This window comes from Myotis myotis, unplaced genomic scaffold (genome assembly GCF_014108235.1).
Source record: "Myotis myotis isolate mMyoMyo1 unplaced genomic scaffold, mMyoMyo1.p scaffold_m19_p_11, whole genome shotgun sequence".
Lineage (NCBI taxonomy): Eukaryota > Metazoa > Chordata > Mammalia > Chiroptera > Vespertilionidae > Myotis > Myotis myotis.
Genome location: NW_023416315.1, coordinates 22,361,969 through 22,433,415, shown reverse-complemented (window position 1 = coordinate 22,433,415; position 71,447 = coordinate 22,361,969). Strand labels below are relative to the sequence as shown.

General features: G+C 46.2%; 1 protein-coding gene, 1 long non-coding RNA gene and 1 other non-coding gene across 7 annotated transcripts; 1 reads left to right on the top strand and 2 right to left on the bottom strand.

The window, feature by feature from the left end:
• Positions 1–41,752: 41,752 nt before the first annotated feature.
• On the bottom strand, positions 41,753–61,546 carry LOC118666109. Of its 3 annotated transcripts, XR_004970850.1 has the most exons (5): positions 57,384–61,546; positions 56,263–56,535; positions 53,454–54,451; positions 46,847–47,000; positions 41,753–43,186 (listed from the first exon to the last, which is right to left on the bottom strand). It is a non-coding gene; the product is annotated as an uncharacterized LOC118666109 (long non-coding RNA). The 3 variants fall into 3 exon arrangements; XR_004970849.1 differs by lacking the exon at positions 53,454–54,451; XR_004970848.1 differs by lacking the exons at positions 41,753–43,186; positions 46,847–47,000; positions 53,454–54,451 and having other exon boundaries at positions 55,331–56,535.
• NFE2L3 (nuclear factor, erythroid 2 like 3) lies at positions 48,992–70,919 on the top strand. 3 transcript variants are annotated; one of them, XM_036327831.1, is made up of 7 exons: positions 49,731–49,855; positions 50,576–50,904; positions 51,461–51,587; positions 54,619–54,877; positions 61,542–61,709; positions 67,240–67,323; positions 68,301–70,919. In XM_036327831.1, exons 3-7 carry the CDS (start codon positions 51,463–51,465, stop codon positions 69,558–69,560), a joined length of 1,896 nt encoding a protein of 631 aa, XP_036183724.1. In that variant the 5' UTR covers positions 49,731–49,855; positions 50,576–50,904; positions 51,461–51,462; the 3' UTR covers positions 69,561–70,919. The 3 variants fall into 3 exon arrangements, with proteins under 3 accessions (XP_036183723.1, XP_036183722.1, XP_036183724.1); XM_036327829.1 differs by lacking the exons at positions 50,576–50,904; positions 51,461–51,587; positions 54,619–54,877 and having other exon boundaries at positions 48,993–49,855; XM_036327830.1 differs by lacking the exons at positions 50,576–50,904; positions 51,461–51,587; positions 54,619–54,877; positions 61,542–61,709 and having other exon boundaries at positions 48,992–49,855.
• Positions 55,356–55,461, bottom strand: LOC118666696. Its single transcript, XR_004971039.1, has one exon.
• Positions 70,920–71,447: the final 528 nt, after the last annotated feature.

Here is a 71,447-nt window from a genome sequence, read left to right as displayed (position 1 = left end):
TACTACCACCCCTCGTTGGTGTCAGAGCAGGTAGTGATGCCAGCCCAGAAGCCAGGGGTAGTAGAGCTGGATCTTTGAAGGAGACCCAGCTGCTCCCACAGCCAACACCTGTGTCAGACCAAGAAAGGAGACACAGCCTCCCTTCCTCTCCCTTCCTGCCCACCAGCCTCAACCTACCTAGGAGCCTAGGGAAGGTGACACAGAACAGAGCAGGAAAGGGCAGAGAATGTATTCAGGAGTAGATAGGCCATCAACCAGCCCAGGACCTCTGCAGCTGCAGGGAGATTTAAATGAGATGTATGTATCGCTCTCAGCACTGTGCCTGATATGTAATAGTGCTTAATGAAAGGTGTCATTGCTGTTATATATAGCAGGCCCTCGCCTGGGCATGGGTCATGAAAAAGACATAGACTCTGCCCCCAGTAGCAAGCAGTCTGGTCACTGTAGCCCAATTATCAGCTATCACGCATTCTGTGGGCTGGAGTGAAATCTCCTACGGGCGTTATCTCACCACACTGGTTCAGGTGACCAACTTCTGAGCCTGAAAATCATCCCGTTGGGGGCATCAATGATTACAGAGAAAACCAGGCCACAAATGTTTACTCTCCTAGAATAAAAGGGAGCATTAAAATGTGAGATATTTTTATGTGAGACATAAAGTGATCTCTCACTAAAAGAAGCACCAGCTCAATCACCGTCCCTGATGGGAGAGTGACTCAGGGAATGTTTCGTTTATACGGCTAATTACGTGTCCGGCTTGAAAGTATTTGATGCTGTCCTTAAAAGGTCATGGCTTTGCCACTGGACGTGCGTTTTAAGAAAGGGTTTTCTCAAAGAAAACGTGCTGCTGACATGAAACTTGGCTGAGGGGCTCATGGCCCAGGTATTGAGACGAGCCCATGGATGCTGCTAAATAGAGGCCAAGCATTCTTGTCTCTCCATCTCTGCTTCTTTAGCCCAGGCCTTGGAGTCACAGAATATTAGTGCTGGAACTCAGAGAACACATTCATGTGATTCACTAAGATGTAGAAACTATGCCAAAAAGACCAATGACAAACACTGCCAATAGTCATCGTTAGTAGAAAGATGAGGCAGATTGAGATAGTGGCTTGACCATGGCAATGGAGCCCAACTACACCAGGGAAGCATCCCATACTCCCTGCCTCTTCCTCCTGCCTCCTTCTACTCGGGGACGCGTAGAAAATTGGCTGCGGGCAAGATTTATACTCTTCATTTTTGAAGTAATAATGCGATCTTAAATATCAGGTATCCTGCAGCATTTTAACTAGGTGGGAAGGTACCAGAAGGTATAATCATTCCACAGGATGACTAAATGAAATAGCTGAGAGCTCTAAACTCATCTTCGGAGAACATGAATGAAAATAATATTTCATACAGAGAAATAAAGGGGAAAGATGGGATGCGGGTCCACAATTACAGGTAAAGTTGAACTGGATTCATAACCTCTTCCCTACACAAAATGAATCAGCTGGACACCTCGGTGACTCCGAAGTCCCCGTAGGTTTAAGACAATGGAATGGCTTTGCCTTTCTCAATGCTGATCAAAAACCTTTCAGAAAGGGCAGTCCTTGGACACAACAAGTTTCATTCTGATATTGTTTCCTTTCTGTCTCTGGGGCCCCCAGTATAAATTATATCACCGTTCCCATTAGTTAGGCTTGAGGTATGGCCAACCCATAATTAAAAATGCCTCCCAGCACGGAGCCCGAGCATCCCATGACATAGAGCTGTCAGGCAGTTTCATCTCCAAATTGTAATGGCACTATTTGCTTTATTTAGGCTTGGGTGATTCAGGATGGATGCCCTTCTATAAAAGCATGTGCATTTAAGGTGACAGAGCAAGGATGATTTATACGGGGAATAACTCCTGAGTCCGTCAAAGACCTGGCAGAATGCTTCTGGGAAAACTAACCGCAGCCAGTTCCTTCCACTGCGCGGAGATGAACTATCGGCATCTCCGCCAACTATCACAAGATGCAATCTGCCAACCATAAGAGAGGGAGCCAGATCCCCGTCCTCCACGCTCATACGGGCCTGATAATGAGAAGTTACTTGTAAGCCAATTATTGGGATTTGAACGTCCTTTTTAGAAACATTCCCCATTTCCCTTTGATCACTACAAAGTCACACGACCTTTCTGTACCGTTTAAGATGCCCGCAGAAATTTCTGTCCTTACCCCACAGCCACGCTAACGTGAGCCTGTGAATGTCAGGTCGGTAAGGCTATTCTTACCGAGGGTGGAGACGCGAGGTGGTAATCGGAAGGGGAAAGTGTCCTGAACATGGAGTTCTGAGAGTTGTCCCCTTTACTGAATGTTCTCCCTACTCTCCTCATTGTGGATCTTCCCCCCTTTAATCTGAGAACCACACTGGACTCGCCGCCCATTCACTAAAGTTGGCGGCACCGACATTCAGGAAAGGGCCACAGCATGAAGCCTGTCTCCGTGTGAGACCAGAGCCATCAGAACACCCCCGGGCTCTCCCTGGGAGAGGCCCAAATTCAATCCTGTCTGATCACCTGGACCAGTAGCTATTAACAGGGGGGATTCTTCCCCCAGGGGACAGGTGGCAACATCTGGAGACATTGTGGGTTGTCACAGCCGGGGGCAGGGAGTGGTACTGGCATCTGGTGAGCAGAGAGACCAGGGAAGCTGCTAAACCTGCTACTGTGCACAGCGCAGGCTCCCACGACAAAGAGTTGTCCAACCCAAAGTGTCAACAGTGCCAGGGCTGGCCAACCCTGACCTACAAATTCATCGAGGTGTGCAAACACGACGGCCCAGGCGGGCGTTTCCCTTCCGGTTGGCACGAACCCCGCACGGGAGCTACACCGCAGCAGCAGCAGCTCCGCTAAGCCCCGCATTTGCCTGATTCAGCAGATCACGCTTTAATAATGTAATTCAATGCTTCCTCGTCTTTTTAATGTTATTTGGGTCCTTTAATATAATTTGGCAAGCTATTATAGCTGTTACAGCTGCTAGTTCTGCCCTCAATCCTGATTTCACTTATGACCTCAGCCGGAATAAGATTTAAAGTTTGAGATGATGTAAGTGAATAAGGATTATTAGATTTATTCGTGTGGCAATTTAAATAAGAAACTGCCTGGCCTAGAATAAGTGGTAAATGAAAAATGCTAGTGATTTATAGACCTGTCCATTTCCAAGATTTATATGATGTGTGGGATGATTAAGTAAGAGACAGGCCTGATTATATGAAATATGTAATTTTTGTAAATGCAATATTGGAGGCAACCTGCTAAACAGTGGCGCAGAGCAACTCCCGGCTAAGCAATTTTTATTCTGCGATTATTCCAACTGGTAGGCAGCGTCGTGTGCAAATTACACGTGGAGGCCTTGCTCTATCTCTTTCTAGCCGGATGGGCGTGCGGTCCTGGGAACAGCACCCACCTTCAGCCTTGAAACAGCCGTCCCCTCGGTGCCCCGCAGGCAGGGCAGGCCGGGGGGGTTCAGACCTGACTGAGGGACTGTGGGCCTGAGCAGCCCTCTCTCTTGTAAAGCACTCAGCCACTCTGTTCGGGTCACAGTTCCCAGACGTATGAAATGGAGATTATCCATTTGTCACATCCGGTGACACACTTTGGGGAAATACACAGTGGCGTCGTTTCCTTGCCCTGTTATGCATCCTACTCTTATCAAGGTAGCACCCAGAGCCGGAGTGCGGAGGGCTCCGAGGCCAGTCAGCGGGTCTCGGGTTGCCTCCCACTCCAGGAGCCTCAGGATGCCAGGGAGGGCGGCCCATGCCTCGCAGAGGTTTTGGGCCTGGCTCCAGAGTCAGCCAGAGGCCTGCTCTGGAGGAATGAGCAATGGTTTGATTCTTCTCTCTCAGGAGTGGGGAATATGTAAATACTATTACTATTTAAATTACTTTGACAGCTGCTTGGTACCATAGTTAAATTGTCCACCTCCGTAACTCAGGCTAGTGGTTCTCAACCTTCCTAATGCGGCGACCCTTTAATACAGTTCCTCATGTTGTGGTGACCCCCACCCATAAAATTATTTTCCTTGCTACTTCATAACTGTAATTTTGCTACTGTTATGAATCGTAATGTAAATATCTGATATGCTATATGTGTTTTCCGATGGTCGCGATCCACAGGTTGAGAACTGCTGGAGAGCTTTTTAAATATATATATGTGTGTATGTGTGTGTATATATATATATATATATATATATATATATATATACACACTAGAGGCCCGATGCACAAAATTTGTGCCAGGGGCTCGGCCCTCACAGCCCCGGCTTCATCTGGAAAGTCGTCTGGATGGTCGTTCCACTGTTCGGCCATCCAGTCTAATTAGCATACTACGCTTTTATTATTATATATTTTTTAATTGATTTCAGAGAGGAAGGCAGAGGGAAAAACAGAAACATCAATGATGAAAGAGAATCACTGATTAGCTGCCTACTGCATGCCCCCTACTAGGGATCAAGCCTGCAACCCTGGCATGTGCCCCGACCAGGAATCAAACCTTGACCTCCTAGTTCATAGGTTGATGCTCAACCACTGCGCTATGCAGAACAGGCCAGGCTAGAGCTTCTCAATCCATTCTCAGGGTTGGAATCAGATCTACAGGAAAAATGGAAAGGAAAGCCCTGTATAAAACAACAGGCAACCTGCAAATGCAAATAGAGAAAGAGGCTCAGAAGACGAAATGGAGGGCAAAGTGGAAACAGGAAACAACTTTATTGGCTAAATATCCATGAAGGCCCTTAGACTAACCAAGATGAGCAACCCATAGGACTTGGGGAGCTTAGGGATGAGTCTGGGGATTATCTAAACTCTAGGCTGTTTATACAGCGGATTAAGTGCTGAGGATGAGTACCGTATAATTCACTGGGGTCGGGGTGGGAGGTGGTAGCAAAGTAGAAAACTTCACAGAAGAAATAACATTTAAACCAGCTCTTGTAGAATTTAGCGGAATTAGAGAAAGGAGCCTCCTAGTCCATCCAGGTGTCTGACCACTGTGCGGAGGTGAAGGACATCACCAACATGCATTTGGTCTGATATCAGGAACCAGGAACACAGATACAGTCAAGCTTTGTGGAGGAGAGTGACTCAATGTCCTGCAGATCTAGAAACTTCCAAAGATGGCAGGGATCAGGAACTCTTACTTAAGCCTCATATTGAAATTTAATATCCTTCATAAAAGAGGTGGAATTTTTAATGAATTATAATGATTACCCTCACACCATTCTTTTTTCAGATATCATGCTTGTAGTACCATTCACTGATCAAATGTAATTCTTTTTAATTTTTAATGTTGCCATGGATTTTTAATAACTAACCAGAATTCCCCCAATATAGTGGTTTTAATAAGGTGGGTTTCTTTTTTCATTTAAACAGTAAATGTTTGGGTCCAGAGTCCTGGTAAACTGATCATTATTTCTGGAGGACTCCTGTTGGCCATCTTGATTAAATGTGATGCGTAAAGAAAGACAGAAACTTATTTATGCCAAATGAATTGGCTTTTTAAAAATTGAAAAAATATATCTGATCTGGATTTCTTTTGATAACCTTGAAATCTTTACCCTGAGTACCCAAGCAGAAGAAAATAACAACAAAAGGAATCCAAGCTGTCAAATTACGACCCTCCTCACCCAGAAAAGAGTAATAATTTTAGTTGCTAACTAGAGACATCACGATGGAGCAAAAAGTATAGGTCAAGGGAGAGAAGAGCAAATTAAATAATAAGATGCATTTGTTTGTTGGAACTTTATCACCCTTTTTAAAAGCCTACTTATCCAGCAGAGGTGGGCTTTGGGGTTTTCGATTTATTTCCTAATTACTACAATAACAGATCCCCTAGCATCTTCCTGATCAGTTTTATAAATTGATTAATAAGGCAATCATGGTTTGGGAAAGCTTTTATATGCCACCTGATATTGATGTCATCTATAAAAAGACAACCAAGCAAGCACCTGATATACAGTAAAGGCGGGTTCAGAAATTGCAGCCTTAGAAAGATAATGGAATGAGCATGACCTTGAGTAGTTTGAGCCAAATAGCAACTGTCAACTCCTGATAGCAGTATTGCCCTCAGAGGCAGTGACAGAAACCAACCTGAAAGAGCCATTTTCTCAAATTCTGATAAAGATAATAAACCATGTGGGTACGGTCACCCACTTGAGTGAGGAAGCCTCTTGTAATCAATGACCCGGTGATTTGGGTAGAAAATACCAAGTGCTAAAAGAGTCTGGGAGTTCACTGCTTTAGATTGAGTGCCCACTAGATTTTGGCAGTTTTTTGTTATGGTTGGAGGTGGTTGTTTTACTTTCTTTTGCTTCATTTTTAGTTCTTCTCAAGGAAGATTTCAACATACATAAAAGTAGAGAGAACAATATAATAATATCCCCATCTACAGTCACGGAGCTGCAATAGTTACCAACTCAGGCTACTCTTGTTTTATCTGTAGGTGGACATCATATTATTTCATCCACAAATTTAAAAAAAATACTTAAGTGCATATTTTAAAATGAGCTTTAAAAAAATAACAAATCCAAAAACATCAGCACCACAAAAAAATTAACAATAATTTCTTAATTTCATCAAACGTACACTCAGTGTTACCCATTTGTTTCCTAAATGCTTTTTAAAATATATTTTTTATTGATTTTTAGAGAGAGAGAAACATCAATGTGAGAGTGAAACATTGATCGGCTGCCTCCTGGATGCCCCTCACCAGGGATAGAGCCCACAACCCAGCATATGCCCTGACCGGGATTCCAACTGGCAACCTTTCAGTTCACAGAATGAGGCCCAACCAACGCAGCCACACTGGCCGGGGCCTCAAGACTCTTTATAGTTTGTTCCAAAGTCCAATAAGGTCTATAGGGCCCCATCCCCACTCATTGAAGATATAGAGTCATTTGTCCTAGAGCTTCCCACATTCTGGGTTTTGCCCTCCATGCCCTATTATTTTCCGAGAAGTGGTAGTTAGATAGAGGCCTGATTAGACTCCAGTTTGATTTTTTTGACAAGATCACTTTACGAAAGGTGTCATGTACTTCCATCAAAAGCATCATGGGGTCTGGTTGTCTCTTTCTGTGATGTTAGTGGCCACTGATGGTCAATGGATTCTGTTAATCTAGGCTGTTTAGAGAAAAGCATGAACCAAAACGTTCAGAAGGTTTTGTTTTTTAAAAGAATGACTAAAAATAACTTCACTCTCTGCCAGGCACTGTTTTACAGCGCACAGTGCCTCGTGTAATCACTGTTAACACCCTTATGGAGTGGTGCTGCGGGAAGAGTTGAGCCCAGCCAGCCTTCCTCCAGAGCCCTTCTCTTAGCTACCACAAACACATCGCCTTGAGCGTCCCATGGCTACAAAAGGAGAACCCTTGCAACTTAGGTAGCATGAACAATTAAAAGAGGTGGAGGCGAAACCATAGCCAAAAAATGGTTGGCTCTGGTTTAAATACACACACACACATCAAAAACAAGCAAACAAAACAAAACACTACAGTATACACTTATTCTTTTAAAGATAGATCAAAGCACCAAGTAACTACCAAACAAAATCACTGAAGGGGCCTATCATCTGATAATGGATGTGAGTCAACCCTAGTCACAGTGTCGTTTTGGTACAGACACAAGAGGTGGAGGAGGTTTGGGACAGCCTGCATTGACTGGGGCTGCACAGGCACCACGAATGTCACCAAAGTGAATGACTAGAAGCTATGATGACCTGTTCAAAGTCGGCTCCACCCTTTGCACAAATCAACATAGAGTGACGTTCCTCGCTCTCAGTGTGCAAGAGTTGCCAAAAGTAGAGTCATTTCATTAATCTCCCATGCCAGGGAGAGGTGGCTATATATCACTCCAAGTGACACTGACAGCAAGACAATAACAGTACATTTCCACAGTGCATCAAAGAGCATTTCCCTCCATTCATTTGCTATCAGAGTCTTTATAAAAATGTCTTATAACTAAAATATGTCTCTCTGTCTTTTAGACTTCAATGAGACTTGCTTCAAGATAAACATCTTATTTTTTAGCATAAAGGAAGAAAAGTATGGAAGCTTCACATCAAATGATATTTCTAAACAAATGTAAAGATTAATATATTTTATAACTGTTTGTCTCATTCACACCAGGGAATGGTGCCTTGTGATTAAGAGGGAAAGTAGAGAAGAAAGGAAGAGACGAAGGAAGGGACGGAGGAAGGAAGAAAGGAAGAAGAAAGGGTAAGCTTAAACTTGCTGTATTTCAGATGATAGCTTTCATTACAGTATTTAGAAAATTTAAATGGGTCAAAACAATACTAGGCAACCAGACAGAAAATGATGCTTTTTTATTTAAATGTATTTTTTTAAATAAAATGACCATCCAAATTCAAAATTCCTCTTCTTCCTATATCTTCATCTCACAACTCACTCTACATTACTGTGCTTTTGTTTAGGATTCTAATTGCAATTTATAAGCTCTAATGGGGTAGCCCCAACTTCCCCAACAGCATTTACTACCAAGAAACTATGTCATGGCAGGTTTCTGTAAAGTATCCTCGGAGATAGTATTCCGTCCTAATTACTTAAAGTCAATCGTGTCTGATAGAAAAAAGAAGGACCATTTTTAATGGAGTAAAACATTATTAAAAATAGAAGCGGGATCTCAAAGAATGCACTGAAAATAAAATGTAAAAAAAGAGAAAGCAGCAGAGGCAGGAGCAGAGTGGGGGGCTTGTTACTACAGCCCAGAAGTCTTTACATCGCCCAGATCCACGGATGGGGTTCTTTCATCTCACATGACTCTCCATGTTCCGGGTGTTTCTGTAACAATTTCTTAAATGTTGCTCCTTGCAAACAGTCTGCTGCTCTGTTATCCAGCTTTTTTTTTTCTTAGTCCCATGAACCATTGCATGTCATAAACATCACAGCAAAGATCTCTTAACTACGCGTTGAAGAAATCACTCAGGGAGTAAAGATCTCGAAACCAATACAACGGACAGGAAAACAAAGAGGAGATGGCTCAGACCAGGCTTTGCAGACCACTCACTGCAGTCAAAGGAGAACCCAGGCTCCCAAGCCCCGCACCTTCCACTCCCCGCTGCCCACCCAACCTCGCGCATGCGCAGTATTGGCAGGGCTCTGGTGGTGCAGGGTGAAAATGCTGCTCTGCTACTCACTAGCGGTGTGGTTTGGGGCAGGCGTCATCATCTCCCCTAGCCTCAGTTTCCCAGTCTGCAAAGTGAAGATAATACCCTTGGAGAGTTATTGCAAGGACAAAGAGAGATCACTTTGGGTAGCTTCTTACTGTATGGTAGAATCTCAAAAATGGTATTCGGTATCATATACCATCATAGTTCAGATCATAGTCCCAAACATGTAAGAGACATCACCATAGCAACAGCACTGTCCTCAGACTGATTACATAGAAAACTAAATTGAAATACAACTTTAGATACTACCCTTCTGTCTTCTAGATTTTAGAATTAAGGCTGCCTTAAAGTGCAACCGTGCGCTTTATCGTGCCTGTGTGCTCACCCCTCCCTTCCTCTGTTCAGGCAAGAACAGGACTTGTAATCTGTAAAGGAGCACAAGTCCTTAAAAACCGACGTGGAGTGAGCAGAGCCGCCAAACGGTTCAGCAGCGAAAGGTCTGCACAGAATTCCGAACTCGGGGCCCCCCCAAACTTTCATTACCAGCCTTCACATTCTGAATTAATCCATCCATCCATCCTAAAGCCACTCCTCTGAGGCAGACAAAGAAGCCAAATATAATACTTCCCACACACGATGCAGTCTGGGATGTTGTTCAAATATTGATGAGTTTCGAGAGCAGTGTGTCAATAGAAAGATATGGCAGGCCACCTCTGAGAGCCAATCTTGACAGATGTTTCCCTGGGCGGGGAGGGGAGGATCAAAGACAGATGCTCATTGTTCACATTTCCTTTCTGAAGCTATGTGGGAATATCAAATAATTTCCCAGGGTAACAATTCATTTTACTTTTTCCCCTCCCCATGAAAGGGAATTCCTGGGAATTATAAAAGTCTATCTATAAACTGACCTAATCGGAGGACAGCAAAAATAAAAAACATAAGGATCCAGCAGTGCATCCCATCATTTTTTCCAGATGCAAAAAAATAACATACATCCCATATATACACACTTAGCTGGCAAAAAAAATAAAAATAAAAATAGCCTACTGACAAAAAAAAAGGGGGCGGGGGGGGAGTCCCTAGGAAAATTCTACCTCTGTAAAGATAATGGCCAGGCATTCTACCTATCTTGCTATTCCTTAAACACCTGCCAAATATTTTCCTTCTCCACGTGCAGTTACCACGGGAATAGCACAGAAAGGCTCTGGAGAGCCATGGGATCCTAGCTGGATCCACAATAAAAGGTATCCTCCCACCTTCCCAGGAAGGCTTATGACAAGGACCTTTATGTGTTCTTGTGAGGTGGACATGGTACAAAGAGAAAACATCACAAGCAGATGAATCTGCTAGGCTCAGAAACATATTTGTAATGAACACAAAATTGTCAGCCTGGCCAGTTGGCTCAGTGGTTGAGCATCGACCCATGAACCAGGAGGTCACTGTTTGATTCCTGATCAGGGCATATGCCTGGGTCGCGGGCTCCATCCCAGTGGGGGGCGTGCAGGGGGAAGCCAATAATGATTCTCTCATCATTGATGTTTCTATCCCTCTCTCCCTCTCCCTTCCTCTCTCTGAAATCAATAAATACATTTTTTTTAAAGGAATCTGGACCAGGAGCCCTTTAGAGCTGCCCTAATACACTTAAAAAAAAAAAAAGATTGTCAGTCATTCAGACTTGGAGGGGACTGAGGGGAGAGAACAATCACAAGACAGAAAACACAAAACAGACCGAGAACATGCTCCCCTTTAAGAAGGCTGCATTCTGCTCCTCTGCTGTGTCCAGGGGTTCAGACAGCCTCCACCCCCGGTGCAAACTGAAGGGCCAGGAGCTGACACAGAATCTTCCTGGGGGCTGTATGGGCACTGAGGTGAGTGCCCAGAGTGGTTGTTGCCTGGGGGAAACCTGACTAACTGGGCCAAGAACGTAAGCCACTGCCTCCAGCATCCAGTCCGCAGCTCACCCACCACCAAGGGTTCCTTCTACACCAACTCAGCCACCCCAACCTGTCTGGTAAGGAGCTCCTAAGGGTTCTCACAGCGTGAACCCTTGAAACTGTGGTCGTTCAGGTGGCTGGGCAACACTGCCCTCAAGCCGACCTTCTAGCTTATCTTCTAGGAGTGGGAAATGCAGGCTGACAGCTAGGACTTGCCATGCCTCTTGCCCGTGAGTTAAAATAAGAGAGCAAGGGACAGAACCTTAAGTAGCAAAGTCTAAGTGCCTTGCAAGGGCATGACCTGAGGAAAGGGGAAGCCAGGGGCTGAGGGGCGATCGGGGAGGCCCCCAGGGAAAGTGCAGCCAGGTCAAGTGGAACCAGCGCTGCAGCCATGGTGTGACCACATGCTGGTGGCTGCGGGATGTACTGCAAGTATTTTGCTATTCACAGTGGAAAGATTTTCAGCTTTGCGTCCACTAAGGTGCCCTGCCCCGCCCCCAGGTTGGTTCGGAGGGTGGAAATCATTTGAAAAGCTTTCAGCTCTCCCCAAGGCTGAGAACCACCACCTTGCCCCAAATCTTCTGAAGGTGCTTGGGGGGCAGGGAGAGGGCATACTTTAAAAATAATTTCATATCTTACTCCAAGAAGCCCAGCCTCACCTCATGTCACCCTGATTCACTAGTGGCATGGGGTGCTTCCTTGAGTGCACATAAAAAACCCCATCACCTGGGCTCCGTGGATGGTTTAGGGAGATTGTGGACTCTGAAATCATTTGAAAATGATGAAGGGTAGAAGGGCAGCTTCTATCAGATTCTTGGCAGGGACTCTAGACCTGGATTTTGCACCTAAAAACTGTCTTTTTTTCTGAAATGGAATAGAAAAGATCAACAGCAAAGCTATAGATATGTTTGTTTGTTCACTGGGCAAATTTATACATGTGTGTATGAACCTGAGTCTCAGCATAAAATGGATTCCTCACACTGAGTCATGACCAAAAGTTTGAAATCTAGTCCAGCTGGTGTTGCTCAGGGGTTGAGCATCAATCCAGGGACCAGGAGGTCGCCAGTTGGATTCCCGGTCAGACCACAGCCCAGGTTGCAGGCTCAATCCCTAGTAGGGAATATGCAGGAGGCAGCCATCCACTGATGTTCTTCTCTCTCACCGGTGTTTCTATCTCTCTATCCCTCTCCCTTCCTCTCTCTAAAAATAAAATAAAAATACGTATCTAGAATCTGCTCTAGAATATGCTGCTTCCCAGAATACAGCCACCTTTTCCTAAAAAAACCAAGCAACTGGACCAACCCAGGTGTGCAGGTCTCATCTGCAAAGTTAGGCCAGCCTCAAAGGGAAGCCACACACTATGAAGGCCAAGACCAGAAGGGAAAGACACCACTGGGGACTGAGCCCGTCGAGCGTGTGTGTGCGTGGAACACCATGCTTCAGGACTGAGTGACGGGGAGCTGGCACCTGGCACGTCTGCATGGGTAAGTCAGGCCACCCAACAAGCAGCTCTGAATGGCATCTGTTGCCCTTTCAGTGAAGCTGTGATTCTGAAGCAACCGTGAACAGGGCCTCGTCTAGCCAGGTGCAGTTGTAGTTTTGAGCTTGACACAGGTGGGTCGGCCTTTGTGAGCCTCCCGCTTCAGTGTGCAGAAGGGTCACCAGAAATTCTGACTCAGGTGGGGGAGATGGCGGAGCTCACCCCCACCCACACCTGGATACCACTAGCAAAGCAAAGCATTCCATCCCCATGATGGCGGGGGCGGGGGGGGGGGGGGCAGTTCCGATCAGGCGGCAAGCAGGTATGAAGCAAGTGCACAGGACTAGGAGGGTGTTAGCACTGACAGTTTTTCAAAAATATATTTTAGGGCTGAAACCGGTTTGGCTCAGTGGATAGAGTGTTGGCCTGCGGACTGAGAGGTCCCGGGTTCGATTCCGGTCAAGGGCATGTACCTGGGTTGCGGGCATATCCCCAGTGGGAGATGTGCAGGAGGCAGCTGATCGATGATTCTCTCTCATCGATGTTTCTGACTCTCTATCTCTCTTCCTTCCTCTCTGTAAAAAATCAATAAAATATATATTTAAAATATATATATATATTTTAGGGTCTTGTATAAGGAGCACATACATGAGTTGTGTGTCCATGTATGTGTGTGCATGTGTGTGATTAGATTAAGGACTGGCAGAAAACAGGGGAATAGGAAGAGGGAGGTGACAGATGAATAAAAGTATACATGTCCCTTCCTGGCCTATACCATTTGGGAACAAGGGCAAATTTCCTCTATTCACCTTAAGTTTTAAAAGGGCAGTGATATTAATGTGGTCAGGGAGTTCCTCAGAGGCCCTTTCTTAAATAGCAGCAGGTAAAATGACTGACAGAGGACACACTTAGCGGAGTGTCAGGGCAGGACAGGAGATCACATATCCAGGCCTCATTTGACAGTGGAGGAACTAAAGGCCACATATGGTGAATTATTTGCTCAAGGTCACATGAATGGAGCCAAGACTTGAATTCAAAGCCTCTTTGATGAAGATATTTGACCTATCCTGTGTATTCCGGATGTGAATGTATGATTTGCCACATAGCAAAAAATAAACAAAGCTAAGACCAGCATCCACAGTACAGTTTGTACCTGGAACATGGTAGGCACTCAATAAATATTTGTCAAATGAATTACTGTCCTGTTTAAAAGATACACGATGTTGGGTCAGATGGCTCTGAAGGGCCCAAGTCTCGTGCTTGACGGCTTCTCTATGAAACATTGCTGACAAACAATCTGTATTGGCCCCTCATAATAATAGCTAACACTTATGGAATACTTTCTAGGTGCTAGGCACTTGCTTTATGTACATTAACTAAATCTTCATAACAATTCAATGAAGCAGGAACTATTCATTATCACCATTTCACAAAGGAGGAAACTGAGGCACAAAGCGGTGAATTAACACCGGCCCTTATTTCACACAACTTACTAGAAAAATTCAAGAACAAGTAAATTCTAACTAATGGCTGTTGGATGGGATTTTTTTTTTTTTTTTCAATAAGAATTTAGGACTGTTAGGGCAATATGCATTAGCCCCACAGGAAAAGTCATTCTAGGCTGTAGAATGGGAGGTGGGATTTGAGCTACATCATAAAGTATAGGCAAAAATGAGAGGTGGGGGCATGGGGGCTGAATGAAGAGGATGTGCTCAGGCCTTCCTGCCTGGAATGGAGACTGTGTACCCAGGATTCGTGGGAAGTACGTTTGGATAACATGAGGCACAGTCAGGCCATTCAGGACTGAGACCCAGGTGAGGGAGTTTGGCTGATTATTTAAGAAGCCTGTCTAGTTTCTTGACTAGGAAATAGCCCACCAAGAACTAAGCATACAGGACATTCAGTTAGCAACAACCTATGAGAATAAAGGGAGAGAGCAGCAGCGTGAAGGCCCAGGGGCCTGCATTAACCCAGGCCTGGAGGCGGTCAAAAGGGAGAAAAGAAGACACATCTGTGAGGCAGTCTATTAAAGAATAAGCAACCCTGCTGGGTCCTCCTGCAACCCGGGCCCTGTGCTGAGAGCCGTGAGCTCACCTTGTTGATCTTGTTGCATCATCACAGCAGCTCGGGGAGGGAGTGTAACTGTCCCCATTCTAAAGAAGAGAAAACAGCTCTGGCTGGTTTTGCTCAATGGATAGAGCATCGGCCCTTGGACTGAAGGGTCCCGGATTTGATTCCATTCCTCGGTTGCAGGCTCGATCCCCCTCACTGGTCAGGGCATGCGCGGAGGCAACCAATCAATGTGTCTCTCTCACATTGCTGTCTCTCTCTGTCTGCTCCCCTCCCTTCCACTCTATCTAAAAATCAATGGAAATATCCTTGGATGCAGATTAACAACAACAACCAAAAGGATGGAAACTGTGGCGAGGAGGGTCCTGGGAGCCTTTCTCGCCCATGGCTGACCTTTGCATCAAAACATCTCACTTAATCCACATAACAGTCCTAGAAGTAGACACTGCTTCGTCCCTTTGCGAGGTAACACCCTGAGAGTTAAGAAGCAGGCGGGTAGAGAAGCTGGGCTAGACCCCAGCCAAACACATCCTATTCACAACTGACGAGGCTAGGAATCGGCCCCTCCTCACAGCACTGCTCCCTACGGGGCCTTTCACTGCAGGCTGCGGATTCTAAGGAGTCTGAACACAGAGGACAAAGTCGTGCCTTTCGGGAAAGACTCCTGGCTTTCTGATCCAGGTGCAGTCAAGAGAAAGTCTTACCAAGCATCATAGCTCAGTAAACTCAATGTGTACATTTTCTTCCCTTTTAGTGAACGTTTTTATTCCATGATTACACAACTGCTCTTTTTAAAAGGAGACATCATAAACTGAGACAGTGTTGTCCCTGTCTTATAAATATTCCCCCTTCAGGGTCCTGAGGCATCTGGAAAAGTAAATCCTCCAGCCGACCAGCAGATGTCTCTGTTTTTCCTAAATGAACTGCGCTCCCTCTGTTCTCAGCCAATACGTTTCAGATCCAATGAAAGAAAACCTTTCTCAGCTGGTCCCCAGAGATCCCAAAACACTTGTGTCCAAAAGCAAAGAACTTCCTTCCTCCTTAATTTTTAAGTGGAAAAATATAGTGAAATTTTTCTATATCTACTGAAAAAATCAGCGTTCAAGTCTAATATACCTATTTCTAGTAAATCTTATGACACCAAGATTCTACTATAGAAGATACTACCTCAGCCTTAGTCCTCACTGGAAACCCTGCTCGTTGGCAGATTTTGCTACAATTGGCAGAAGCAGCCAAAGATAAAAGTTCCAATTCTGGGCACTTGAAGTTAAAGCTGAACGGACCACCTCTTGTTAATAATGAAACAAGCCCATCGTGAGAAGAGACAGAACACCCTCCTTTTGCAGCCCCTGTGATAGAAGAGATGCTGAAAAGCGTTTAACCAAACACACAGACAACAGAAGGGTGGTTTCCAGAGGGGAAGGGGGGTGGGGGAGGATGAAGAGGGTAAAGGGGTTCAAATTTATGGTGACAGAGGGAGACTGGACTTTGGGTGGTGAGCACACAATGCGATATACAGGTGACAGATTGTAGAATTGTACACCAGAAACTTATATAACGTTATTAGCCAATGTCATCCCAATAAACTTAATTTTAAAATTTAGAAGCGAAAAACATTTCTTAAAGAGTTTAATTTTATGATGGCAGTAATTTTTCATTTAAAATATGCCCAAGGCACAACCCAGAGGTTCCATTATGTTCTTCCTGCTGTGCCTTTTCCCCTCAAGAAATCGGGATTTTAAAATAAAATAATAATACTTCATATTTGCTGATTTTTGGTCCCTAAATAAATTGGGGTCCCACCGTCAATAAGTCCGCATGGGCCCTGAGAAATGGCTTCCCTGGGACACAGCAAGCCAGTCCTGCTGCGGTCCTTTCCAGTAGCATGGCCCTCACGAGACAGAGAAACCCGCTCGTCCAGGACCTCTGAAGGTCAAGGATCAACCAAAGCTAAGTGTGCACATGCCCCAGGCAAACTGTTTACATCGAGATTCAGGTTTCTATGGTGACACCGTTTTACATCCTGACCACTCAGCCAAACTCTCCGATTCCTCTTCCATCACTGAAAACCCACATACACATCAAAGGAGCACGTTGGGAATAGATGGACCCCGATGGAAATGAACCCTCAAGAACTTCCAGGCCTAACCGGTTTGGCTCAGTGGATAGAGCATCGGCCTGCGGACTGAAGAGTCCCGGGTTCGATTCCGGTCAAGGGCATGTACCTGGGTTGCAGGCACATCCCTAGTGGGACGTGTGCCGGAGGCAGCTGATCGATGTTTCTCTCTCATTGATGTTTCTAACTCTCTATCCCTCTCCCTTCCTCTCTGTGAAAAATCAATAAAATATTAAAAAAAAAAAAAAAGAACTTCCAATAATTATTCAGAGGATCTCGAAATCCCACTTAAGATTCTGATACAGTTCAAAGAGTCAACTTAAATTGAAAACCATACTTTAAAAAGAAAGGCACGTCAAGAGGCTCCACCCAAACACAGCTCTGGTCTTTTTCCAGCAGAATCTTGGCCTGAACCTCCCTTACTTACCTCTCCTGTGTGGACGCGAGGGTCACCCTCACATGCGGCACTGATCCAATTATCCTACGCTAAGCGTGTCTAGCTTTCCCTTTTGCACTGTGTGTCCTTTTCCTCTGTATTCGAGGTTGCCGCCGCACACTCCTGTTCTAGCTCCAACTGTGCTAATGAACAGCCAGAACTCCCTGCCACGCTGGACGGCAGGGCCAGCTGTGCTCTACATTCTCCCTTTCACTGGAGTCACAATGGGAATGTGTCAATCCACTGGTATTATCCCAACAATGGCATCTTACTATCCCCTGCCCTTTTTTACTTTTAGCTGCAATATGACAGGTGAATGCCATCCATCTGTTTTGAATGCTGTTCCCCTTATTGGAGCTTTTAGGGGAATCTAGACAGAGTTAGTAAAAAAAATTCTCAGCAATTGAGAGAGCCACAGCTCGCATGGCAGAGCTGAGCACAATGTCAGGACAGGCCTAAAAAGACTTGGTGTTGCAGTCCCCTCTCACCTACACTCTGAGAGGGAGGAGGACCATGGGGTGGAGGGAAGGCCTCCTAGCTTAGACAGTACCCAGAAGTTCTCAGATGCTCCACAGTGGGGTGAGGAGGCTCTGTAGCTGTGGGTCAGGGGGCAGAGCTGTCCCACATGGGAGTCACGGCCAAAATTTCAGGACGATCCATCATACTCCCCAGATGAGGCAAGGTTTGTTTGGCAGAGAGAGCCACCACGCCCTGAATGAGGTGACATTTAAGCACAGGGAACTAGCAGAACGGGGAATGGAGCTGGGCCAACCACCGCTCACTGGACATCAACAAGCACACGTCCAAGGCACAATACCAGGCCAGGGCCATGAGGTTTCACAGGCCATGTAGCCCCACAGAGATGGCATTTGGGAGATTTCTTGGGGTAAAGAGGAACTGAGACAGACCATTTTACCCAACAGATAGGAGATTTATCCCCAAAAGGTGGTTTTGTTTATTGAACTGGACTAAGTTTAGACTTAAATATGGAAGTGTTTGTATACTTGGTGGAATGGAGATAAAGACCAGGTCAGTTATAAAGAAATAAAGATACTACATTTCCTTGCAAATATGAGTGTGTTGGTGTGAGTGGATTTGCAACGCTGATATAAAAGATGTTTAGGAATTAACGTGTTGAAAATGCCTGAAATGTAGGTACTCAGGAAAAAGTAGATATTACTATCAGTATAATTATTTCACCAGCCTCGTCATTGTTACCACCGTAATAATTCACATAGTCCAAAGCAATTCTGTTCTCCCGGGCAAATTAGAAAAGTACCTCCCAATGTATTTTTTGAGAGTCTGTGCGTGTTCCCTCCAAGGAACAACTAGTGACAACTGTGCTAATCCTACGATTTCCCTAGGCCCACCTTCACCCATGACCCCTTCTTCCTCTGCAGAACTTCTCCCACCCCTTCATCGCACTCCTCAGCCCAAAGCACCCGGGCTACTTTCTTCTAGGGAACGTGGTAGTCATTCAGCTAAAGAAAGAACCCAGCGGGCCTCCAAGGAAGAGGAGCTAGAGGGGTGTGTGTGTGTGTGTGTGTGTGTGTGTGTGTGTGTGTGTGTGATTATCAAGGCTTCCCAAACATCAGCAGGTAAAGGCAAAATGATGATTACTCATGAGCATGGGTTACTTATAGCAGAAACCCAGAAAATCTTTAATCATCGGCAGTTAAATTGAGCTTAATACACATATTTGCATAAATAAATCTGATGATCAGAACCTCTTCCCACTTCTGTCAATGCGCATCATGAATTTGTCATCAAACTCCTCTTTTGCCTGAACTTTGAAGGTCATGCAAGTTTTGTTCCCCACCCCAGCTCACACCCAACTTTTGCTGATGCCATATTGTTCACCGTGGCAGCTCCAAAATCTTGTCTATTGCTTATAATGCTCCTAACGACACTGACACTTCCTGGGCCCAGGATGGCCACGCACTCAGGATTTTCCACTACAACCCTAACGTTGAATCTCTCCTCCGTCAGTTCTATAAATTCACTCATATTTTTTTCACACAATTGTACCCCAATGTTTGGTTCTGAAGATATGGTCCGTATTCCTTTCTATTCCCATTCCCAGAGAGGCCAGGGCAGTTTTTCCATATCTTACCTACAAAGAGAAGGGGAGTGTTTGGGGAAAGATTTCCAGAACCTCATCCCAGTCCCCTCCTATTCCCTAGGGTGGATGTTTAAAAGCCCACTTTGTGAACGCAGCTGGTCAGAAAACCAATCCAAGAAGCCAGAGTATTTAATCTACTGAGCTGTGACCCTGGAGTGGAATGAGTTCCTTGTTGCTTTTCAGTTACAGACAGACAGAGCCAGACTCAGCAGGCGGGCCCCTTCCCTCCCTGCTGGCTCCTCTGTAAGCTATGAAATCCTGCTCTGCCTCGCTCTTCTTCTCCATCAAATGGGCTAACAAGGGTGTGACGAGACATAATTGCTGTTTATGGAGAGCCTCGGCAGCGGAGATGAAAGGTGCCACGGCTGGGTAAAGCTTGTCTAAGACGAATTAACGCTTTGATGAGTGGAGCCCAAGGAAGAAAAACATAACCCGTGTCATCTGAGAATTCTCCTGCTTGCGGGAGAAGCCAGGTTTCACTTCACAGAGGACTTGTGGGATTTTTTTGTTCTCACAGTCCTTGAATTTCACTTCAGGTCTGAGGTTAGAGGAAGCTCTCAAACACAGGGAAATCCGACTCATTAGAACCACGGGGCATTCGAGTCATGCCTTTCCCATAGCCACGCACGGACTACGTGCTCAGTGAGTGTTTATTATGTGGCTCAATGCATTACTTTATGTGCTCAAATCTGTCCTAATGTCCACGAAACGGGTCCCAAGAACTAGGCCGGCATAACAATTTCAAGTCACAGAAAGATGAAGAATCCCATGAAATCACATGGCATGGTCATTCTGAGCCACAGAAAATGTTCATGCTCCATGAAGAATACTTTAGAGAGCCACGTGTGTATCCCCTCAGACTGAGGGCTGCGCTTGCAAACAACAGCAAAGTGACACACAGTCCCAGTCATTTGCATTGTTTGAGTCCAGAGAGAGAGAGAGAGAGAGAGAGAGAGAGAGAGAGAGTCTGAAGTAATCGGACAGACTTTTCAACCGTCGCATCAACACTTACACATGCCCATGAGTGCACACCTGAGGGGGCTGCGAATTCCAACAATGATAACCACTGCATTTCGAAGCATTTGAAAATTCCTCCCTGGAAACTTTAGACAGAGCCTGAGGCCTGTTATTTTAATATCTGTTACAGTGGCAAATTTTCATATTTGGAGGGTAACTTTGATTCATTTTGACAGTTGAAAAGGCATCAGAAGAGGTGGGTAATGAGTATTCTAAGTAATAAACCAAAAAGGAGGCTGTGATGATGGTGTAATGAGAATTAATTTTCTTATATGGCTGATAAGCTGGCTCTAAAAGCAAACCCAAAGAAACAGTTCCAGAACTGGTTTTTGGGGGTGGATTTGGTAACTCTTCCTGCTCCCAGAGAGGGAACAAACCAGCACGAAGATCACACGGCAAGCGTCACTATACTCCACACCGGTGTTAGGACTTATCCATGCCACCTGCCTCAGCATCACAGACCCGCCTTTGCCCTTCACGACTGCCTGTCCCGGGTCTGAGTACAGACCGTGATGGGTTCACCCTCGAAAAGCATCCACAAAATACAACATTGAGGCCATGGATTGAAGACTCACGGGTTCAATTCTGGTCAAGGGCACGCACCTCAGTGGCAGGCTCGATCCCCAGTCCTAGTCAGGGCGTGCGTGGGAGGCAACCAATCCATGTGTCTCTCTCAGATCTCACATGTTTCTCTCTCTCTGCCTCTCCCCCTCCCTTCCACTATCTCTAAAAATCAATCCCTAGCAGTTAGGAAGTCTCCCCAAACCCACAAGGGCCTCAAGATAAAGGATGTGATTTAGAGGTAAAGGTGCCAGCTCAGTATGGGGAACAGGGAAGTGATCTTTCAACCAGGTGACACTGGGCTGAGTGAAGCCTCCTCATCCTCCTCACAGGCTAACCCAACAGAACAAAAGGGGGAAGAGGAAACGCAAAGGTCACAAGAAATATACATTCCTGATTCCAAATTAAGTATCTTTGTTATTGCCCTTAGAGTCATCATTTCTTAGCATTGCTCACCTCCAATCCTTTCCAGAAATAATCATCGCATCAGAATACAGCTGTCCCTGCATACCCAGTTTCCCTTTCTGTGGTCAACAGTGATCTGAAAATATTAAATGGAAAAAATCCAGAAATAAACAACTCTTATGTTTTAAATGTCCTGCTCTTCTGAGTCACGTGATGAAATCTCTCGATATCCTACTCCTTCCGACCGGGATGTGCGTGAACTATCCCTTGTGCAGCGTGTCCATGCTGCAGACGTTCGTTGTCGCTTGGTAGCCCTCAGTCGTCAGATGGACTGCGGCGGGGTCACAGAGCTTGTGTTCCAGTAACCCTTATTTTACTTAGCAATGACCCACAGTGCAGGAGGGGGGATGCTAGCAATCCGGACATGCCAAGAGAAGCGGGAAGGTGCTTCCTTTAAGTGAAAAGGTCATGTATGTATTGGAAGACACATAGTACAGTCATGTACCCAAAATGATGACGTTTCAGCCAAAGGTGCACCACATATACAAAGGTGGTCCCATTATAATGCAGCTGAAAATTCCCTATCACCTAGTGATGTCATGTCCGCCTTAAGTCATGGTGCAAGGCATTACTCAGATGTTTGTGGCGATGCTGGTGTAAACACACAACTGGGCTGCCAGTCATAGGAAAGCACAGCACATACCATTGGGAACAATACAGAATAGTTGATAATGACAATGCACAGCTATGGCACTGGATTATGTATTACTAGACTATACTTTGCACCATTATTTTAGAGTGCACTCTTTCTACTTATTAAAAGTTTGCTGGGAATGGCTAGGGAGGGGGGCACAGTCAATCGGGGAAAAGGGAGACATATGTAAAACTTTAGACAATAACAAAATAAAAGTAAATAAAAGTTTGCTGTGAAACCGTAGCCATGTTACACTAGCAGCAGCCTCACACGCCGTGTTTACCGTGACTCTTTATTGCATCATTTTTTCTTGTGCTTGACATAACCTCACATTGGTCTGTAGCTTTAGTGCAGCCTAAGTGCTCAGTGTGTACAAAGTCTACAGTAGCAGACAGTGATGTCCTGGGCCTTCACAGTCACTCCCCAGTCACTCACTGGCTCACCCCGAGCACGTCCAGGCTGGTGGGGCGGGACACAGACTGCAGAGCAAGTGGAGACGCTCAGCTTCAGTGAGGCAGGCAGATGGGCCTCACTGCCCAGGCACAGCAAGGTTTAGGGAAGGACACAGCAAGGTTTAGGGAAGGACACACCTGCGCGGAACCCCAGGATGAGCTGGGCAGCCAGATCTCGGGAAGGGCAGACCAGCGGGAGCTGAGAACTGGCCACACTCTCTTATGTTGTTGTTAATCCTCACCTGAGGGTATTTTTTGCATTGATTTTTAGAGAGAGTGGAGTGGAGGTTGGGAAGAGGGAGAGAGAGAAAAACATTGATGTGAGAGAGATACATCAACCACACGCACCCCCAAAGGGGTGGGGATCAAGCCTGCAACCCAGGTATGTGCCCTTGATTAGGAATCAAACACAAGATCCCTTCGTCTGAGGGCTGATGGTCTAACCACTGAGCCCCAGCCAGAGGCTAGACCAGCCGTGGGCAAACTACGGCCCGCGGGCCGGATCCGGCCCATTTGAAATGAATAAAACTAAAAAAAAAAAAAAAGACCGTCCCCTTTTATGTAATGATGTTTACTTTGAATTTATATTAGTTCACACAAACACTCCATCCATGCTTTTGTTCCGGCCCTCCGGTCCAGTTTAAGAACCCATTGTGGCCCTCGAGTCAAAAAGTTTGCCCACCCCTGGGCTAGATACTCTCTTTTCTGCAGACCATACTTTTTATTGTCCTTAAAACTAGGTATAGCCCAGCCGGTGTGGCTCCATGGTTGAGTGTCGACCTATGAACAGGGAGGTCATGGTTTGATTCCCGGTCAGAGCACCTGCCCACGTTTGGGCTCCATCCCCAGTGTATGTGTGGAGGAGGCAGCGGTCAATGATTCTCTCATCATTGAGGTTTCTATCTCTCCTTCCCTCTCTCTTCCTCTCTGAAATCAATAAAAATATTTTTTAAAACAACCAGGTATAAATTAAGCAACTTCAAAGTTAAACCGAATCTGCAACACTAGCACCCAAGTTCCTAGAGCAGTGGTTCTCAACCTTCCTCGTGCCGCGACCCTTTAATACAGTTCCTCATGTTGTGGTGACCCCCAACCATAAAATTATTTTCGTTGCTACTTCATAACTGTAATTTTGCTACTGTTATGAATCGTAATGTAAATATCTGATACGCAGGATGTATTTTCATTGTTACAAATTGAACATAATTAAAGCATAGTGACTAATCACAAAAACAATATGTAATTATATATGTGTTTTCCAATGGTCTTAGGCGGCCCCTGTGAAAGGGTCGTTCGATCCCCAAAGGGGTCGCGACCCACAGGTTGAGAACCCGTGTCCTAGTGGCACTTCCGCACTCATCACTAGACTCCAAATTCCCAAGAAAGGAACCCGCTCCTGTCTCCCAACAGCCGCCTCCAGTCCCACCGGGATGGTGCGTCTTTGGGTAATGGTTCCAGTTGGCTGAGGCTGGGAAGGGGAACAGAGCCCCACCCCCCACCCCCCCACCAGCATGGCTTCTCAGTCATCAGGGCTCAGAGCAGACAAGTTCCCCAGACTCAAGTGACCCTTGCAGCCTCAGGAAGTCCCGGAGGGACAACGAGCCGAATCCCAGCACAGGGGAACGATTCAGGGACCCAGGGAGTAAAACTGGGGCACAAGAGGGAAGCTTCATTACAGGAAAAAAAGAGCAGTCAGCGAATGTGGGGCAAACAGCGAGGGGAGGGCTGGCGACGCAGTTGAACAATTGCCTCTCTTGCAGAGACCCAGCCACTGAGCCCTGCACGGGGCAGGAAATCAATGAAGATCGTCTGGCTATTTCATTAATTAACTCAGCTTATTTAGCCAAACCAGGCCTGCTGCCCCTCCGAGGAAAACGTGGATCAGTGTGTCAGTGAGGGCCACAGCCCCCCAGCTCAGAAGGGAGCTCGCTCAAAATGCAGACACCATTGAAAATACAGAATCCTGAGCTCCGGGAGTTGTTCAAAATACAGCTGTACCACACTGTGGGCTGCGCGCTGCGGATGGGGACCATCCTGATCGAATGGGAAACTATTGCATATTGGATTCTATTTGCCTTGAACTTCGGGTAAAAGCGATTTTTTTTTCTCCAGTTGAACAAACTGGGGGCATTGACAGGATTCACATAAGCACATCTGGGTGTGAAAAGGAAGGAAATCGCACTTCTAATGGCGTCGGGAGCCCTGAAGGGGGAGCTCTCGTGCACTTACCATTCTTCACAATCTGCACAACGGACAGGAAGAAGGGAGATAAGATTTCTTTTGAAGAGGAAGGACGTTTTTCCCATAGGAATTTCATCTCCTGCTGTGAAGAAAAGGAAGTTCCCTCCCTGCCCAGCACCAATGCACTAACCACTGCTTGTAGGCAACGAGAAACGACCACAACCTCAAACTCTTCCTCTCCTCCAATTAACTTTTGTTCAAAACACCCCTCCCTGATTTCCTCCTAAAACCGAATGAAAGCTAACCTTCCCCTTTTCTCTTCGGACTTGCCTCTGGTTTGCCATAGCTTGCTTGTCCCAACTTGCAATTCTCTGCTATTCCCGAATAAACTCATTTTGCGGGGACCTGGGTTTATCGGGCTGGCTATTTTATGTTGGAAGTTGACAGGGTTCAGTGAGATGTGGTCCATGGGTGGAGGTTACCTCGCTCCTGCCTGCACACTGGACAGGTTTTCCCAGACTCTGTTTTACTCACAGGCCCCAGCTGCAGGGACGGGCAGCCCCAGTTTCTGCTGCAATCCCAATGGCAGGATCGCAGCCCCACCCTGTACAGACCGGGCTGACAATTGGGTCATTCTCTCCAGACCTCAACCCTGCTCCTAATTGTTCCCTGTGAGCCCAGTGGCCCACAGATCTCTAAGTCCCAGCACCTTACCTGCCCTTGCCATATTGACCCAGACCACAGGAAGGGCTGTTGCCTTCATATCCCTTACTAGATTCTTTTCTTCATTCAGACACATTTATTGAGCACCCATTGTATACCAAGCACCGAATAAGCAAAGTGAGAGGGGTTTTCCAGTCTCCACAAGAGTGCCGGTTGTTGTTAATTGTTTTAATTTTCTGTTTTCATTTTGGTGATAATTTAAAAAAAAAAACAAAAAACACCTGATATTCTGTCATATAATTCAGAGTTTATATCTGTAAATAAATTCTTACGAAGTAAAGGCCTAATGATATCGCGTTGCGATAAACAATGAAGAGTCCAAAATAAGTGGAATAATTTAAGTAGTTAGGATGCCAAGTGTTTTGGATGCCAAGCTCAAAGGAACCTTGTAGTAATCAGAACCACATTCTCATTCTGTCCATCGACCCTATCTTGTACCTACCAGCTTGTAAAAGTCCATTTATGGTGAATGTAGCAGTAAATGAACAAGAAAGAACCTTTCTGTTTCTCGTTCTAGCGATAATGCAATTAGACACTCACTTAATGCAGATTTCCAGATGTGGCAACGCTAGCTTTACTTTTGAATGAGCAAGACAGTTCCACGGAGTTATCAAGTGGCGTGTCATTGACATCGGCATCTCAGGAATGCTCAAGGGCAGAGTTGTAATCAGCTGTGATGATTCTGAACTAGCAAACAAGGCCAGGCTAGCAGGCCTTCTCTGCATTAGCACTGAACCCGAAAGCCAGAGCAAATCAGAACTGGCCTCGAGACAACATGACCAATTAGTTTCAGAACAACAGCATCATCTGCCATCTTACACTAATGGCGGCTTACCTGGACAATACTGGCTCTGCAGACGTTTGTGCGTCCTTCATACACTGGCTTTGTTTTTATGATAATGGAATAGCTCGTGCGGACTGAGAGCTTCTGATATGCCAGGCACTGTGCTAAGCACTTCACATGGAGTAACTCACTTAATCTTCACAACAACTCGGTGAGATCAGTACTAGTATCTGCATTTGACCAGTAAGTAAACCGGGGCACAGAGAGATGAACTTACCTAAGGGAACATGTAAGTAGGTGGTAGCTCTAGGATTTGAAGCCAAACAGGTCCAGGTCCAGAACCTGTGTTCTCAACCATAACGCTGTACTGTTTTATAATTATATCTTTTTATATATACAGAAGATACCTATAATAATAAAAGCTTAATATGCTAATTAGACCGAACAGCCGAACGACCTTTCGGACATCCTTCTGGATGAAGCCTCAGCATTGGGGGCCAAGGGAGAGGCAGTTAGGGGCAATCAGGTAGGTAGGCAAGCAGTTAGGGGCGATCAGGCAGGCAGACGAGTGATTAGGGGCGATCAGGCAGGCAGGCAGAGAGGTTAGGGGCGATGATACAGGCAGGCAGAGTGTTTGGGGATGATGAGGCAGGCAGGCGAGTAGTTAGAAGCCAGCGGTCCCAGATTGCGAGAGAGATTTCCAGCAGTCCATCCCCTGAGGGGTCCCGGATTGTGAGAGAGTGCAGGCAGAGCTGAGGGACCCTCCCCCTCTGAGTGCACGAATTTCGTGCACTGGGCCTCTAGTCTATAATAAAAACATAATATGCTAATTAGACTGAACAGCCAAACGACCTTCTGGATGACCTTCCAGACGAAGCCGGGGCTGTGAGGGCTGAGCCCCTTGAACGAATTTCGTGCATCGGGCCTCTAGTCTATATATATATAAAAGCCCAGCAATTGTTATGGCACAACTACCGGAATGACCAGAACAACCGGTCACTATGATGCACACTGACCACCAGGGGGCAGAAACTCAACGCAGGAGCTGCCCCCTGATGGTCAGTGTGCTCCCACAGTGGACTCATGGCTGGCGAGAGCAACAGTAATGGCTGGAGCCTCTTCCACCTCCATGGCAACACTAAGGAGCGAGCAGGCGGGTGGTAAGGAGCGAGGGTCCCAGATTGCGAGAGGGCGCAGGCTGGGCTGAGGGACCCGCGGCCCCCCCCCCGCACAAATTTGGTGCATTGGGCTTCTAGTATATATATAAAATGGGACTGGCATGTCATAGAATATATATTCCATATATACAAATGGAAATTTGGAATTATGTAAATACTATATGAAAAATTTTACATAACTGTAATTTTACATACTTAAGTAGTTATAGTAAAAACCATTTAATCCGATATTCAGCTTGTGAGAATTTATTTTCTTTTTTTAAATTGAGGTTTAACTGAAATATTACATTGGTTTTAGTTTTACAACATAATCTATAATAATAAAAGGGTAATATGCTAATTAGACTGATATCTTTCCGGAAGAAGCCGGGGCCAGAGCAAAGCTTGGGTCCCAGGTGCTGGAGGGAAGTCAGTGCTGGCAGCCAGGGGAAGGAGGGCCTACACTTATACAAATTTTCATGCATTGGGCCTCTAGTGATTTAATAGTTGCATATAATTGCAAAATGGTAACTACAATAAGTCTAATTAACACAGAATTTCTTTCCTGATTAAACAAACAAACAAAAAGGTCTGTAGTCTATTCAAGAGAAAAATGTTGCTTTAGTGGTTTCTGCTCCAGGTAACGTGCTCAGCCTAGATCCCAGGAGCGACCTGAAGGAGGAGGGGCTCTGACAGCCGGCTCAGCTCTCAGTCCTCACACCTCCCTCTTCTCACATGCCAGCACCCCCTCCACACTAGGGAGGTCCTGCTCTGTGGACACCCCTAAACTCATCCACTTTGATTCAGTGGAAGACGGTATATGTCACTACTGCTGAAGTCTCCAGCTCACCAGGCCAGGATTCTAAAACTGCATTTCAAGGGAGTCAGGACGATGCAAGCAATAAATGCTGCTGTTTTGCTGCAGGGCCCAGGAATTCCTATCTTCCCTCTTTGCAATCACACAAATGAAACATAATTACAAGGTAATGAGACTGAATTTTGCGTGTGACTTGGGAATTATGAAATCATAGAGCTGAAAGGGTCCTCAGGTCATTCAGTTCCAAGTTGCACCACCTGTTTACAAATGCAAACGCTTTTACTAGCATCGTTTTAACCTTAAAATCTAACCCTCGGTGATCTTGACGCTCTTGATAAAGTCCTGCCCTCTGTCCAGTCTCCAACCTCTTGAGTGATGAAAGGTGGCCACAGTAGCAGTCAAGCGCCTTCCTGGTCCCTGGGTCGCAGCGGTGGCCTTGTGTTCTTGAAGTCGGCTGTCCCTGTGATGACCCGCTAATGGTCTGCCTTTCTGATGGTGGCACAAGAGGCGGGTTCCCTGCCAGGCCAGTTAGGAAGTGTGTTCCAGAAGCAGCTTCTCCAGCCTTTCATTGATTTTTATATTCCTGATTCCATGCATCAAATTCCTCTTCTGCTTCAGATACTCAAGAGTGGTTCTTAGGTCCTAAAAAGAGCTTTGCTCGATTCTTGTAACGCTAACAATCCTATGAGGAAGAACTATGATCCCTTATTCACAATCTGAGGAAACTGAGTCACGGGAGGTTCATTAGCTTGCCCAAGGCCGTATTCAGAAAGTGGCAGAACTGGGTTTCGAAGACTATCTCTACAGCTCATACTCCCAAGGCTACACTGCCTCCTCAGTATGCTCTTGTATGTAGTAGGAATTAATGGTGCCTCGCTGGACTTGAATTCTTTTTTCTTGCCTGATGTTATTCCACTTGTGATTAAAATTCCCAGAAGAGTCTGATTGGCCTGGCTTGGGCCTCAGATTCCACCTCTCCCTCTTGACTGACAGCTTCACCAAGACTGCAGTGGAGTAGGGTAGTTCTCCCAAAGGAGTGTCTGGCTGCTGTTTCCCAAGGGCAGGGAAAGGGATGCTAGTCAGACCAAAACAACAGATGTCCACTGCAAGTACCAAAACTGACCCAAATCTAATCATTGCTTTGGTGATGTCATCACCAACCTTTTTTGGGAGACAGATCCAGGGGGCCGATCTCTGGGGCCAGGGCAGACATGGCACCGACTTCCCCACCGGTGCACCTCAGGTATCCCCTTTAGTCTTGTTGGGGCCGAAATGCGGCAGCATGGTGTTGGGGGGCTGCTGTCAGGTGAACCTGGGTTCATTCTGGAGGCACAAGAGGTGGCACGAGAGGTGGCACGAGAGGTGGCAGGAGAGGTGGCTAAGTAAAAACAGACCACTGAAAAATGCCGATGTTACATGGAAACGTGCCTTTGCTGTCATATGGCTTCCGGCTTCCAACTCGGAGGAGGCGTAGGTGCAGCTTTCTTCGGTCCTCCAGAATGAACCCAGGTTCACCTGACAGCACCCCCACCACCATGCCGCTGCATTGCGGCCCCAACGAGATTAAAGGGGATGCCTGAGGCGCACCGGTGGGGAAGTCGGCGCCATGTCTGCCCTGGCCCCCAAGATCGGCCCCCTGGACCTGTCTCCCAGAAAAGGTTGGTGATGACATCACCAAAGCAAGTGGAGATTGGAAGAGTGTGAGGGTTGCAGTGAAACTGACCATTGAGAATGGCCAGGCCCAGATGGAGGGAGTGCCTTCCGCCTCGGCCCTGCCCACCGAAGCCCTCAGAGGACCGCACGAGGCAGAAAGAAGCAAAAATCATCAGGCGCAGTGGAAACGGCACTTTGCTGAGATAGTCAGCATTGCCCACAAGCACTCTGCTGCTTTTACTAAGATTTTCCCATCATTCCCTGAGATTTCTCCATTGATTGCTTTCCACAGCTATCCTCTGCTTTCCGTGGAATGTTGATTATGTGACTAAGAGTTGGATGCAAAAACATGTCCCCAAATATCGTATTTCCCCAAACTCTGCCTGTTTCCCAATTCAAACTTGATGTTTTTACTTTTCCCTACAATATAAGGGATCTCCCAGCTGTAAATTAATAAAACCTCAGTGGTGGACTGTGGCTCACCATCTGGTCATTCCCTGAACTGATCAAAGTCGGAAGGTCTCATGTCATTTTTTAAAAATATATTTTTATTGATTTCAGAGAGGACGGGAGAGGGAGAGAGAGAGAGAAACATCAATGATGAGAGAGAATCATTGATCGGCTACCTCCTGCACGCCCCCTACTGGGGATTGAGCCCACAACCCAGGCATGTGCCCTGACCAGGAACCAAACTATGACCTCCTGGTTCATAGGTCGACGCTCAACCACTGAGCCATGCCGGCCAGGCAGGTCCCATGCCATTTTATGAAACTACCTTTCCTAGTGATCAGACCAAAGGACCCAGTGTCGCAAGGGGAAGAGGATTGATTCCAGGCGAGGCCAGCCTCCTGCAGCGGTCAGCAAAGCAGCAAAGCAGTTTATCACTAACCAGAAGCACGCTCGTGCTTTATCTGCCTGTGTAGATACAGTCGTCTCCAGGAAGGAGGCAGAAATATAGGAACCCCTGGGCATTCTTTCTTCTGTTACAATAGGAAGAAAGAAGTTCAGGATGGTTGGGTCTCGCCTGATATGCCTGGTAATTAATGAGTGGAGGTCAGTGCTGTTTACCACATTAGCTGAGAGGGAAGATGTGCAGGGGAATAAAAGGAGGCAAATATTGTTCCTGACAATGGTGACCAATCGGCTTCCTGAGAGTCAAAGCTCTCTGGACATTCAGGGAGCATTTCTAAAGCTTTCGCTAAGTTGCTAAACAATCACCTCCCCCCAACTAACAATTTTCATCAACCAAGAGAACAGTAGAGCCTGGCATCAAGACGTGAAATGATAAATGAGCATCGGGACGAGCCATGCTGATATAAACTATAACCAGGGTAGCGGCCATTCATTAGGAGACTCCAAAGCGGGACCCCTCCTTAATGGGATTCTGTACTCAGAGCTGTGCCCAGCCTTGCCATGGCGACAATAGAAATCCCTCCTGAAGGGTGGTGCTGAGTTTCTTGGCTGTGTGACCTTGAGCCTGAGCACTTCCCTTCTCCATAGTGGATATTCAAAGGAAACAAGAAAATAGACTTCCTCTTTTTCACATCAGGAACTCAAAAACAATTTTTAAATAAAATACACTGATGTAATGCCAAAATTAAGAAGATATTTGGGGAAAACCCATCTCTCTACCAAACCACGCTACCAACACTACCTCATCAAACCCTCCCCTCCCCTTTTATTTCTGCAACGTTAAAGTCATTGTGTGTATGTGATCCCTTCGTCTGTTCTTTTCAGTGATCATTATGGCAGGCATTTTCCCCGTTTCAATCATAATTTTTAACGAAAGCTTATGTCCTCATATCGCTGGCCCTGATTTAGTAAATCATTGCCCTACTGCTCATCAGGCTGGAAGAGTCTGTCAGCACAAGGCCACAGAGGCTTCTGTTTGCTCTTAAGATTGGAGCTGGGAACTCTATTTGGAGCACATTTGCTACAAAAGATCTACATGACTCACCCAGACGCAAGCGTGAGGCCAACTCAGGTGGAATGAGCTCCCACTGCAGAGGGTGCAGGGGCTTGTGGAAAATTCCAGAAGCTGGAGCTCCATTGTAGAACAGAGAGTAGGATTAGCGGAGTGAGGTGCAAAAACAAACAAAAACCTCTCCATGAAAAATCTGACCCATAAGTAGCTATGTTTAATGCTGTTTGTCTTTCACCTTTTGGTTACTAGCATTTAAACCTTTAACACAACAAAAAAAAATTTTCTTTTAAAATAACAAATTTTGCCCATTCTTTTTACAATGAAAAAAGGAATACATGCATGTGGGTTTTTTTTTAAATAAATCCAAACACAGAGCAGATTCTCTCAGTTCCCAGGCCTCTATCCTTCACTGAGAAGCAAATGTTGCCAATTGTTTCTTCTGGGTCCTTCCAGAGTCTTCCTTTGCAGCTACATGCATGTTTGCATGTGTGTTCCCTTTTTCATTGTTAGCACAAACGAGGCACACGCTATACTGCACTTGCTGTTTTTACTGGACCTCAGACCTCAGACCTTGGCATAAACAATCTACTTCATTATTTTTTTAAAGAGCTGAATAGTTTCCCACTATATGAAAGTGCTGTAATTTATTTAACCATTTCCCTATTGAGAGACATTTTCCAGTTTCTATATTTTTTGTTTTTTATACCACAAATAATGTAACCATAACCTTTTCTGGTGGATTCAGGGAAACCAGAAGTTTTAGATTTCCTGAGACATCTTAATTCAATATAATTAATTATTTTCAATAAAATAATTTGTATAGATTTCAGAAAGGCATTTTACAAAACTTACCATTTCATTTTTTTTTTTAATTCTCAGAAGAAGAAAAAAGATTTTTAATTTTCAACCTCAATAAGGAAATAATAGAAACTTTCCCATTAGAGTCCGGAAAAAGACAAAGACGCGCTCTCCCTGCTATTTAGCATTGCTCTAGAATTACATGCAAAAAATCAAAAATAAACAGAGGTATTAAAATTAGAAGTAGGTCAAATTATCCTTATATGCAATGATGCATTGTGTAACTGGAAAGCACACAGACAGAAAATCAACAGAAGAGCTGTTAGCAACAATAAGAGCTTCCGGCAAGATGCCGCTCCTGTATGCTTGGTGACCGGCAAACTGGTGCAACTCCTGGGGGGCGTGGGGTACAATTTGGACCATCTATCAAAACTATGTGTGCACATGCCCACTGAGCCTGTAAATTCTACTTTCAGAAGGTATTTTTCAAATATACCAACCATGGGCTCAGAGACTCATGGCCAAGATATGTACATAGGGTGGGGCAAAAGTAGGTTTACAATTGTTTGTATGGAAAATGATACAGCAGTTACTAAACAATAATACAAGAATAAATTCTGTGTTTCACATACTCACAACTGTACACCACTTTTGCTCCACCCTATATGTGTGTATAGATACAAACATGCCCATTAAAGCGGGTCCTACAATAGCAAAAAGGCTGGAAACAACTTGTTTTTTAAAAGGCTGCCTAGCCCTGGCCGGTGTGGCGCAGTGGGTCCCATGCACCAAAAGGTTGCCGGTTTGATTCCCAGTCAGAGCACGTGCTGGGGTTATGGGCTCAATCCCTGGTAGGGGACATGCAGGAGGCAGCTGATCAATGTTTTGCTTTCATATCAATGTTTCTCTCCCCTTTCCCTTCCTCTCTCTCTAAAAATCAATAAAAATCTTTAAACAAATAGATAATAAATAAAAGGCTGCCTATGCTGATGCATGAGGTGGTATTATACAACATCAGCATAAAATGTTTTTCAACGAATGGTCAAGAAATTTGTCTTAGTATGTGCCCCTGAGGAACAAGATCTGGACAGGAAGAAAGGAGCTTGTTTGTCATCATATGCCTTTTGTACAGTTGAAATTTGCCATGCGCCCCCAATGCATGCCTTGAAATGTGATTTACTTTTTTGTACCACACGCAAGGCTTTTCTAATAGATCAATTTATCTTCATGAAATCCTTGATCAAACCAGGAGACTGATATTGAGTTCAAATAGATGGATGGCCTTTGTTCAGTAAAGAAAAGCCTATTTATTCATGGACATGACGGGGAGGGAAACAACACCTTAGTGTTGTTGGTGTGTTATTGTCAATGTTGTGGTTACACTTGTGTTTCAGTCTCGATAGCTCTGAAATGGTATGACTGTGTCTCTACTCATCGACTGACTTTATAGGTCCAGACTCTTCAAGGCCTGTGGCCAATCCATGTCATCGAACAGGGTGAAGCCTGCTGGCACGTAACCCAGAGTGACCTAGTTTTCCTGAGTGTCTTCAGGGACCCAGTCAAATGGATGACATGGACCCAAAGAGCTTGGTCCAGGCCAGGCCAGCAGGAGGGAGAGAGGGAACCTCACCAGGTGGCCCTTCTGCTTGCTTTAGCCGGCTCCTCCCTTTACAGTGACTACCATCAGTGACAACACAGTTCCGCTCCCAGCCTCCTTCACCTCAAGTGTCCTCACCTGAAGCCCACCTCTAATCTATGGAGGGATGTTTGGGTCATTCCAGTGGGCAGGAGGATGCAAAGAAATAAGGACAGGTGGTGTACACGTAGAAAATTCTACGTGTAATAGCAATAGCATTTTACCTTAAAATTACCCAAGACTAAACTACATTGATCAGCTCCCAAATCCTAGTCCAAGAAGGCCTAGGGTTCTACTGCACTGGGGTCTGGGATGGAACCTGGAAATCTACATTTTTAAGACCCTCCCCGGGTAATTCTGATGGGCAGCCAGGCTTGGCAAACACAGGTATAAATTATTCAGTTACACCCAAATTATTGTGAACCATAGAACAGTCTAATAAATTTGGATGTGTCCCTGTGAGAGGAAAAAAAGTCCTCAGGAAAAATTGTTATCATAAAGGAATTAAATTAATCCTCAAGAGTGAGTAAATGAATCCCAGTAAACACATCATAGTCACCGCATTCAGTAAAATTGTCTAATCAATAATGAAATACGCAGAGATAGGACACTCTAAAGCCTGCAGGAGATATTATAATTCAAACACTAGCCTAGATCTGATAAATATTTCATAGACAATCAATTTTATTTCATTCTACTTGAGAAATGAGTAAGGGCCCACGTTCCTATTTAGCAACATCAGGTTTTTTAATGGAATTGGGAGGAAACAGGGTTAGTGACTATGTGACCTTCTCTTTCAAGGTAAGTATTACCAACCTCACAGCTAAAAGCCACCAGGCCACTTTCTCTCCTCGAGGCAGGCCAGGTCACGTGGTCGTGGGCTCTGGCTCTAAACTGCAGTTGCGAGCCAGTTGCGAGCCATCTGTGCAGAGCAATGGTCCTGGGAAACGTCCCTGCTCTCCAGCAAAGGCCAAGTCTGTGGATGTCTGGTGCTGGCAGGACCCAGTCCTGGTCCTTCTCCTCAACTCCCTCCTGCAGAGAGCCTTGCAAAACCTCAGGTTCTTTTCCTTCATCAACCTAAGGACCACAATACATGCTTAACAAGCTCCCAGGGGGGTTCTGATATACACTAACATTTGAGAACTTGAATGGTAGTTGTTCCAGAAAACCCCCAATCACCTAATTTGCCCTTCTTGCAAACATAATGCCACATATACTGTAAATGAACAACAGTATTGCCATCATCTTGTAAAAATATATCACTTATGTCTTAGAAAAACGTTTAATTCCTTAACTGTCTTTTCTCTGAGCACTTTTTATTTTTGAGCTTTGGATCGCCAAACTGAAATCAGTCCTAAACTCTTCTTGACCAGCACTAACATCAAAAGGACTTCACTTTACTCCAACTCATCTGAGCAATTTTCACATTCATTATCTGTCTGTCATTGCCAAGGAACTATCAGTGGCATTGAGGATAACTTTCCACACTGACCAAAGATCAGGGTTCATTGAGCCACAAGGCATGTTTGCGGACCACAGGCATCATTCAGCCTCCTTCTCCTGCCAGTCCCCTGGGAAAGGTGGGCAGGAGAAACCCTCTAAAGCCTCTGTGAAGCAAGGGGTGCCCAGGCCCTTGCCCCTGACCACGTGAAAAACTTCCACATCGCCATGCCTTTTCCTTTAAAGTTCAGAATGCCTGGAATGACCTTCCCTGCCTGCCACACCCACAAACTCCTATTCATCCTTCAAGTTCCAGCTCAGAAGTAGCGAGACGAAAAATAATCATAAAGCGGGGTTCCCTCTTCTGTTCTGTCCTAGCATGCCATAATTTTCCTTTATAGCACTCATCAAAGTCTCTAATGACATATTTATGTGATTATTTTATCACAGAAAGCTACATGAGGGTAGAGACCATCTGCTTTGCTCACACTTGTATTTATAGCCTATTACCATGTCCAGCACATAGTAAATACTCAATACTATGAAGTGAAAAAATTAACAGGTTTACATTTTTTTAATATACTAGAGGCCCAGTGCATGAATTCGTGCACAGTTGGGTCCAGCTGGCCCGCCCTGATGGGTGGGGGTGGGAGTGGGGTTGATCAGAGGTGGGGCCACAGGCAGTTGGTCAGCTGGCCCCGCCCCCTGGTCAAACTCCTGGTCGAATGAACAATTTGCATATTAGCCTTTTATTATATAGGATATTTTTATTTGTTTCAGAGAGGAAGGGAGAGGGAGTGAAAGAAGAAACATCAATGATGAGAATCATTGATCAGCTGCCTCCTGCATGCCCCACATTGAGGATCAAGTCTGCAACCTGGGCATGTGCCCTGACCAGGAATTGAACCATGATCTCCTGGGTCATAAGTCAACACTCAACCACTGAGCCACACCTGTTGGGAGGTTTACAGTTATTGAATACTTCCATTGTGTTCCCTCAGACTGGGCTGAGTGTTCCTGATACATGGTCAGTTTTTAATCTTTCCAACAACTCCCTGAGGTAGGTATTATTATTATTACCTCTAATGAATAAGATAAGAAACTTGAGGCTTATGAGGTTTCAAGAATTTGTCAAGGTCACACAGCTAAATGTGGTTGAAATATGAGTTTATCAACCTCTACAGCTTAGCTCTCAATCACAATACTATACACTTCCTATTTGAAACAGTCAACCTCCTTGACTGTGACCTCCTTGAACACCTTCAGATTAAAATTAGTTGTTTCCTTCATTGTTTCTTCTTATCTTCCGACATCAACTATCCCCCTATTACCACACATCACAACATTGCATCATCAGGACTTAAATATGTATCTGTGAGCACCATGACTACATGGACCATACTTAACCCAACCAACAGGCCAAGTCTAACCACCTAGTCCATACCCAGGTGCAATTACCATACTGGACAATAAGTGTCCAATTAACCCCACACCAGACTCTCTCAATACATCATTATCACTTCATAAAGAAAACAGATGCCATTAACGTGGGTGGACTAATTAACCAAGTGAACAAATAGAGAACTCAGAGGCAGACCAACCACTGGTAGAAACTTGACATATGAGATTGGTGGCAATGAGAAAAGATTGGAGCCAGCATACAGTTATTCATGTAAAAAGGAAGGAAATTAGGCCCATGTCATCCGCCATACACAAAAATTAATTCTTAATAGATTAAAGATCTCCATGTAAAAAACAGAACTTTCAAACATATAAAATGATAAGCGATTGCAATGCTAATCAGGGAAATAAAAATTAAGATTATGATAAGATAATCATTTTTAAACCACTAAATTGGAAAAAATTAAGAAACCTGATTATACTGTTGTCAAATATATGGATCACTAGGAACTCTGGTAGGTATATATCTTACAAACCATTTTACAGAAAAGTTTGGCAATATCTAATAAGTTATGTTATAGTTATATAGTTATATAGCGCGTTATATGCAGTTAAAAAAGTGAATGAACAGGTGCAGCCACTGTGGAAAACAGGACAATTCCTCCAAACATGGAGTTGCCATATGACCCAGCAATTCCACTTCTGGGTATATACCCAAAAGAAGTGAAAGAAAGAACTTGAACAAATATCTGTACACCCATGTTCATAGCATCCTTATTCACAAGAGCCGAAGGTGGAAGCAATCCAAGCATCCATCAATAGATGAATGGAGAAACAAAATGTTGGAGATGTATATATATATTACACATGATATACTCAATATTATTCAGCTTTAAAAAGAAAATTCTGCTACCTGCTACAACATGGGTGAACTTCGAAAACATTAAGCTAGATAAACTAAGCCAGTCACAAAAGGACAAATATTGTAGGACGCCACTTAGATGAGGTGACTAGAATAGCCAAATTCATGGAGACAGAAAGTAAGAATAGAAGTTGTCAGGGGCCAAGGGGAAAGGTAACTGGGTAGTTAGTGTCTAATGGGTACAGAGTCTCAGTGGCGGAAGATGAAAAGGGAAGCTGGATGGCGGTGATGGTTATACTACAATATGAATGCACTTAATGCCACAAAACTATACACTTAAAAATGGTTAAAATGGTAAATTTTATGTTATGTATATTTTACCACAACTTTTAAAAATGAACGAGCAATGTGTTTCTAGTATTGTTTGTTCACCGATTTGTCTTTGTCTCTGTTGTAGACAATGCTACCATGAACATTCTTTTCCATGTCTGATGGTACATACATGCAAGAGATACTGTAAAGTATATACCTGAAAATGGAATTGCTGGGTCAACTATACTATGCCAAATTACTTTTCAAAATGGTTGTACTGTTGGATATAAATTATATCATAAGATGATAATTTATAAAAAGATCTTCAGGAAATGTTAAATTATAGCCAAAAAGAAGTACTTGAATTTCTCAACTTACCCAACCATTTAGAAGTATACTGCCCAGAAAACAGGGCTCCATCCAGACAATGGCTGCCACATTTCATTCCTTTGCTGGGCATCCCTTTGCAGAACATTGGCTAACTGATGTCAGCAATGGTGGACCTCCAGGAGGGCGAAAGGTCTGGGAACTCTGAGGGAGGGAAGGCTGAATGAGATGGGGTACTGGTCGGGCAGCGTGCTCATGGGCTCTTTGGAGAGTGTAGTTCATAAGCACAAATACTGCTCTTTGCTTGGCTAAAGGGTTGTTCTCCTCTCTGGGAAGTCCATTGTCTTTGATTAAGTGAGAACCTCAGAAGGATCCAGACCCACAGAGTGAGCCTGGAAGAGGAAAACAGCAAGCTAGTGAACACAAGCGACCTAACTTCAACTATTAGAAAACCTTTCTTCTAGCAATAGATTCACCCTAAGAAGCTCCAGAGAGCAAGCCAAAGTGTTAGAGGTCAATGGGGAACTTTATAAACTTAGATCTGGGCAAGCACCCACGAGATAGCCTGCCTGTGAGGTCTTGGGCATATTCTACCATCTAGACCAGCCATGGGCAAACTACGGCCCGCGGGCCGGATCCAGCCCGTTTGAAATGAATAAAACTAAAAAAAAAAAAAAGACCGTACCCTTTTATGTAATGATGTTTACTTTGAATATATATTAGTTCACACAAACACTCCATCCATGCTTTTGTTCTGGCCCTCCGGTCCAGTTTAAGAACCCATTGTGGCCCTCGAGTCAAAAAGTTTGCCCACCCCTGATCTAGACTGTCAGAGTCCAGGACTGGAGGCTGGGGAAGCTAGAGGAGATGACCAAGGCCCTCCCCCAGTCTCTGCTGATGACTCAAATGCATCCAAGTGGTTGGCATCCACCCGCTAGTAACATGCTCAGTCAACATCTGAGTTGGGTTTTCTGTCTCATTAGTCTATAACCCATTCTCATCTTACCACAACCCATATTACCCCTTTTAACAAAAGTGTGGTCCCTAGAGAATTAAAACTGCTGCCAAGGCTTAGGTTTGACTATTCATGAAGTAAGCCATGCAGTCCACTAGTAAAACGCTACTTTAAGCAGATGCTTTCATCCCTCCCCCCGCCCCCCATATTCCAGACAGGTCATACTTGGCTGCCATCTTTTCAAGATTCCCTCCCACAAGTACTATAAAGCGCTGCCATATTCTGCAAACAAAAATTCTTCCATTACGTTTTTAAAAAGAATTGTTATTGAATCCATTGGGGGTGACATTGGTTAATAAAGTTATATAGGTTTCAGGTGTACAATCCTAGAACACATCATCTGTATATTGCATTGTGTGTTCACCACCCCAAGTCAAGTCTCCTCCACCACCCTCTATCCCCCCTTTACCCTCTAGTGAAAGCCCATGGGTGCTGAACTTAAAGATTTATAGAAACAGCCGTGGGCAGATCTTTTGCGATACTGTCCTACACAGTCATGAAGAAGGCACTACAAATAAATCGGCTAAGTAGATGTCACTTTAAAACCACTAAAGGCTGCTAAAATCAATACGAATGGACCCAATACCCCATTGATTCACTTTTAAAATCTACAACTGGCAATGTTTTAAATGTCAGGGCCATGGTATGTTATTTGGCAAGCTACTCCAGGGACGTCCGACGTCAGTCCACGTCCTGCCTGATGGTAGGAGAAAGGCCTCAAAAGTCCTCCCCCGCTGAGGGCGCAGCCCGTGGGCGCTCTGCCCCATCTGGGTGGTGTCACTGTGAAATGGCCTGCTTCTGCTGCTGGCCCTGCGTCATGTCTAATCTTGGCTCAGCACTTCAGTGGGTGCTGAGTCAGAACAGGTGCAGGAATTAGGTAACCACTTTGTACCCACATTTGAATATTTCAGCTCCTGAGCAAGTTGGCTCAGGTGTGCTTCCTCCTTTCATCTGCCATTAATCTTCCAGCCGGATCGGCTGACAGCCCGGCATGACCTGAACGGGTTGCTTCACCGCTGTCATTTGATGAGTTGCGGACAGGGTGTTTGAAGCTGTCCTTTCATTGTCATGAGGCAACTTCTTTCTGTTGTGGAATCACTTCTCCCCTCAGAAGACATGGTTTGGGACCCTACCCTGAGCCCCTGTCTGCAGACAGTCATCAAAGGGAGGAGTCATGTGTGTGGCCGCGGAAGCATGTCACTGCCTTTCTCCTCGCCCAGAGTGTGAGGCACCGGGAAGCAGCGCAGGCCCCTGAGACACTGAGCAGGGAAAATGCTGTGTGCTGTGCACCCTTCCTCTCTTTCTTCCTCCTCCTCCTCCTCCTCCTCCTCCTCCTCCTCCTCCTCCTCCTCCTCCTCCCCCTCCCCCTCCCCCTCCCCCTCCCCCTCCTCCTGTGTGCTGTGCACCCTTCCTCTCTTTTCTCCTCCTCCTCCTCCTCCTCCCCCTCCTCCCCCTCCTCCCCTCCTCCCTCCTCCCTCCTCCTCCTCCTCCTCCTCCTCCTCCTCCTCCTCCTCCTCCTCCTTCTTCTTCTTCTTCTTCTCTCTCTCTCTCTCTCTCTCTCTCTCTCTCTCTCTCTCTCTCTCTCTCTCTCTCGGCGTTTATTACCCCTGACAAATTATTTGTCTGTTTTCCCCCAAGTGCATTGCAAACTCCATTAGACCTGGGGCTTTGTTTTATTCACAGAAAAACGTTTTCCGAACAATGTCTGACACAGAGTAGATGCTCATTACTAGTAAATACTTAATGAATGCATGAATGACTGTGGGCCATACCAAAAACCTTTTAGGTAAGTGTGCCCATGTATCTTTGGGGCTGGAATATGTGTTTCCATCGTGGTCAAACACTGCTGCATTGGCTGGATCCCATTGAACTAGGCTAGGATGTCTGCAGCGCAGCCCAATGCCTTGCAGTGAGAGAAGATGTGCACCCCTGATCCCTTCCAGCCTACGGGAGGGACCGCTGGAGGAGATGGCCTAGAGCCCTGCTGAGGCTGGGATGACTGCTCCTTTCCTGAGAAGAGCGAGATCGGATAAAGGCCCACCTGAGTGGCGGTGGCATCTGCTGTAAGTAAACTCGGGAGAAATAACACAGCTGGATGGGGTGCGTTGGGGCCACAAGAATGATGTGGACTCAGATGCTACAGATGGTTCAAGGTTCCCAAATGAACATGCTTTTATTTTTATTTATTTATTTTAAAATATATTTTTATTTATTTCAGAGCGGGAGGGAGAGAGATAGAAACATCAATGATGAGAGAGAATCATTGACCGGCTGCCTCCTGCACGCCCCACACTGGAGACTGAGCCCGCAACCCGGGCATGTGCCCTGACCGGGAATCCAACCGAGACCTCCTGGTTCATAGGTCAACACTAAGCCACTGAGTCACACCGGCTGGGCTATTTTTATTTTTTCAAATGAGTATGTTTTCAGGAAGAGCTGGACCCACACAGATGGATTAGACATTGAGTGGCAAACATCCCACAGAGCAACACCCCCCAGGAAGGGAGCTGGGCCCTGAAAGCTGCCAAATGAAGTTGAAAGAATTTCACTCCCACCCAAGATGACCTGGTGAATTCCTCTTCGGGTTGCTGTTCAAAGTGGTCTGGGTTTCCTCCACAGGAAACCAGGCAGCTAAGACCCTTCTTTGGAACTCAGTTTAGGCAACTGACCATACATATGTCAGAAGCTGGGCTTTGTGTGTTGAACCTCAAACTGCAACAGAACTGAGTTTCCATATGTAATAGAAGGGCGTTTAGGACTAAAGGGTCCCAGGTTTGATTCCAGTCAAGGGCATGTACCTTGGCTGCAGGCACATCCCCAGTAGGGGGTATGCAGGAGGCAGCTGATTGATGTTTCTCTCTCATCGATGTTTCTAACTCTCTATTCCTCTCCCTGCCTCTCTGTAAAAAATCAATAAAATATTTTTTTTTTTAAAAAGAAGGGTGTTTATTTGCTTAAGAAACAGCATAGTATAATGAAACTGAAATAATGAAACTATATAAGAGGAACCGTATCTCGTTTTATCAGCTGCTCACTTCCTAAAAGGCTGAGCAACAAAATAACTTGTTAATAATCTAATATTTAAATAAATTAAGCGATTCTGCTGACTAAAAGATTCCTATGAGAGCCCTAGCCAATTTGGCACAGTGGATAGAGCATTGGCCTGCAGACTGAAGGGTCCTGGGTTCGATTCCGGTCAAGGGCACATGCCCAGGTTGCTGGCTCGATCCCCAGTAGGGGGCGTGCAGAAGGCAGCCAATCAATGATTCTCTCTCATCATTGATGTTTCTCTCTCCCTCTCTGTCTCCTCCTCTCTGAAATCAATAAAAAATATCTTTTTAAAAAAAGATTCCTATGAGAAACATTTTGAATAAGTAAACAGTCCTTTAGTCTAGCAGTTTCAAAACTGAAACACTTTCCTATGCTTCCAGTTTTCACATAGCAAAGTATCTCTTTAAATCAGCCAGCTCCTGGCCTGTAAGCCACCCTGCTGAATTTCTGTGTCAGTGATGCCAAGTAATCTCTTGGCTGTGAAAACATTCTCCGGCCGGCTCCCACAGACAAGGACAGATGGCATTCCAGTGAGGGTCCTCCCCTCCCTGTTTGTTGTAGAAAATATTGACATTTTTGCAGGAAGCAGATCCAGGTTCGCTTTCTTCCCAACTCATCTTGGCAATCATGAAGGTTTGGAGGTCTGTGGTTCCACAGAATTGGGAAAATGCACTTGCCACTGAATTTAAAAAGATCTATGTCAAGGAAAGTAATGTTCATATCTAATTGATGCTTGTAAACGTCACAAAATAGCAAATAATACACTGTGATCACAAAGTACTTTCAAACAGAAATGAGACAGGATAGGAAGGCAGAGAGGAGATAGCTGAAGAAAAAGGCTCTCTGAAAAATTTTAAAGTATCAGATGAAGTTTTTTTTAAAGATCCTTTCTAATCTACAACAGCAAGGTTATATTAGTTTTACTCAGAAAATCAGAGACAATTTACTAAAATTCAAAACTTGGGTATACTATTTTAAAAAAACCAAACACTTAAAGCCCTAGCCAGGTTGGATCAGTGGACAGAGCGTGGGCCTGTGGACTGAGGGTCCCAGGTTCGATTCCAGTCAAGGGCATGTGCCTTGGTTGCGGGCACATCCCCAGTGGGGGGTGTGCAGGAGGCAACTGATCGATGTTTCTCTCTCATCAATGTTTCTAACTCTCTATCCCTCTCCCTTCCTTTCTGTAAAAAATCAATAAAATGTATTAAAAAAAAAAAAAAGAGCAGAGGGGATTACTTTTTGCTGCCTTTTCTTTTCTTTTCTTTTTTAAAGGTGAATGGAGTACTTTATTTTATTTTTCTTTTGCTTCCTTTTCCAAAGCTATGCAGTGGTGCTTTTAGGACTGATGACCTAGAATATATGCGCAAAAGGCCTGTCTTCTCAAATCGACTCCAAAGAGCTGACTCCCTGATCCCAAACCCTTTTTGAACTGTGAAATGAGAAAAAAAGGAAACTTTCTTTGGGTTCAGCCACTGAAATCTGGAGGCTGTTTATTTTAGTGGTTAGCTACCCGGATTAGGTGTGTGGGGGAGATGAAACAGAGCCAGGTCCATAACAGTTTAGGGTCCAGCACTCTGGATGTGATAGACAAAGGCAGACAATGGTAGTTACTCTTTACTCCCAACGTGTATATGCTGCGAATTTTGCAGACTTCTCATTCCCTGCTGGTCAGCCTCCCTCCAGTGTCCCCTAGACCTCTCAATCTCACTTCCTAAGTCCCCTTCTGCCCTCTGCAATCACACACACACACACACACACAGCAACTGCAAAATCTGGAACCTTGGCCTGAATATTCAGTTCATACTACGGAGATGAGGTGGGAGGCAGCAAAGCGACTTATCTTGTGAGTTCCCTGGCACAGGTCTGGCCTGAGGCTCCCAAACCGGTGGCATGCATTTCAACCTGTGCACATCCTGCTTCCCTACTAAGACTGCAACTTTTGTCTTGAAAGTCTTGTATCCCAGTGACTGCCACCAACCAGGTGCTTACTAGTAATATGTGTCCTTGATGGAAATGAGGCAGGCACAGAGCAACAGGAATCAAAACTGTGCAAGGGTCACCAAAGGGCCTAACATGAGAGGTTCCCCAAATACACAGCGGGTTATTTTTGGGGTACAGATCAAGAAGGAGGAGCATCACATGGAGGGACAAAAGCAATACTCCATTTCCCCTGGAACTTTGCAGAGAAGACAGGGTTTTAGCAGATTTTACACATTCAAAAGCTGTGGGAAGAATGCATTATTGAAAAGGGCATTTTCCTCCTGCCTGAGGAGGAGGAGGAGACATGAATCAACAAGCAAAACAGCACAGGGGAGGGGACTGCAGTGGGAAGTGGAGAGACTGTGGGTCTGGGTTCTGACTCTGCCATTTACCAAGGGCATGTCCTTGGGCACAGGGTGTCCTGTGCCTGAGCCTCCGTGTCCTCATCTAGACAATATAAAAGAGTGGTGATACCTACTTCATCGAGCTGCTGCAAGGAGTCAATGAGATTACGCCTGGAAAGGGCCCAGCACAGAGCCGGGCTCAAGCTTCTATTGTAAATGCTGTGTGTGAGCAGATAGATGGTGAGCACCATCACTATACTGTCCAAGAGAACGCCAAACTTTCATAAGATCGCAGGCTAACAAGAGAAAGAGGATAAACTCTTCCTCTTTATTCAGTTAATTCATCAGACTGGTATGAGAGAGCAAAGTAGGCCATTCATAAATCTGTTTTGCAGAAGCCTTTGGCAAAATGTCTCAACAACTGCAGAGTCATTTAAATTCTAGTGACTGTGCCAATTCTATCTTAACATTATCTTTCTCTGGGATAATATGCCTTTTATATTAACTTATGTCTTAGATTTTTAATAGGCTATTTTGTTTAATCTTGGAATTTCCACCACGAATTTTAATTTCCTGTGGCTAATCTTAGCAGAAACTTTCTAAAAGAAGGGTGCCAAGACTCGGATCTGTTTTCTTTCTTGCGGAGTTTGGATAGATAGTTATAAGAAACTGCCAGGGAAGAAAGCAGGTGTGCTCACCTCCCACCAGCTGACTGGTGGCTGTGTTTTAGTAGTAACTATGTTTCATGCCAAGTGACAATCTCACATTTCAAGGGGTAAACCGGATTGCAAATTATTCATTGACTATCCCTGAAGTTGCATTTTTAGTGTTCCCTTCCACTTATCTGATGTCCACATCTTACAAAACAGTGTGTTAGTTACCTAGGCTGTGTAACAAATTACCCCAAAATGTAGTGGCTTGAAACAACATCTATTATCTTGGAGTCATTTCTGGGTCAGGAATCCACGTGTCGCTTAGCTACATCCTTAGGTTTGATCGGGGAGCTGGCTAGGGCTTACAGTCATCTCAGAACTCAGCCAGGGAAGGATCTGCTTCTAAGCTCCCTCAAGTGGCTGCTGGCAGGCCCCAGGTTCTCACTGGCTAGTGGCCAAAGACACCAATGCCTGTCACATCAGCTGCTACAAAGGGTTGCTTGCTCACAGCATCACACCCTCTCCAAGAAGGAGAGAACCAGAGATGGAGAGAGAGAACATAAGTGCTATAGATTGAATGTTTGTGTCCCCCAAAATTCATATGTTGAAATCTAACCCCCAAGATGATGGTCTTAGGAGATGAGGTAGCAAATTAGGCCTCTGGAAAGTGATTAGGTCATGCAGATAGAGCCCTCAAGAATGGGATGCGGGGCCCATGAAAGCCCCTGAAAAAACTCCCTGGACCCTTCTGCCATGTGAGGACGCACAGGAAGTCAGCAGTGTGCAACCCAGACGAGGCTCTCACTAGAACCCAACCGTGCTGGCACCCTGATCTTGGACTTCCAGCTTCCAGACTGTGAGCAATACATTTCTGCTTTTCATAAGCCACCCCGTTCTATGGTATTTTTGCTGTAGTGGCCCAAACCGACTAAGACAGTAAGCAAAACAGTAGCCACTCGAGTCTTATCAGAACCTAATCTTGGAAATGACATTCCATCACTTTTGCCATATTCTATTTGTTAGAAGCAAGTCCTGAGGTTCAGCCCACACCTGAGAAACGGGGAGTTCTAGAATCATCCCAGACCCGGCCTTCCGCACAGAAACCCCAGGGAGGCAGGCTTCTCAAGCGAATCCCACTGAAGGACCAGCTTGCTTTTTGTTTTTGTTTTTCGTTTTTTCTGGTTATGTTTTCATTTCTAATCTGTTGTAGGTCACAATTTTTGTAAAATAACTAAAAATTAATTTCTAGAAAAATAAAATAACAAAGACATAAAAAAAAACCCTATTGATCCACCTGTTGGATGTTGCAACAAGGTCAAATTGCTATAAAAATGTCTAAACAATCTCCATTCTGCTGCTTACCTCATCTGGACCAGATGCAAATGGTTGTGGACTGCCATCAGTCTTGGGCTGTCTTTAGATCAGTGCCGATTAAGGATTTAAAAAACACAGATGACTTTTCAAGGCTTTTACATGATTTGCGCTATTCTCTTGGCTATTCCTGGATGGAGGGATTCTAGGGGAGAAAGAAAAAAGAAAACTAATCTCACTCCACTCTCTGTAGTCCTAAAAATGGGACCTTTTGTTACAATTAAAGTCTAGGGTGTGTGGGATGATGAGTCTCCAATTTAATATTTTACCCGGAAGTCCTCTGTGTGCCTCCTTTTCCTTTTCGCCGTCTGGAAGCTAGAATTAAGCCACACTTAACTGAGCGGTCCGACGGATACTATGATCACCAATTCACATTTTACAAGTCGGCCCCCTCACCAACTAATGTCAGAGATGAAGTTTGAATGCCCTTCCCAGTCTGTTCCGATCCCTCCAAACACCTTAGGCCACTCGCGGAAGCGTGCTGCATCTTTCCCTACCCTCCAGGTTTGTTTCTAGGTGTTTCAAACATCTAATCTTAATGAAACCATAAACTCACCAAGCAAAAGCACTCATTTCATACCCTCCCCAGCCTCCAGCACAGCATCAGGCAGTTTAGCGGAGCCTCAGTAGAAACCTGAATTCAGCTGGCATTTACCAGGCCCAGAACCCGAATCCCCTGTCCAGGGAACAAAGGGGTGTGAGCAGGGCTTCTGTCCCAAATCCCCCACATCTAGCCAGCATCTCTCTTCCTCTCTCTTCCAGCCTCTTCACCACCCCCATCTCATCCACCAACACTTAAAGCAGAAGCGGACTCTGCTCCCCTGGCTCTTCCCGGGCAAACTTCAATCTCCTGTGCAGTTACCACACTCTCCCCCAGAGAGAGGAGAAAGCCAGGTGGAGGGAGGGGCCTTTGAAAACCAGTGGTGCTCAACTCCTACACAGCTGCCAGCCCTCAGTTGAGCATCCCTTCCTTCCTCCCCAAGGAAGGGAATGAGGTGAATAGCACCTGCATTTGCAAGCCCAGTGCAGGCAACTCTGCAGGCACAAAGGTGGGACAAACAGGTTTTTTAGCCCGCGAGAATTTCCAAAAGCTGAAGCACACCAATCCGCAACTAGAATACAAAGTGGAAGGTGCCTAGTGTTGCAACGTTGGCCTATGGAGAAAGCACCGTGGGAGACCAGATGGGGGAAGTGATTAATTTCAAATGGTGCCAACTCAGAGGATGTATCTTTGGGTTAAGCCTTGGAGAATGGGTAACACCAATAATGGGTGACACTCGGAGAGAACTTCCTACCTACCAAGTGCTGTGGTTGGTGGCTGGCGTGCATCTCATTTGGGGCTCACAAAAGGCCTGTTGGGAAGGTGCTATTATTAGTCCCATTTTACAGTGAGTAAACTGAGGCACACAAAGAGTGAGCAATTTGTTCAAGGTACAGGCTAGTAAGTGGTGAAGAGGGTATGTGAGCTCATACAGGGTAACTCTAGAGCTGGTGCTCTGAACCCTCAGTTAAGGAGCAAAGGAGACGACGAGGGAAGGCCTAGCATTGTGAGGAGTCTGTGAGGCTGAAGCAGGCGGGGAAGGGAGGTGCTCTTTAAACGCAATGGCAGCTGTGGAATCTATATGTCAAACTCTGGACTTTATATAATATTTCCTCTGACCTCACAACCTCTCTCTTTGACAGGTACCATTCTCCCCATTTTACAGATAAGAAAACTGAGGCACAGGGAAGTTAAGTAACTTACTCAAAGCCACACGCCTGGCAAGCATCCGAATCCAGGGATCAGCCTCCCGAACCCACTGCGGGAGCCCAGTGTTCTCGGGTGGGTGGAAGCCCGCTGCATGCTGCCTGTGCCTCGACTTCTCCCCCAGTCTACACATCCTGCCCCTTCCCACCGGACTTCTCCCTGACTCCTGACCCCTCACTCCCACCCCGGCATTCAGCCTCGACCGCCCAGCCTACCCGCACAAGGTTGGGAGCCACTGAGCGCCCACAACCCCTGCTCCCAGAAAGCTTTGCGCTCCCCGGGAATAAAAGGCCTTTGAGCTGGGGAGCCCCGCCCCGCCCTCCGCAGGCCCCGCCCACAGGCCCGGGCCCCCGGCGGCAGCGGGCGTGTCCCCGGCGGCTGCGCCCGCGGCCGGAGGCGGGGCCTGGCCGAGGTGCGGAGCTGCGGGGCGGCGGGGCCGGCGGGGCCGGCGCGCAGGTGGCTCCTCCTCCGTCTCGCCTGAGCTCGGCCCGGTGCGGACCGGCGAGGGATCGCCTTTGTGCGGGCTCCGGGGATCCGCGACGGCCGCTCGCGTCCGGCTCCATTGTTTCGCTTCTGTGCCTCTTCCGGGCAAGCGTTGGCTGTGCGCGGGGCCCGCACGTGTCACACGGCGGCTGGAGCCGGGGACCCGCGGGCGCTGGCTGGGGCGTCCCGGGCTGCGCCGGGAGATGAAGTACCTGAAGCCGTGGTGGTCCGACGGCGGCGGCCTCCTGCACCTCACCGTCCTGTTGAGCTTGGCGGGGCTCCACCTGGACCTGGACCTGGATCTCTACCTGCTGCTCCCGCCGCTACGGGATGAGCTGCTGCTTTGGGGCGGCCAGACCAGCCCCGCCTACGCGCTCAGCCCCTTCCCGGCCTCAGGAGGGTGGGGGCGCGCGGACCCCCTGCACCCCAAAGGACGGGAGCCGGACCCCGCGGCCGAGCCCGAGGGCCAGCTGCTCCGGGAGGTGCGCACGCTGGGGGTCCCTTTCATCCCCCGCACCCACGTGGATGCGTGGCTGGTGCACAGCGTGGTGGCCGGGGACACCGACGGGGCGCACGGGCTGCTCGGCGCCGCCGCAGCCTCGTCGGCCGGAGGAGTCGGCGCCAGCGCGGACGGCGGCGGCCAGGCTGCGCTGGGGGGCGGCGGGGACCCCCGAGCGGCTCCGAGTAGCCCCCTGGCCGCTGGGGAGGAGGAGAAGGCACCCGCGGAACCCACGGCTCAGGTGCCGGACGCCAGCGGACGCGCGAGCCAGGTAACCGGAGAGCGAGGACGCGGGCGCGGCGCGGGGTGCGCTGGCCGGGAGCCCGCGAGGGTGTGAGGGACCTGGGGAGGGGACACACCGCTGGCCTTACCCCCTCCGCCCCTGGGTGGTTGCAGGGTCGCGGACGACTCGGCACCTCTCCTTTTCGTGGCTCTGAATGAGACTATTCGTGCCGTCCGTGGCTTTCGGGCTTTTGAGAAAGAAGTGGGTGAAGTCACCCGTTTCCGCTGTAGGGGACACCTTGATAACTCTCTCGGGGGGCTGGGGCCGGGCGGGATGCTGGTAGAAAGCTTGCCTTCTGTCTTCCCTGAGTACCTGTGTACCCCAAGTTGTCTTTTGTCCTGGAACCCGTGCCGGACTCAGAGGAGCGGAAGGAGGACTTGGCCCCCGGGAGGACGCAGGTTTCTCTTTAGGAACCACGCTCCCGGCCTAACGCGATGGCCCCCGCCCGGGTTTTTAACCCCGTTGAGTGCATTTTTGCTGCTTCCCTGGCCGAAGGAGCGGTGGACAGGGTCCAGGCGGAGGCCGGCCGGCCCGCAGACCGCCGCACGTGACCCCGCTCCGCCCGCGCCAACGGTGCGCCTCCCTCTTAGAACGCGTGCACTCGCCGATTAGCATAAACAGGAACCCGACCATCACCTAGTGACTAACGCGTTCCCTTTGGTATGTATATAGGGTCAAACGCTTTGGCTTAACTTTCTTTTGAAACAGAGATCTGTTCATGGAAGTATCTGTGTGGCCCCCCACTCACTGCCCCTTCCAGCCTCGGGACAACTTGGTACCAGTTTCCACAAAGCGCCTCATCCACAGTGCCTTCAGAGGGACCTCCTCGTTCTTTCGTGGCCCAAACCTTGGTGTTCACAATTGGTATCGATCAACAAGTGCTCCTTGGACGATGTTTTTGTGGAGTGCAATCTTATGCAAAATGGGGGCCGGGGCTGGACTGGTTTGTTTGCTGCTCTTGGAACTGCCTGGTGTGTAGGCAGTTGTCAGACGAGCTTCTCCACCCTCCTGGAGGGGTCACTGTGCCGGAGTGCTGGGTGATTCACTGTTCCCCAGATCTGAGTCCTTCCTCTTCCTGGGGCTGGAGCGGATGGGAGTTGGTGGGAGTCTTGGTGGGCTGCTGTCTGTTCCCAACAGTGGAAGGTTCTTCCCACCCACTCATCCAATCTGGACCCTACTCTCCCCTCCACCTCCTAACCTGAGGTGCGTGACGTAACAGCCCACAGGGTGAAACCCAGTGCTGGATGCGGTACCAGGTGGCACCCTGCCCCCTCACGGCTGAGTGCCAACTGGCTGGCAGAGTACACAGGGACCTGGAGGGAGGCAGACAGTTCTCTCTGCAGGACTCGCTCCCCTTCTTTCCCAGCATCACCTGGTTGATGCCTGTTTCAACAGGCAAGCCTGGGGGAGTTGGGGGGGGAGGGGGGGAGTTCCAGGGGCCTGGGCCCAGCCAGACCTTGGAGTCCTTGAGCCCAGCATTCCTAGGGAAGAGGGTGAAGTTCACAGGAAGTCATTCTGGTGGGGCCTCCCCATGGCAGGTGTGGGCCTGCTGCACCTGGCAGGTGTGAGGATGACCTGGTTATATTGTTTCAGCGATGGTCAGCTGTGGAGCATCAGTGTTCACAGGCAGCTCACCTTTATCGGCCATGCCTTCTCCACATCAACCTTGTGAGGTACACGAGCCAGGCAGCATTGAGAGTCCCCAGCGCCAGACTTTCAGGTTAGCATTATAATTAATCAAGCACTGTTTGTCCTCCGCAGACCGAGGGTTGTATTCAGTTTGTACTTGAGAAAAACGGAGGCCCAGTGAGATTAGGGGACTTGGTTAAAGCCACACAGTTTTAGTACGAGAAGTGGGACTAGAACCTGAGCTTCCTGACCCTGCACTCAGGTTCTCTGGACCAGCGTGCAGCTGCGTGGGTGCTGCCCCTCACGCCTGTCCCCAGGCCCACTGCTCTTCAATGCAGATTGACTTTTTTTTATATATATATATATATTTATTGATTTTTTTACACAGAGGAAGGGAGAGGGATAGACAGAGAAACATCCATCAGCTGCCTCCTGCACACCCCCTACTGGGCATGTGCCGGCAACCAAGGTACATGCCCTTCACTGGAATCGAACCGGGACCCTTCAGTCCGCAGGCCGACGCTCTATCCACTCAGTCAACCGGTCAGGGCTCAATGCTGATTGACTTTAAAGAGCAGGTTACACCATCCATAATGCCCAGGCTATCATTTGGAGCCATGACTCTGGGAGAAATTGGGCTGGGAAAATGACAACGGTTTTGCACTACGCAAACCTGGGTCTAGGGCAGTGGTCGGCAAACCGCAGCTCGCGAGCCACATGTGGCTCTTTGACCCCTTGAGTGTGGCTCTTCCACAAAATACCACGTGCGCGCGCGCACTTACAGTGCGATTGAAACTTCGTGGCCCATGCGCAGAAGTCGGTTTTCGGAAAGGAGATAGAGACAAGTATACAAGACGAGTGTGGATGGGAGAGTTGGAAGCGGTCGACCTCAGTGAACGTACCTCAATCAAAATGAGGACGTTTTTAGCAAAGGCCAGCTTAGGAGTGCCCTAATGAAGTTAATAACAATGTACCTACCTGTATAGTTTAAGTTTAAAAAATGTGGCTCTCAAAAGAAATTTCAATCGTTGTACTGTTGATATTTGGCTCTGTTGACTAATGAGTTTGCCGACCACTGGTCTAGGGGCATCATTTACTAAGGTGCCCTCATACAGGTCACTCCAAGCCTCAGTGTCCCATCAGTGGGAGCGTAATGCTTACTGCAGGGGTGTTGTGCCAATTAAATGGGAAAAGCATGTGTGACATGCCAGCCCAGCGCCTGGAATGGAATTGGTGTTCTCTTATTCCGCCTCCATCCTCAACCCACCCTCCTTAACCTGTCCCCACTCACTTTATTCCCTTTTATTTGTCTGTCTGTCTGGCTTGGTTGTTTTGTTTGTCAAGGGGGTGGGGTGTGTTGGAACCAGACTGCCTGGCTTTGAAACCCAGCTCTCCCACGATAGCTCTGTGACGGTGGGCCAGATTCTCACCCTCTCTGTGCTGCATTCTCCTCACCTGCACAGTGGGAGTCGTAAGGGTGCCTACACAGAGGGCTGTTCTGAGAATCAGTTCATTCACACAACTGGCTTAGAACCGTGCCTGTCACATCTTAAGGGCTTAATGACTGTTAGTGACTCTGAACTTCAAAGAGGGGGAGTGCTTTGCCCCATAGACCATCATCGGTTTGTTATGTTTTTAAATAGATCGTTCTGGTGGCTTACGTTTGCGTTGTAGGAAACTCTGGTTTTATAGTACAGTTTTTCATAATTTCTGTACATGTGCAAAAAGATTCTGAAGTCGGGGATTTTCCAAGTATCAAGAGAAGCACGGCTTTGGTTTCACTTCTGAGTGGGGCTCCGCACTGTCTGAAAGCACTGCCCGGAATTCCCCAGGGCAGACATGCTTCCCTCCGTGACCACAGCCATTCACTCACAACCAGGAAGCGCATGTTCTTCGGGGAAACGCATGGGTGAAGCAGAGACACGGACAGTGTCTGCATAAGTGAATGTGAGCTTACCTGAGGACGGGTGACTGCTCACAGCCGGCTCCCATGTTCCAGGAGCTGGTGCCACTTGGAGACCGAGAGGGCCTGTGGTCCTTTTGATGTGGTTTCCTGCCCTGGAATGGGCACCCCCTGCTAGGTGAGGGGCCCGCAGGACCTCTTGGTTCACTTCGTGCAGTGGACTGTGTGTTTTCGGGTCACGGGAAGAATCTGATATGATCAATACTTGCCTCGAAGAAGAAGGGGAAGAGGAGGGTCCTTGATGGGTAAAGGAAAAATTGTTTTTCCTTTCAAAAGCAGAGAGAGTCCCCGGTGCCTAGGCAGTGGCAGGTAGATGGGATTTCAAACCCTTGCCAGTTTTTAATGCACAACTAGGATTCAGAAATTGTCCGGTGATTACACACTTCGCAGTGCTACCAAGGCGCACAGCAGGCTCTTCTCTTTGCCACCTGAAGCACCTCTGGCCTGGTATAGGAAGGGATGGCATAGGTCACAGCATGAGTGTCCTCGTGCCGCCACCTGGGTGGCTTAAGGAGTAGGAGCGTACCGTCTCGCAGTTCTGGAGACGAAGGTGTTGGCAGGGTTGGTTCATTCCGAGGGCCATGAGGGAGAGGCGGTTCCAGGCCCTGGCCTCTGGCACTTGGCTGGCAATCTCTGGCAACCCTCGCCCCAATCTCTGCTTTCATCTTCCGATGGCGTTCTCCTTGTGCGTGTCAGTATCCCAGTTTCCTTTCCATAAGGTCACCAGTGTCGTGTCGGATTAGGGTCCCGCCCTGTTCGTCTTTACTAATGACATCCACAAGGCTTCAGATTCCAAATACAGTCACACTGATAACTTCCACGTGTGGTCTCCAGGGTTCCAGTCCGTTTTGTTACACAGCCACTGGCTCCCTTTTCCTGCCCACAATTGGGTGCTCAGCTTGCTTAGCAAGAGGCTCTACCTGTTGAAAACTAAGCTGTTTCTGGAAGCAGGGTCATTGGCAGCAGGATGTGGTATATGCTCATGAGCACCTCTGGGGGTGGGGGGGAGAGGCAGGATTACTACCTTCATGTGAAGCAACCCTGAGGAACCGTATTTCCAACTTTCTCCAGTCAGTCCTTCACCTCGGTTAGGTTCCAGGCAGACCATCTCTGCAGTGTCCCCCATATCATTCTTCTCTCCATTCCCCCCATTTCTCAGCTCATCTGAGATCATCAGAGTGCAGGGCCCAGGCCCTGACTCAGAGGCAGGCTGGCCTAGTGGTCGAGTGCTCCAGACTGGAGTCAGACCAGCTGCAGGGGCCGTCGATCTCGGCCCCACCCTGACCTGCGGTAAGAGCGGAGCACACTTCTTAACCTCTCTGCACCTTGGTTCCCTGTCTGTACAATGGATGGAAAGAGGGCCTTGGGGAGCTGTGAGGATTAAAGGAGATCATGCCAGCTCAGCGGGTTGGTACGTGGTAAGCCTCCCATGATGTTAGCTCCTGCTATTGGTTCGGCTCCCGGGGCTCTGTGATGCCCCTTCCCCCATTTATTTCAGTCCGGTCTGATGCCAGGTGCAGGTTTCTAAAACATGCCTTGGTTCTCTCCACCTTCATTTGGAGAGCCTCCCCCAGGAATACCAATCTGATATTTTGTCATCAAGGCTCTTCATGTGGCCAGTGTGACCCAGCTCTGTAGCTGACCTAGCTGAGCTCATCCCCCATGATCCTCTGCCTGTAGCCTTCTTTCCAGCTGAAACTTTCTCCCTTTCTTTTCCCAGACAGCCTCCTGCTTTCCTGCCTCTTAATCTGTTACCTTTGTTTGCCCAGACTCATGTCAACAATCACCTCATCTACAAGCATTTCCTATTCTGTCCTTCGAGCCCTATTACACTCTATAATATTTCTTTTATGGGACTTGGCATTCTCTACTTTTTTTTTTTCTCTTTCATTTTAAATTGTCCTTTTGTGCCTTTAAGAGCCAGCCCTATACTCAGGACGGCCCTCCTACACCATGAGGGAGATTGGAACAGAGCACAGGGGAGCAGAGAGCATACAGGCCAGGACAAGTGGCACTCTCTCTATTGCACGGCAGTGTCTTGAGTGTGGAAACTGGGTCTTCACTTTAACCCCCAGGTGGCACCCAGGACGGGGTGAGGAATGCAGGCGGGTGCAGCCAGCGTCTGCTGAGCAATTCTCATCCATCCCTCCATGTTGGCTTGATACCATGAACTTGAATATGTCGTGGGTCCCTTCATGGACGGAGTCCAACTAGAAAGTAGGTCAGATCCAAATCCTGATGGGCCATCTGACCACTTAATGCCAATTTGAGTGGATGGGGGCAGCAGACTTTCAGGTTGGCATTATAATGAATCAAGTGGTGAAACAGGATTGCCCAAAGTTACACAGCAAGTTAGCGCCCTTGCCCAGAATAGAACAGGTTACTGTTCTTAAGCACTGAGTTAACCCTACTTCCCACCCACTACAGAACGACGCGCTATAAAAACAAGCTTCTCTCATACATTTGTGCCTTTCAGTCGGAATAGTTTATTCTCAAAATCTAGCTAAGGATCCGTGTTACTATTCAAATACACTGGTGGGCAGCTGATGCTGGGGAGGCTCAGGTACACACCGGGGTTGTTTTGGGTTCAGTTGCAGGTGGTGGAGGGCACAGTATAAGCAGTGGCATAGAGCCTTGACCTATGGTCACAGGGGTATGACCTTTTGAGATTGTGTATGACTATCAATAAGGGCTCTCCAAGGAACAGAAGCAGTTAAATACGAATAATATATATTATACCAATATAACTTGAAGCTATGATACACACACACACACACATACACACACACACACATATACATACGATTAATTTCAAGGCAGTGGCTGCCACGGTTGTAGAGGCTGGCAAGTCCGAACTCTAAGGTAGTTGGAATTCAGCAGGCTTGAGGCAGGATTTCCTCTTCCTCAGGGAAACCTCCCTCAGTTTTGCTCCGAAGGCCTGTCAACTGCTTGGGTGAGGCTCACTCAGATTATCGAAGATGATCTCTTTAAAGCAGTGGTTCTCAACCTTCCTAATGCCGCGACCCTTTAATACAGTTCCTCATGTTGTGGTGACCCCCAATTTCATTGTTACAAACTGAACATAATTAAAGCATAGTGATTAATCACAAAAACAACATGTAATTATATGTGTGTTTTCCAATGGTCTTAGGCGACCCCTGTGAAAGGGTCGTTCGACCCCCAAAGGGGTCTTGACCCACAGGTTGAGAACCGCTGCTTCAAAGTCACCTGATTGATTGTAGCTATCAGCCACATCTACCAGATACCTTCAACACCTCATTGGTGTTTGATTAAGCAGCTGTGTACGACAATACAGCCTAGCCAGCCACATGCCACGTTAACGTGCACAGCTGATGGTCACACCTCCCCGCCCCATTCTACCCGGGCAGCCTTTCTGGAAGAGCTCTGGTGGGAATTAAATAGCACGGTGCGTTCGTGTAGTTTGTGGCACGTTATAGTTCAACAGACGCTTTGCTCTTATTGCCCCAAAGCTGGGGGTTGAATCTCCAGGAAACTCCTGTCCTGCTGGGTCATTCTGGAACTTGCTTTGGTTCCAGACAGGAACCCTTCTGCCCCCAGGGTGGGAAATCATTCGGGAAACGATTGACCAGAATGGGGATGTTCCAAGTGGAGATGGTCAGACTGAAGAGGGAACAAGATCGCCAGCTCAAATATTTGAAGAGCTGTGATGGGAAGGAGGCCCCAGGCTCTGGAGGAGGCAGAGCCCTTCTATAAATATTTCAGTATACATTCCTGAAATATAAGGACTCTCGTAAGTATAACCACAATGCCATTAGTACACCTAAGGAAAATCAATAATTCTTGGTATCATTAAATATGCAATCCGTATTGATTCCCCAGTTATGTCATGGGCAGTTTTCCACAGGTGGTTTGTTGGACTCACGATCCAAACGGGATTCATACCTTGTGTTGTGGCCAGCTGTCCTGCATGATAACGTGATCAGACAGCAGCTTCATTTATTCGCGTGGAGCCAGCTCTTCCCACCACTGCCGGTCTCCTGTGTGTGACACGGTGTGAAGCAGGTGGGAGCCGTGTGAGTAGTGGTGGTTCCGGCGGGAAGCAGCATTCGCCCTAGATGGCTCCCTGAAGGGACTTCATGAATGACTTCTTGCAGGAGCAGGCAGGGGTGGGGGTACCCAGAGACTACCAGCAGGCAGGGGTGGAAAGAGAGTTAGGGGAGCTCAGTGAGGTGAGGAGGAGATTGGAAAAGAAATGCCTTGGCCTCCCCTTTGCTTGCCCTCCAGCCTCCTCCCTCAAACCCCACCTGAAGCCAGCCAGCACAGGAGCCCCCAGTTTTCAGGGGACAGCTTCTGGGAGACACCCATGGTTCTAGAGGCGCAAGCAAATAGCAAGATAGCGCCTGAGAAATGGCTCTGAAGCAGAAATGCCTGCAACCAAATCCTGATTCTATTGCGTGCCAGCTGTGTGACTTCAAGGCAAGTTGCTGGAGCTCTCTGTGCCTCAGTTTCCTCCTGTAAGAATGCTGAGCAACTTAATTGAGATCATGTATGTGGTGCCTGGCCCTGAGTGAGCACTCCATAAATCTGAGCTATAATTATTATTATAAACTGCCATTAAAAACCACCCAAGCCAAACAGGACACCTCTCTCTTTCTCTGGCTCCTCGAGTCTCTGAGACCCGATGACTCCAGCTTGCCTCCAGCCTAGAGACCAGTCTCGGAATTCTCTGGCCTTCACCCCTGTCCCTCGATGTCATCTTTCTCAGAGGCACCACACCGCTCTTGGTCGTTGAAGGTTCCTCCGACCTAAATGCCAAAGCAGGTCTCAGTCCTCCCTCCCCCAGATGAGGAAATGAAAGGGCCAGCGAAGCCAGCGGGGACTGTGCACAAAGAGTGTTTTCAGTGTCAGCCTCGCCATCACGGTATTCAGGGCCCAGTACAGACTTAGAAAGCAGGTTGCCGGTGAGCAGAGCTTCGGAGAGGTAGCAGGAAGAGAAAAGCCTGGCTCCGTTCTTCCCCTCCCCACTGCCTTCATCAACTCGGCAAGCCTTCCCACGGGCTTACATCAGTGGCAAAGGGGATCTAGCAGCTGGGGGCACGCGTCATACCTTCACAGCCCAGCAGGAAAGAAATGATCCCGATAGTTGTAGTTTTAGATAGAATGGGATAAGTGTCATGAGAGGAAACGCGGGGCCATGGGATTTTAGACACAGGAGAACCCGGTTCTGGCCGAGGGGCCCACGCTGAGGCTGTGGATCCGTGTGGAGGGTGAGATGGGGGTCTTCCCGTGGGGGCCGGCCTTTCCAGCAGGGGCCAGTTCAGAACAAGTCACTGGATTTCTCGTTGTGATTCGACCCCAGCTCAGGTTTACGATGGCTTCCTATGGCAAGCGTGGAAACTTTCTTTTTTCTTTTTTATTTTTATTGAGTCCCAGCCTCACAAGAGTATCACCTACGTACAAATAAAAAGTAGGTTAATGATGGGTTTCATGTACCCAGTCTTTAAATTAAGAGCATGGACCATAACTCTGCAGTGTACTCGTAAAACACATACGCTCTATCTCAGCCCCATGTCACTGAGTTGAGAAAAACAGGAAAAGAGAACAGTAATTACTGGCCACCAGTGGCTGGCATCGCTTTCTCTTGACATTCTGATTGAGTTGCCAGCAGTTAGGCGTTAATGGCAACTCTTCAGAATCAAAAAGCAGTTGAAAGGAGCAGTAATGTCTGTACAGCATCTTAAAATGTAAAACGTGCTTTTTCTCAACTAATTTCTTAGAATGTGAATTAGAAAATGTCTTTTCACAGACAAGGAAACTGAGGGTCAAAGTGGCCCGCAGCCACGCAGCTGGTAAGAGTAGGATGAGCCTTTCTAACAGCAGTTTGGGGGCCTTCGCCCTCCTAGCCACAAGGCTTTGGTGGGGTTTGCAGACTCTGCCAATTATGTTACAGGCGTGATAGTCCTTTTTCACTTTCTAAACGGATATAATGTGGATCCTCCACCCCTCCTGCCTTCAGGTCCTGGCCTCTCCCCTCTCCCCGCTGTTGTAAATTGGAAAGGGGATGCTGAGACTGAGTTGAGGGGCAGAATGTTTATAAGGAAGTACCTAGGCAGCTACCGCTGTGGAGGGGAGGAACGAAAGCGGGATTGACCCGAAGCAGAAGCCAAGCTGTGATGCAGGTAATGAAACCAGCAGCTTGAGGGCTAAAGTGGCCCACATCACGATTGTCCCACACTGAGCCAGGTGGCCAGGCCTCTATACCCTCCCTGTCCAGTTGAGGGAGGGATCTGAGTGCCCGGGAAGGGTGTGACCTTAGGTGAAGTCGCTCTCAGCAGTTGAGGCCTCTGTGAAGGCACAGCTGGAAGTGGTCCCCCCACAGGTCCCCAGCAGCTGCCACTGCCCCTCCTTGTGCATCACACTCACCTGGGGGAAGTCCTCCTCTTGCTCACTGCTTGTAGCACATGTTTCTCCTAGCTTTGTGATAGGCTTGCAGTAACTGATAGTTGAGTGACTAAGTGAAGGACTGGCTAACAAGATATTTATTGACTACGTAACCCTGTGCAAGTGAACGTTTCTCTCTTCCCCAGGTCAGTGGAGTTTAGTCTGCCATTGAGGTTCTTGGTTGATATGCAGCCTCCGCTTTCCCCTGTGGCCTCAGAGACAGAGTGACCATTTGGGACAGTCTTGGCGTATGCCTGTTGTCCGGCTTAATTGTTTCTAGCACCTTCTTACCCTCAGAAGTGGATGGGTTTGGGTGATCAGTTATGTAGCTATTTATTTGTACCACTGGAGCCTGGGAACTGGAATGGACCCTCTCAGAACTTCAACACTAGAGCAACCCACCCCGCCCCAGGGCTCACCTTCTGTCTCTTCTGCTTCTATCTAAGGGCCAAAGAGATAAAGGAAATGACAGGCAACAAAGCTCAAATTCCCGCTCTGGGACTTGGCTCCTGGGCTCCTGTAGCTCCACCTGCCTCCATCTTTAAGAGGACTCGGGCCTGGCTGGGTGGCTCAGGTGGTTGGAGCGTTGTCCCCTACTCCAAAAGGCGGGCAGTTAGATTCCCAGTCAGGGCACATAAGCAGGTTGGGGGGTTCAACCTCTGTTGGGACCCATGTGGGAGGCAGCCAATCGATGATTCTCTCTCACCATTGATGTTTCTCTCTCTTCTCTTCCTCTCCCTTCTTCTTTGAAATCAATAAAAATATATTTTAAAAAGGTCACTTCCACCTTATTCTGTTAGAAGCAATTCACTAAGTCTAGCCCCAACTCAGTGGGAGGGGGACTAAGCTTTAGCTCCTTGAGAAAAGAGTGTCAAATTATTTGTGGACGTATTGTAAAACCACCTTACTGGTCAACGTCCATTTCTGCTTTTTAAAAACACCATTCAGAAATAAGAATATGTAGATCTTCTACCCAAATCCTCAAATATCTTGCATCCGCTTGAAATATCTTGAAATAAAGGCTCGATGTGTTTTTTCTTTCAAAATCACTCCTGCCCCTGGTGCTTTGGAGTTCATCCTGCCTTCCAGTGGGCCTTGCTCTGCAGTTGCCCTTTCTCCGAAGTCATCCCCTTACGAACGTACTCTAGTGTCTCTCATCTTCAAAACAAAACTCTACCCTGGCCCATTTCTCCACTTCATAGCCAAAATCCTTGAATCAACTGTACTGTTTCACTTGTCACCTCCCATTTACTCCTCCACACAGTATCATTTGGCTTCCTCCCTACACTGATTTTTCAAAGGCCACCAACAGCCTTCCTATTGCCAAATCCAATGGATACTTTTGTCCGTCCTTCTGCAACCCCCAAGCAGCATTTGTTGCACTCAACCACTCCATTCTTTTGAAACACTTGGACCCATGGACATGGCTGTCCCCGGGCTCTCCCCCACCCCACCTCACTTTCTGTCGCGTCTCCGAATGGAGGCAGCAGTACTATTCAGCCCTTGCTGCCTTGTGCTCTCCTGGAGTCCCATTGGTCCCTGTGTGCGTGGGTTGATGTATTCCCCATTTATACCTCCAGTTCAAACCTTTGCTATAAACTCAACTTACTTGATGGAATATGGATTTCTACTTAGAACATTTTTTGGGTATTTTTATAGGAGAATGAGGTATTAAGAGCTACGGGTCACAGTCCCCAGCAGGAGGAAAATGAGCACAGTGTGTCAGCCCAGAAGGACAAGTCACTGCAGCAGCAGGGTGACGATGAAACTAAAGCAGCAGATACACCCGAGTGGGGGGCAGAAAAGACCACTGACACTAGGAATGAGGTAAGCATGTCAGAATACCCCCGCCTGACCAATCTGGCCGAAAGGCAGATTTTCTAAGGCTTTGTCAGTATGTGTTGAAATGAATTTTGTATATACGTATGACCTACTCTAAGCAAATCTGATATATGGAAAACACTCAGCTTTTGTTTTTTATTGTCGGAGTGGTTATTTGGTTTACAAAGGAATCAACCCATAGTATTAGTTAACTCTGTTTAAACTCAAGATAGTGTGTGTGTGCTCAGGTGTACCCCCAACCCCTCCAGGAACCTGCTAGCAGGTTTTATTAGTTGCATTTGCCATGGCAAGGGATAAAGAGATGGCTGATGTCCTGCATCCAGAAATCCTCACCCAGCCCCCTGAGGGCAAAGCACCCTCCCTACCAGCTGGGGCTTGGGCTCAAATCCTCACCCAGTGTCCTGCTGGGCCATGCTCCACGGGCATCCATCCAGGAGCCCATGTTGTACTGCTCCACCTAGAGTTAAGGCCAGGCCCAGTGGGGACAGCCTCCTTCGCTCATGTCTAACCACACTCTTGGCCGTGAGAAGAGGAATAGGAGGGTGAACACCAGGAGCCAGGCTGATGGAGTGGATTCTTCTGCAACCTGTGCTGCCCCTTCTTCCACGTAGGCCATACTCTGGTTTCTTCTCAGCCCTGCTGGGGTCCTAGCCCACAAGCCTGGCAAACAAGTGCTCCAAAGACGGGCATGGAGACTCCAGACTTTAAACCACTTGGCACTCACCTAAAAGGTGTCCCAATGGCTTCTCAGCTATGACTGCCCCAGGTGGAGTTTGGGGCTGTGCTTTGACCCGCCTTGGAGGATGGGAGGTACCAGGCCTTGGCCCTTTTCAGAGTCCATCACTATCTCCTTGACCATGTGACATTACATCAAACATTACATGATTGATGGAGTGAAATCAGAAAACAGCTTTGCTCTTTGCCCACCCACTGTGCCCCCCCCACCCCCCCGCCTGTCCTATCCTATTCTAGGAGAGTGAATTCTTCCCTATACCTGGAGTGAAATTGGGGCAGTCCCCATGACTTACAGATAATAAAAATCTCTCTGATCATCCCACTGCAGCAATTTGGTCAATAATATAATCCAGTGTAATTCTAAACACTCTGAACAGAAATTCGGCTTCTCCACTCCTGACTCATCGGCTGCAGCCTGAGCCTGTCCGAGGAGGAAAGTGTGTGTGTGGGTGTGTACACCTGCGTGTGGCCTATTTGTCCTTTCCCCAGCCCTTCCTCCCTGGCTCACTAAGCTGCCTTCTCTGGGGTGCGGTGGGATAATAAGGGCTCAGGAAAGGGGGGTTGACTGGCACTATTTGATACTGGTTTCTCTTGACCATAGGGTATGTTTAAACTGTTTTTGTTGGGTGGGCACTTTCATTCCATAGGTTCTTTGGAGACCCCCACAAATGGGAGTCCTTCTCTTGCCCATCTCTTGACAAGGACAAACGCATCTTCACCTCCAGGTGACCCTCTCCAGCAGCTGGTCTTGGAAACATGCCCCTCAGCCCCTTTGTCAGTCCACAATCCCTCCCCTAAGCTCAGCCCTTGCTCAGCCTCTTGCCCTTTGTGTTTCTCAGGCAAGCTCTGGACACTCATCTACTGTGTTTCCCAAACTGCAGGGAATACACTCGCCACATTTCTAAGTGGTCTCCTAGGGTCCCTTTTTGTCCCTCTTAAGGAGAGAGGGGTGAGGAGCTCACTCCAAGGAACCCTCCCAGTTAAGTGAAGACCCCATTCAGGCTTGCATTTCACTTTGAAGTGCAGAGGTAATTGCTCCTGCGTGTGCTTTCACCCACGTCTTCTCCCAGGCCTGTATTTCCTCATAATTTATGTACCCTTGGTGTGGCACTCCCCTACCCTGCCACCCCACCCACCCACCCCCCCGCACACACACAGCAGTATTGTCACATCAATGCCAATGAACTTTTATATTAACACAATGCTGAAAGGCGTTTTTTCAAAAGGACACATTTCAGCCCACTTTCCACTTTACTCCTGAGTGTCCCAAAGTCTATTTTTTTGAGGGAGAAGATGTTTTTATCACAGTCTTATCAGTTCATTGTTTTACAGATTTGTGCTGTTGCTTCATTTTTCTCCTGGGTGTGCCTTTGTCTTTGCTCCCTCACTGAGCTTCCCAGAAGAGCGAGAACTGTTTTTTACTTCTGTGAATTACCTGAAGTGACTCACTGCTAGATACAGAGTGGCATTCTTCACATGCTAATGAAGGGATCCAAGTAGGGAGCTTCCTTAGAGAATACAATTTAAATTAGGGAAAATATCAATTCGGACAGAACTTTCCAGAAATACATTAATCACTCAAAGAAAGGCATGTGTGCCTCAGTCCTTAAGTTCAAGTTTGGCTCCTCACTGTGCACCTCCATGTGCCTGGTGGGTATGTCTTGTTTAGTTAGCATCAGTTTACAAAATTCTTTTACTGAGATGTTACTTAGTAGGTACTCTGACAGTTTGTTGAAATAGTATTTATTTCCCTTCAGGTGACAATCCTGGGTGATAACTAGGACAAATGGCATGGCTTGCTACTTAACCGGGACCTCTTTCTAGCCCCACTGTAGGCCAACTTAGACTGCTGGCTATTAATGAAGAATAAATACAATAAATGTAGGTTAACTGGTCTGAAGAGATTTTCTTACTAAAGACAATTTGAAGTTTACAGTAATGTTTCATCTTTTAAAAGATATGTCATAGTGTCCACCATATTCTTTAAATATCCTAGTGATCTCTGTTCAAAATGCAATGTATTTTTTGACCCAAAACAGAAGTGTATGTTTGTATTTTATGTTAAGATTTCTAAGAGTCGGTCTTAAGAAAGAAGACTGACCACTCCCTGGCAATCTAAATCAAATTTAATGTAATATGTCTTTTGGATTAATTGTAAGAATAGCTGAGTGTCCATTTTTGTGCAAGATCTGTACTCACCTGAATAGAAAAAACTCAGCAATTAGATTTAGAAATGGATTAACCAAGTTCTATGAAAACAAATGTTTCTAACAGAATGATGTCCACAGTTGAGGCTCTCAGAAACAAGGCACATGCCCATGAGATTCTGAAGTGAATGAGGGGATTGTGTTTTTTTAAAAACAGGTGAGGGCAGGTTTAAGGGAAACACTGAGGTAATAGGGAGTCCCGCTCCCAGGGAGTTGCAACAACATGAAGCCATAACTACCATTACTACCATCAGGACAAAAGGGGACCTGGGAGGCATAGAGCTCAGTGAGAGCTGGAATTGATCAGCAGAAGCTATTGTCTCTAAGGTACTCTGTTGCTCCTCCCATCTCTTGCCTCTGTCTCCTGTTGGATCCAATCAGAGGGCTGGATCAGCAGGGGTTAACACGTTGGCCCACCGTGTCCAGGAAAGAAGAGGGAACAGGAAAAATATTTAATGAAACACATTTTTGACTAGCCTGAAGGGGTCAGTCAGTCCATAATTTATTTTCAGCAGAATGATCCCCATACCCTTACTTCTATATTCTAAATATTAAGGCTTTACTGCAAATAATGTTACTTACCCACCACTAAGGATTGTTTTTGCAGGAATCCAGATGTATGCTGATGTTATCTATTCTCAGACACTTGTGACCATCAGCAAATTTTGGTAAACATTTGGCCAGGACTAAGCAAGTTTGGGGTCCTCAACAGAAGTAATAGACTACTTCTAAAATTTCTCCAGAAATTAGGAATCATTTCAAATAACAATTCAATTGGTGAAGAAGCCCGCTACCCTAAGAATGTATAATTGCCAGTTAAAGAGCAAGAAATCTTACCCACCAATTTAGCTTAAACATTCCTACAGCGTCCATAGAAAGCCTTGCATTGATTCCTTGTATTACAATGAAACAGCTTGAAAACATGGCTTCATAGAACCAAGATGTTTGGTAGGAAAGGAAACGAAGTATTTGTACACACATACACCACAGACCAACTGGTGTGAATCTTCAAAACTGAAAACCCTAAAGTAAAAAGTTAGGGGTAGAAGTGATGCACAGCACAAGTCAGGAATGTGAACTTACTAACCTGTAATGATAATGGCCATGGCACACCAAAAGCGGTAATCCTGGATAAAATTTAACAGGCAACAGTTTCAGTGCACAGTGGAACTCAAAAGCAAGAAAGCAAAAGTCCACAGATACAAGAAACAAAGAAGGGACTCAAACCTACAATTTAAAATAATTGGGCACCAAACTGAGGAACCTCAAGGAGGAATTGGATCCAGATGTCATGAGAGTGGGGTTAAATGAATGGAAAATACCTCAAGCCTGTGCCTGGGGCACCTGGGTTCCCTGCTTATGAGCTCTTTGGTTCAGGAAATAGGGACTAGGCCAGTGGTCGGCAAACTGCGGCCCCTTGATTGTGGCTCTTCCACAAAATACCACGTGCGGGCGCACACGTACAGTGCGATTGAAACTTCGTGGCCACACTCAAGGGGCCAAAGAACCGCATGTGGCTCACGAGCCGCAGTTTGCCGACCACTGGACTAGGAGACAGAGCAAGGAAACTGTCTACCCCTTAGAAAACAGAACCCCAAATGGGCTCCAAAGCCAGCTATAGAGTCTGATCCACACTGTTACCATCAGGAACCCTGAGCAAAGCAAGCAAAGTTGAGAAAATGATGCAGACTGGTCTTTGCAGAGAAAAACAACTGCTTGATAAGTTGGTAGCCCTTGAAATGTGCGATTCCTACAGAAATAGCTCTCAACAAAGCTGAGCTCTCTGGTAGTCCCAGGAGAGATTAGAAAGCATGAAAGAGAAGCAGTTTTGAAGATTCCAGCAAAATATTTCCAAAATTAAAATGATCCTGACTCAGATTAATGGTATATAGTCCCAAGCAGACTAAATACAAAATTCCAAACATATCAAAGTGAAATGGTAGGATAAGAATTAAAAAAATCATTAAAGTTAGCTGAGGAAAAAAATTGGCTATAAAATGACAGACTGCAAGCAAATCAATAGTAATAAATGCCATGGGACAAAAGTACTGAGGGAAAACCTTAAACCTGATCATCTCACCAAACAGACTATTATTTAAAGATGAAGACAAATAACTCCAGGTTATAAAAACTAGCACTTACTACTTGGGGCTCTAAAAAGCTATCAAAGGAGCTATTTCAGCAAAGAAGGAACTTTGAAGGCAGGAGATGACACAGTGGTGAGTAAATGAGTTGGTTATTTTGGTACATCTAAATACATACTTGACTGTAAAGTCACAAAATTCTGTAGCAGATTTGGAGAGTCAGCTGTGGAAGGGCATAGTAAGTTGGAACAATTCTAGCCAAAAGCTATATGAAGATGGTTAGGGCAGGAATAGGGGAGGAGTTGAAGGTTCTTATTTAAGGGTATGAGAATATTGATACCTAAAGGAGGGGTATAAAAACCTTATTTTTAGCAAGATCAGGCTAAAAATACAGAGATAAGATCTTGTTGTCCTTTCCAGATAAAACCTAGAGCCCCAGGCAACCACTTCAGCCTTTTAATGACTGATGCATCTTTTGTGTTTTTCTAGAGATATCTAAATGAGACTGACACCTCTCTCTCTCTGGAAGACTTACTTCAGTTGCTTTCATCACAGCCTGAAAATTCAATGGAGGTAACTGGAAGATTGGCTTGTATCCTTGCAGGAATATCTCTGCACTGACCTCTCAATAAATAGAACCTTTATACCTGGATGATATAGTTTAAACTTATTCATTATTACTATTTGAGCACACAGACTTAGGATTACCTTTTATTTTATATATATATATTTTTTTATTGATTTTTTACCGAGAGGGAGAGGGATAGAAAGTTAGAAACGTCAATGAGAGAGAAGCATCGATCAGCTGCCTCCTGCACACTCCCTGCTGGAGTGCCCCCCCAACCAAGGTACATGCCCTTGACCAGAATCGAACCTGGGACCCTTGAGTCCGCAGGCTGACGCTATCCATTGAGCCAAACTGGCCAGGGCAGGATTACTTTTTTTATAAACACTTTGGAGAATTAGCCAAATATGTAAATACTATTCCTCCAAGTAATCGCAAAGCTCTAATCAAATTAGCATAATTCATATTGAATCAAATTTATATAATTCACATAAAATCAAAATGGCAGTAAACATTTGACAAACTAAGCCATAGCTTTATTTTCCTGGTAGCTTTGTGTCATCATACTTTATTGGTCTGATCTTTTTTAAAAGACACACACACACACACACACACCCAACCAACACTACTTCACTACTGCTATTATCTATGATCCTCCAGTGTGGATTTAGATTGCCAACAGCTAGGACGAGAGTGGCATCTTATACAGTAGTAAAATATACAGTAAGAGTATAACATTAGAATGTTATAACCTAATTACAAATTGCCGTATTAGAACCAACCTTTCCCCAAATATAGCATATCTTGACTTGGGTTCACACAATGTATTGTTGCCCATATTATTTAACTGGGTGAAGTTACAGCCAACAGCATATCCCTACTTACACAGAGGAGCAGACAAAACTGAGGAAAGAAAATGGTGTATTGGTACTAGAACTATTGAAATTGAGCTATGTGTATTAAAGTGCTCTTTTCCCTTTTTCAGGGCATCTCCCTGGGAGATATTCCTCTTCTCTCAGGAAGTATCAATGATGGCATGAATTCTTCAGCATACTACAATGTGAATTGTAGCCAGGCTGTAAGTCATGATGTCAATCTCCATGAGGCCATGTTGCTATGTCCAGACAGTACGTTTAGAAGAGACCCAGTAGGAAGAACTTCACAGCCACAGGAACCATTTCTGCAGTTAAATTCTCACACCACCAACCCTGCACAGACCCTTCCTGGAACTAATCTGACAGGATTTCTTCCACCTGTTGACCATCAGATAAGGAATCTAACAAGCCACGACCTTCTATATGACCTTGATATAAATATATTTGATGAGATAAATTCAATGTCTTTGGCGACAGAAGGTTTTGATGCAATGGAGGTTTCTCACCTTTTTGGAGAACCCGATTCTGATTCTGGGCTTTCCTTAAATTCAAGCCATAATAGCACCTCTGTCACCAATCCTAATTCCTGTGTGTGTGACAGTGCTATAGGTTCTAGTAGTGACCTTGAATCTCTTTCCCACCATGCTTTAGAAGGGGCTGTAGGCGGCTACTACCCAGAGCCCAGTAAGATTCGTCACATTGATCTTAGTAGTGATTCTACTTTCCACGGGGACCTTGCATTTCAACACATATTCCATAACCACACTTACCACTTACAGTCAAGTGTACCAGAATCCACTTCTGAGTCTTTTTTATGGCCTGGGAAGTCACAGAAAATAAAAAGTAGGTACCTGAATGACACAGACAGAAACTTAAGCCGTGATGAACGCCGTGCTAAAGCTCTGCACATCCCTTTTTCTGTAGATGAAATTGTCCACATGCCTGTTGATTCTTTCAATAGTATGCTAAGCAGGTACTACCTGACAGATTTACAAGTATCACTCATCCGTGATATCAGACGAAGAGGGAAAAATAAAGTTGCCGCTCAGAACTGTCGAAAGCGCAAACTAGACATAATTTTGAATCTAGAAGATGATGTATGTAACTTGCAAGCGAAGAAGGAAACCCTCAAGAGCGAGCGAGCCCAGTGTAACAAAGCCATTAATATCATGAAACAGAAACTGCACGACCTTTATCATGATATTCTTAGCAGGTTAAGAGATGATGAAGGTCGGCCCGTCAATCCAAACCAATATGCTCTTCAATGCAGCCATGACGGAAGTATTTTGATTGTACCCAAGGAACTGGTGACCTCAGGCTACAAAAAGGAAACTCAAAAGGGAAAGAGAAAAAGTGAGAGAAGAAATTGAAAATAGACTGATTCCATTAATATGTATAAAGTAGTAATAATGCTATATAGATCACAAACCTTTGAAACTGCTTCAAGGTTTGCTCAAGCATCTTTTAAGCACTGTTACTTGAATCACTTAAGGCTACATTCTCAAGCTTATATGGACAAGTTTAGGACTTCAAGAGCAGACGTGGGAAATCTGGGAAAGCCTCTTCTCCCCGTGAAGTCCTCCTATGTTATGTGCACAATTCATAAATATGTACAGAGTAGGTGACAAAACCTTGACAGAACTATCTACTCACTTTGGTAGCCATTTTCTAGTAATATGGTCACTTTAAACATTAACACTGGGTGTAATTATTTTAAAATGTATTTTAGTTTTTAACTTGAAGTGGAAAGTAGCCTTAACATTCTCATTTAGTTAGCACTGAAGTATAATGAACTTTTCAAAAGCTATTTTATTAATACTTAAATTGTAACTTTTTCTCTGTGGAAATGAATTTTATACTTGAATTTATTTAAAAAGTTAACTTTTCCCTTATATACAGAAATTCTAAGCAAATTTACCTTGGCTGTTATTTCCTCCAAAATACCCATTCAGAAATACAGGTAAATATCTAGCAAAATACGGCAGCATATTAAGACTCAATCCAAGTTGAACTCAACATAGTCTGTTAAACTAGTAAGGGAAATCCCTACTTGGACTTAACAATACTATGTGAAATAAAGACTATAAATGGCTAAATTATAAACCATGGTGTCAAAAAAAGAAATGCATTAGGCCTTAATGGCTGAGAACAAAGACCTCTATAGTCACAGGTTTTAGAGATAGAGCAAGGCTACCAGTGTATAGCTCGTCACTGCCAGGCAAGTAAGGCAGCCTGTAGGCATGACCTCACATCCATTAACAGATGTCTCACCACAAAACTCACATAGATTCATGTGAAAACATTAGAGGCCATACATGGACACACCAAACGGCAGGGGAAGAGTCGATGAGCATAGACTACAACCAAAGAACTGAAAATACTGAAACCACATGAAACAGGACAGTAAAATAAACAAGTGGATGGACTTGAACGTAAAAGCCACTAATCCTAGAAATAATGGAATTTAACATGAACACTTAATGTTTGATTTCAAAATAAGGTTGTCAGATGAGATTTGCCTAACAATGTAAAAATCAAAAGTCAAAGTATTATCTTGGTTTGCAAAAATGCAGTTTTATAAGAGTGGATTTTTTATAATAAACTTTTCTCCACTTTTAATTGGGCCTAACCATTTCTTTCAAACCCTAGATTTTGCCACAATGCTCCTAGATACATCACTCTTCAGTTTTGTATAATCACATTAAATGTTGATAGGCTGGCTCTGCAAAGGAGTACTCTCTAGATGTCTGTTATTTAAACCAGTTTTAGGGCACTTTATGACAAATGATTTCAAATCTACAATGTAAGATTCCACAGTACTGATTTACGTGAAGACTTCAAAACTGTTAATCCTATTACTCAAATATTGTCTGATGTCAGACTCTCCAAATCCCTGGGACTACCAAGACCACAATAAAATATAGGTGGACATCAAATTGGCACAAAAAAAAAGGGGGGGGGGGCATATAGTGGAGCTAGCTTTTTAACAAAACTATCACTCTTGAAGTTACTTTGGTCCATTATGACCTAAGGTCAACAAGTCAAACCTCAAATTTCCCGTTACCCCACACAATTAAAATCATATTCAGGGTAAATTGAAGCTGCTTACTCAACTGTCATTGACAATCCAGTGTTAGCAATGGAAATCTCCAAGATTTTAGTGTGAAGTCTCTATTTTAGATTAAGGAAAACACACAGGTTGACTTAACTGCTTTACTAAGTTCAGTAGTCTCTACATGTTATTCTGAATTTGAGGG

Bases quoted from the DNA above. Each gene is read 5' to 3' on its own strand.
- NFE2L3 (XM_036327829.1), top strand. From the start codon at position 49,289: ATGAAGTACCTGAAGCCGTGGTGGTCCGACGGCGGCGGCCTCCTGCAC. The intron at 49,856-61,541 runs GTAACCGGAGAG...GTATTTTTATAG, and splicing joins CCAGCGGACGCGCGAGCCAG to GAGAATGAGGTATTAAGAGC. The intron at 67,324-68,300 runs GTAACTGGAAGA...TCCCTTTTTCAG, and splicing joins AGCCTGAAAATTCAATGGAG to GGCATCTCCCTGGGAGATAT.